This window comes from Erythranthe guttata, chromosome 9 (assembly GCF_056151865.1).
Source record: "Erythranthe guttata isolate IM_541 chromosome 9, IM_541, whole genome shotgun sequence".
In the NCBI taxonomy this organism is placed as follows: Eukaryota; Viridiplantae; Streptophyta; class Magnoliopsida; order Lamiales; family Phrymaceae; genus Erythranthe; species Erythranthe guttata.
The window spans coordinates 4,224,231-4,296,319 of NC_142541.1; the positions used below are offsets into that span (position 1 = coordinate 4,224,231).

Here is a 72,089-nt window from a genome sequence, read left to right on the forward strand (position 1 = left end):
TTGCTTAAATAAAAAAAATGATCATTTACAATATCATCCTTTAAATAAGCTATTGGCCAACGGGTAATTTTGTACACACAAAAAAAGGAAGAAACCATCACTAATTATTCACACTTTTATAGTTGGTATAGACTAGTAAGTACCACGTGCTACACACGTGATTTGTGATTTGACTTAAGAGATGAAATACTCAGATATTCATTTCTATATAGAATTTGTTCTTATGTAAAATGTTATTATTACACATTTTAGTTTTAAAGTATTATAAGAATTGTGTTAGAAAGTAAATAGAAACAATACTTGTACTTAGAATGTAAAAAAATATGTGACTAAATAAATGTAATGGTTTAAAGGTTATGTATTATTGATTTTACTAATGATAACTATTCAAATACTTAAGTTAGCTTTAGTAATTTATTTTGTTAATCGTTGAGATATTAGTATTTGCAGATATTTTCAAAATACAAACAAATGTGGAAGGAGAAAAAAGAATATTATAAGAGGTGGTTAGACTTCCTATTAGTTCGGCACAAGTGAGAGTTCTTTTGATGTAACACCAGAGTTTGTCGAGGATCGTGGGCTGGAATCTGTGTTTAAATATGTAGCATCTCCTCTCAAGTATGGGAAGATATATAGATCAAATCAGTCACCTTAAATCCTAAAATGCAGTTGTAATCAATTTAGCTCTTTTTTTTTTTTTTTTTTTTTTTTTTTTTTATTATTCAGATCCTAAAATGCCAGGTTAATCAACCCTAACATATATAAGCTTGAAAATAAATGATGGATTCAGTGATCTTGAAAATGAACTATTCGGTAAAGTGAAACCGTCGATTGTTACAAAGACTGATGAAAATTAAAGGACTAGAGCACATGCATGTTGGATTTTATTACTTTTGGGAATTCGATGATCCCAAAACTATAGGAAATAGCTATAGCAAAAGCTTTGTTATGCAATAAAAAGAACACATGGGTATTTGTTATGCAATTCTTTTAAGTATTTCATCATCATCCCCCGAATGATATTAGCTCGATACTCTGGGCGATATGATTCTTTCTGTTTTCCTTTTTTCCTTTTCAATTCGGAATTTCCTTCTTGATTTTTTCTTCACTTTCAATTATCTCATTTTTCATTATTCTTGTTGTGTTTACCTTTTCTTTCGTTCTCCTGGTAAACTATCCTTTTTATTGTTATCAGCGGTACCACTTTTAGCTGTTCATTGATTATGAATATATTGTTTCTTGATGGGATGATAAAATATGATTCCTTGGTTTAAGGCCGTCTCTAACTAAATTTGGAGAAGAATAAATTGGGGCCATTTGTCATTTTTGTTGTATCCTAAATATACAATATACAATATCAAGCCGAACTACATATATTTTTGTAAAAGAATGTTTACTCGCATTTAAAGATGCAAATGTGTTAATTCAATTATCGTATTCAATCCTTATAACAAATCATTTTCTACTGAGATCAATTTATTATTGAGTTCATGAATAAGAATAAGAATATAAGAATAAGCATCACAAAATTAGAAAATTTCCATCTGCGGCAAAATCAAAATGCTGCAACATTTGCATTGATATCCTAATCTCCATCATGTATGCTCATTTTAATGTTGTTGAGTGTCATTTTACAGGAAGCTATTAATTTAAAGCGTCGGGTGACAGTCAGAGTAAGGCGAAATTCGATTAAACAATCTAGGAAAAAAGGAAGCATATATACACCGATCTACCTTACCTGGTAATCTCCAAGAGTACAAGTCCAAATTGTCCGAAAGCCAGTGGCATAATAACCATAATAATATACTCAGAAAAACATATTCTCATTGAATCCCTAGTTTTGACCTTTTAGCATGCAAACTCCACATAGACGAACTTTTGCGGAGTTTAGACCTTTCTGCATTGATGGATTGAACCAGGAATGAGATTAGCAAAGGTTGGGTATCCATTCTAATAATCAAAAAGTAACAGAGAATAAAATCGAGAGTGGTCAAGAAAGTAAAGTTTTTTAGCAATTATTTGGATATATTCGACACAAAGAAATTAACTTGCGTTGCAGAAATTTGAAAGACGTAAATCTATGCACTTTCTAGTATATGTGTTTGTGTTTTCTACTCTAAGTACATATATTTTAGAGTCTTGGTATTCTGAATAACGTTTAGGCTTTATGAGATGTTCTTGCAGTTTGTTAACTGAATCATTAAATAGTAATTAAATGTATCAATGAATGTATTTCTTTCTTTTGGTTTTGCGGAACTTAAATAGATAAGACTAATTAGTAATTAATAATACATGATTAATATTACTTTTTTTTTTTCGGGTAAATAGCACTTGACCCCTATGTGGTTTCACTATTTCGCACTTAACCCCTATGTGGTATCAATACAGGCGGATAACCCCCTTGTGGTTTATGATGAGTAGCTTTTGGTAATTTCAGTAACCAAAAGAGGTAAATACCTATTTTACCCTTTTATTTATTTCATACTTGTATTGTTTAGGAGGGTGTTTGGCTAAACTTATAAGATGTTAAAAGGAGCTTATAAGATGTTTTAGAGCTTATAAGTTCTTCCAAAGTGTTTGGTAAATTTTTAGAAAAAGATCTTTTTTTTTTTTTTAAATAAGCTGTTGGAGAGCAAATAAGATCTTTTTAAATAAGTACCTCTACCCCACATTTTTATTTAAGATCTTTTAATGAGTAAAAAAAGTAAATAAGCCCATTATCCAAACACTCTAAAAATTAATCCTAAAAATAAGATGTAACAGCTTATCAGCTCTTAAAACATCTTATCAGACGTTAGAGCTTATCAGCTGTTTAAAATAAGCTTAGCCAAACACCCTCTAGGTTTACTTCACTTGATAATCAATTAGGGCTCACATTATTTTATTATATGAAAATAACATAATGAACAAAATTTCATGTGTGATTGCGAAGGATATAACCAAGCAAAACCTGGATCTTTTTAATTTTAATATACGTTTGTTGAATTTTTTTGTTATACATATTTTTACTTTTTTATTTATTTATTATCATTGTTCATCTGAATGTCCCAAAGATTTATTGTATAAAGGCGAAATTTTCATTTTTACTTTTATCATTATATTCTGGCTGTAAAATAAAAAAACTTTGTTTCTGTTGTAAATATTATATAATGTGGTTATTCCTATCTTAAGCCACTCGGAGTTTATAACTCCCCACTACGCCACTAGAGATTCTCAACTTACCCATTATCCCATAACTCCCTCCATGATCTATGTAGGGTATAACTTTCGTGTAACTCCCATGTAACTTCCGGTGGTATGCACATATATAAATGAGAATCTCCCCTCCCCTAACGACCCACAATTATCTCTCTACGGATCTCGTTTACTTGTGTTCTCTCATTCTCTCTCTATTATTATTATTATTATTATGTTCTTATGTATTTCCACAATCACAAACCAAAGAGCTAGATTAAATAGACGATTTTACAACACGTTATCAGCACGAAATGCTCGTCGTGATCGTGGAAAGACAATCGTTCGTGGGACTAGGATACTTGAAGAATTTGTGATTCATGTGCTCATGAAAAATGAACCATTTTTGGCACGTGGATGCTTGAAAAACTTGTGATTCGAGTTCTTTCGTGAAATGGTAATCTTGTTCAAAGAATACAATATATTCTTCAACATTTGGGTTTAAGCGTTTCAAGTAAGCCGTAATCCCTTGCAATGTTGATTTCGTAAGAGATGCATGATAGATCTATTTAATGACATGAAATATGTGAATAAACTTTATGTTCAAGTCATTACTTAATTTATACCGCGGATAATTTGAATATATGATATGATTGGTAATCTTTATTCTATAATGTGATTAAAATGTCTTGTTATTTCATATAATAATTGTTCTGAGCATGTGAAATGCTATTTTATTATTCGGCAAAAGTATTTCATGTTCAAGTATGAAATATTGTCATGAATTTTGCAGTCTCAATCATGCTATATGATTCTATGTATTTTGCTATATGTGATGATTCAATGTTTGAGATTCAAAGTGATGAAATCTGGTATATATTCTTTTGTTTCATGCTCTTAACGTATTATCACTTATGCCTAATGTGATTGTATGAATTCCGCATTATGGATATGATTAGGTAATTGGTAATTAACTATATCTTAGTCATTTTAAATTGGTTCATAATGCATGATAATTTTGATTTATATCATGACAAGTTATACGGTTTTGGTTATCTTTTATACCAATATTAGAGCATGCTATATGTCTTTAATGTTTGGCAACTTTTCATTGTCTTAATTGCATGAAAACATTGGTGTATCTCTAATGGAGAATTCTATTCAATTGATCCATTATTTATCTGCCATGTGTAATTTTGTGATACAAAAAATGGTAAGTAATATTTCGTTTGTCGTTATGGTTTATCGTATGTAATCCATGAATGTGTATAAACATGTGGTGTATGAATTATTAGACCAGAAGTTATAATATGTGCAAAATATTCATGAAATTGTTTATGGAGGTTACATATATTCCCATAAAACAATAATACTCCTTATTGTATTTGATTTGAGATAAAACACATGAGCAAACTCAAGTTTACCCAACTTAATTTATTTGATGAAAGTTATATTAGTTGGAGAATGGATGTTAAGATCCATACGCTTAGTGAGCAATTGAGAATGGTTGTTTTCGAGGATAATTTATTAGGTAAAGCCCAGAAGGCTGAGACTATGTTTCTGATTACGAGATAATTAGATGAAGTCCTACGTCTGGACTATTCATCAAACGAGGGTCCCCATAAAGAATGGGATACCCTGGCTAATCGTTTTGATTACCAAAAGACAATACACTTGCCGGAAGCAAGGAACAAGTGAATTCAACAACGATTTGTATATGAATTTTAAAATCCCAATAGAGCTCAAAAATCAGAACATACACATATGCTTTATATATGGTGGATCTAAGCATTGGTCGCGCACCTGAAGTGCGAAGAACATTGGGGCAGGAGATACAAATAATAATACACCAGCATAGACTGAGTTGGTAGAGGTAAATGTTTTCAATGTATAGCGCGTCACTCAGCTTCCATACTTGGGCACATCTGACCAAATAACCCATATTGGGATATGATTGAACTGTTGATTTCATGCATTATGTTTATTTTACTGCTCGGGTTTATTAGTTTATTGAATTTCAATCATCTTACTTCATATGCTCATGTTATGAACTATATTTGTATTTTGATTATGTTTAGTTTATGCTTTGGATCATATATTTATGTCACTGTATGTTCTAAGTTAATTATTATGTTATTCAGTGGTGTTTGCTTGATGAATTTATTTAGTACCTGAAGTACTGAATATATGTGATTAAATTTATATAACTCTCTAGACATGACATGTGGGGATAAATGTATGGCAGATAGTGCGACAACACATACTATCCTGAGAGATAAGTCGCACTTTATTAGTTTCATGTCCATTTGTAGCAAGACCTCTTTGATAACTAAATGAGGGACATGTAGTTTTGATAGATGGTTATGGTAATGTCCACATTATGTATCTCATGGCACAGTTATGCCCATTGAAGTAGCTCATTTTTTTTCTACACGTTCCAGTAGAACGTTGTTAAACTTTAAAGATATTATGTTGAAACCATTGAAGACAAGAAATCGAGTATATGTGCATCATCTCTAACGTGTACGGCCAAAAGAGTACATTGGGAAAATTAGATGAATTTTCGACACGGTTTGTAGAACCTAAATTTGTATGCCAGAAGCATAAGTTGTCGATTGCTCAAAATTAAGTAATTTGATTATATGTCAGCATACGCACATACATGTAATGATTCAATTCCTTTATTGGAAGTAATCCAAGAAGATATAGGTGAAATATGTATCACCATCTATAACTTAAATTTAGAACCTTAGATAGGCGATCTTTTACCCACTCAAATTGCGGACTGTCACTTTGATGAGATTGTCTTCCCGCCGTTAGGGGGAGGAAAGAACGTCCATACTAACGTTCCTGAAGAACGGCGTGAAGTCGTGTGAGACGACCCCACCGTGTCTCATCAAGATGTTAGAGTAGGTGACCAACAAGCCAACTTGTGGCTGTGGTCTTTCGTATTTATTATTGTAATAAACGAACCTTCATTCGTATTAATGATAAAACATCTTGGCATTCTATATCTTTGTCCCTTTGTCACAAGCATAGATATAGTCCTTACAGTTATTACAAGTACTAGTAATTGATCGTTAGGATCGTGAGATATTTACTTAAGTATTATAACTGTTAAACGTGTTCCTAGTCGAAGGGTTACGCCACTAATGAGGATATCGGCCTTTCCCATTAAGACTAGCACTTAGTGTATGTGTACTGCATCTCATCAGTAAACGGTATTGTGATATCGGCATGCATAAGTGGGTGCTCGTAAGTTGACGAGTTCACTGAACTCCCTCACCCTAGAAATCTCTAAGTGGTTCCCAATAATCGAGTAGAGATATCTATGGTATAGTTGTACACCATTAGTCCTTATGACCTAGACATCACCGTGACTTCACTAGAGGACCAGCTGTATCGTGACCTGTCCCTGAGTTCCACCGAGGACCATCCCAAGGGCCAGTGTTCGTGCAGTCCGAAATCTAGTGGGAGGTCTGTGCATTGTAGTCGGGGATTCGATCGCTAGAATAGTCTTGGATGTCCTGTGTGTTCTGAAAGTTTGTAATCATTCTAAGTCTCTGGCCAGAGCTTACTAAGTGATGATTAGAGAATTCGATTCTCTAAGTCATGCACGTGACGATTACAACACTTGGAACGATCGCACCGTCATCGAACATATAAAGAGGTCTCGATGAACCAATCCCTCTAGTTCGATCGGGACATATGTATCGAAGGGACCGTACTGTACGTTAACTATATCTGAAGGTTCTTGCAGGCACTTCATTTGTATCTAGGGAATCATGACGCGTAGTTGCTAGACGCCAATCTTGATTCGTTGGGTGATTAAGGTGAAACGAGCTTCATCTTAATCGTAACTCGAAGGGGACGAGTTTTGACCACAATGGGTTGTGGGCCCACGGCTAGCTTACACCTGAACCATCGAGGGTCACACTGCTCGTGCACATGAGATCTTTGAATAAACGGTCAGAGATAAAATAGTTTATCTTTGCATGATTGGAAGTCAATATGATTGAATCCAACATTCGTAATTTGGAATTACGAATGAGAATAAGAAAAGGAAAAGAATAGGCGAACATGTTAGTGAACTTTCTAAATCGAGAAGTTTCCAAATTTAGAAAGTCCACTGAACTAGGGTTTCCACTTTTGGAAAGTTGGAAAACAAGAGATGGCACTCGTAATGACGAGGAAGTTATAATGATTCCGAAAATGTAATCGTTGCAATTTTTCGGTCATTGAATTGAGAGATACGAGCAAGTAGAGGAACTAACGAGCTTAAGCTGTTGGGCCCAGTCCAACTTAAGCCCGCTAGGGTTATATGCAAGGGACTATAAATACATGACTTATAGCCCTTACACAAAAAAACAAAAAGAAACTCTAACCCTAAAGCGGCCGACCCTCTCTCTCTCGCCCTCTCTCCCGCGCGGCCACCACCGCACCACCGTCGCCGCTCTGTCGCCGGAACCGGCCGTTCGTCGGCCGTTCCTTGTTCGGTATTCTTTCTCCTTTCTTTTCTTCCGTTTTATTCTAACTACTTCGTGTCTAGTGCCACGATTTAGTAGATCGAAGTATACGAGGTGAAATCCGAGAGGAGGAAGACTGTAGATCGAAAAGTCGAGGAGCAACGCACGAGCCGAAGCCGCACGCTGCCCCACGCGCCGTCCCGAAGCCGCGCGTACACTACACGCGCCGCCGTGACCTCACGGGACGCTGCTGCCGTTGCACCGCTGCTGCCCCGATTCTACGGTTTGGTTTCCGTAGTAATCACGAAGTGCTAATCGCTCATACCTCACGCGTCAAGAGGTAAATATACGAAACCCTAGTTTCGTTTAGGGTTTAGTTTAAACTATGATTTCATGCTTGTATTTGTATGATTTTATGTGATTATGTGTAATCGGTTTTTAATCATTGCAAGCATGTTATTTGGTTTAAATTGCGAGCATGTTAATTGATTTAAGTACGGTTAAATTTATTAGCATGTATGTTGTTTTATTTTCGCTGGAAGCGCAAAGGTACGCAATTAATTGAATTTAATTTATCGGGCATGTTCTTATGTGTTTTAAAGTCGTTTAAATCGCATAAATTTTTGTTTTCCGCTGCGTATGCGTGCCCGAAACCCAACACAAGATCCCCTACTTCAGAGAATTGATATATAGATTAATAGATCATCCACACTAACGTTCCTGAAGAACGGCGTGAAGTCGTGTGCGACGACTACTAAATCTGTAAAGAATGTCAACACTAATGTTCCTGAAGAACAGCGTGAAGTCGTGTATGGCGAATAATGTCAGACTCATTATATTGCTTGAAAAAGTGACGAGATCTCAAATAAGCCTGCAAGGATAGATGTCCTAGAAGGACAATTACGGGTAGGCCATCAATCCATGCTAACTAGTCTTGCCTCACTTCCTATGAGAGGGGGAGCGCAATGGGACCAAATGATTCTCACCCCCAGAAGTGGATGAATGCCCAATAATTGAATCCGTTTAGCACTAGTATAAATGGGATCCCACCTGATCCATCTCATAAAATAATTCCGGACTATGGATTCGTCCTGCAGACGAAGCCGGGGGACGCTTCGACATTAATATCCATTCCCGTGAATAGTAAAAACTCGGTTAGTTATTCATGCATGAACGAGATGTGGTATTGGGATGAAATGATCATCGATGATAAACTTTCCTACACAATAGCTACTGAATGTTTTAACGAGTGATGATATAAAACCTCGATCAATTGATAAGTGTAAACAAATGGATGATGGCCGAAATCAATCCTAGCTGAATTTGATTCCTTGATAAAATGAAGAGTGTAGAGACCAGTAGTTCCTACAACTCCTTGAATTTCACCCATGAGATATAAGTGAGTACTCACAAAGAAAAGAAACGAGATTGGTAGCCAAAAAAGGCTCATCTCATAGCTCAAACGAGATTGGGAGCCAGGAGACTCATCTCAATATCTCAAGGAATAAAATGAGATTGGGAACCAGAAGACTCATCTCATAGCTTAAACGAGATTGGGAGCTAGGAGACTCATCTCATAGCTCAATCAATGAAATGAGATTGGGAACCAGAAGATTCATCTCATAGCTCAAATGAGATTCGTAACCAGAAGATTTATCTCATAGCTCAAATGAGATTGGGAACCAGAAGATTCATCTCATAGCTCAAGCGAGATTGGGAGCCAGAAGACTCATCTCATAACTCAATTAATGAAATGAGATTGGGAACCAGAAGATTCATCTCATAAATTAAACAAGATTGGGAGACAGAAGACTTATCTCATAGCTCGGCGAGATTGGGAGCCAGAAGACTCATCTCATAGTACAATGATTTAACAGCAAATGAGATTGGGAGCTCGAAGACTCACCTCATAGTTCAAGGATTTCCTCAACAACCTGAGATTGATTTTAAAGAGGTATACTCTCTCATGATAAATGATATTAAATGCGTGGTCAACAAGTATCTTACGGAGATCTCGATACAAATATTTATATGGAAGTTCCAGAAGGACTTCGATTTCCCGAAGCAATTAGTTCAAAACATGGAACATAAACTCAGTTGGGCTGAGACGTTCACTTTAATTATGACTAGAAATATTCCAGAAGAATATAGGATAATCGCCTAAGTGAACAATTGCTCGGAAGAGAATAGGTGAACAATAATTGGTTTTGGTTCTTCCTATTACTACAATTTATATTAAGGATTTGAACTTGATTTGGACTACTGAAGAAGTCATGTAAGAAAAACTCAATTGTTCAAAATTTGAGTTCAAGATCAAAGATCTAAAGAAGACTCTCGACCGACTTAAAATTTATCATGTCAATTAAATTTTTGTCCATCAATCGAATTACATCTAGAAGATGTTATGGATAAAGAGAAATTATCGAGTAATACCTATGGGAGTTGGAAAGTGGAATAGGTCCAATGATTCATTCCGTCCCATGGAGAAGGACGAGGAAGTGTTAGCACCAGAAGTGCTATATGTAAATGCAATATATGCATTATTATGCTTAACTCCATGTACTCGATATGATTTAGCGTTTTCGGTAATTTATTAGGTAGACTTATCTCACCTTACCGACACGCCCTATACATCAATGAATGATGCAAAACTTGTGGTTTATATTGGCATTGACTAGACGCCATATCCACAAAAAGTTCGTTCCCAATCTATGATATAGTATTGGGAAAACAACTATGTCTTGGGGTTCTATGAAATGTACCTTAGTTGTCACTAGGTCAAATCATGCATGATGTTTGCTTCACGAGATAGTGAGTGAATGCACATGGCCTGAAGCCATGATTAGGCATGTTCGAGATTTCTGTGAATTGGCTACCACAAAAGATCCTAAGAGATTGTAATTAACTGCATTGAGCAAATGAAGACGAGCTTCATTAAATGTGACAACTCCAAGAACATAGTTATGAGGTTTTCTTCAATCAACAATAATAAGAGTTCAAACTATAATGATCCAGTAGATCATGAAACATGATAACTATACTGACTTATTTACTAATTCGTCGCCTAAAGTCACTTTGGAAAAGTATGTTAAGGATGCTGACTTGCGTAGATTATACAAGCTCGCTCCCTTGTAGACAACAGGGGGAGTTAATGTGAGGGGGAGTACCCTGTAGGTACTTAGTATCCAGAAGATACCCTGATGCCCTATTGTACTCTTTTTCCTTCGTGCGATGTTTATTTTCCCCAAAGGGTGATGAAGAAGAAGAGACGAAGTACTGATCGGAGAGAATTCACAACTAATTTGTTGTTCAGACTTGAAGCATGCTCGAAAGAAAAGAAAAAAAGTGCACATTTTAGTCCACAATATTTTATTTTATTTCTGTTGGCACCACGTTTATGTTTTTGTTTTGCAATTTTTGCCCTTTAATTAAAAAGAAGGGTAAATTATAACCAACCCTCGATATATGGTTAAACGCCAAGGTTTTAACGAGGCAACATATGTTGATTGAAAAGATTGTGTGTTGTACTCTTTTTCCTAACCGATGTTGTTTTTTTTTCCCATTGGGTTTTATTACTCGGAAGGTTTTAATGAGGCAACATGAAAGCACAATAGTGGTTAGATAGGAATCCCCAAGGGGGAGTGTTGTAAATAATATATAATGTGGTTATTCCTATCTTAAGCCACTCGGAGTTTATAACTCCCCACTACGCCACTAGAGATTCTCAACTTACCCATTATCCCATAACTCCCTCCATGATCTATGTAGGGTATAACTTTCGTGTAACTCCCATGTAACTTCCGGTGGTTTGCACCTATATAAATGAGAATCTCCCCTCCCCTAACGACCCACAATTATCTCTCTACGGATCTCGTTTACTTGTGTTCTCTCATTCTCTCTCTATTATTATTATTATTATTATTATTATGTTCTTATGTATTTCCACAATCACAAACCAAAGAGCTAGATTAAATAGACGATTTTACAACAGTTTCGAACTAATTTTAAAAATGAAAGAAAACAATAATTTCTAATTACTGAAAGCAAGCCCAATACTTGTGTGTGCGTTAACATATCTTAGTAATTTATGTATTTTTCTTATTTTACTAGATCACATATTTTTTAAATTGGCTTACTAAAGTTTGTTTAACTAGTAGTTTAAAAAATTAGAAATGAGCATGGGTTTGATACAAGAAGGGCAACATGGGTATTTTTAGAAATTTATAGCTAAGAAAAACTCTACCACTTGCGAATTGGGCGAGTGAAATACACTCACTATTGAATGTCTTAGGAAAGCTACTCATCATAAACCACAAGGGGGTTATCTGCCTATATTAATACCACATGGAAGTTAAGTGCAAAATAGAGAAACAACATGGGGGTCAAGTGCTATTTACCCTTTTTTTTCCCTTTAAATCTTGTCTTTCAAAGGGGTATTCACTAACTATTCCTCCTTTTATATATATATATATATATATATATATATATATATTAAAATATTTGATGTATAAATAAATTAAAAAAATTACTTTTAAATAGGAAAAAAAACAAAAGGAAATAAATAAAAGGACTTAGAACTTAATTTTATTGGAAAAAATGAAGTGTGAGGATATTTATAGGAAAAAAATGAGGGAAAAAAAATTTAAAAAAGATCAAATAACGGCCGGGGCCAGTTCAGCTTTTTTCAGCTTTTTTTTTTTTTTTTTTTTTAAATTCGGGTGAACCACCGGGCCGCATAATTCTATAACCGGGCCAGTTCCGGGCCGAAAACCGGCCCATGGCAGTGTCTAATGTTCCCTAATCAAATATCATTACATGAAAATAAGTAAAGTCCTAAATAATATAAACACTAAAATAAGGACTAATTAATTTCCCAATAAAATACATGGAATAAATCGATGACAATCTAAACACGTAGACAACCGTATTCGTCAATTCTTCAACACTTAACACCGATGCCAACATGTCAGATACTCATACTATTCTTAAAAGTTGCAAGTCAAATTATGAAAAGAAAATGAAGATATCATCTCAATCCTCAATGATGTTTATTACACAAGTATAGAATTACCATCACACAGTTTCTCGCCTTGATCGGTTTAACAAGAAAGCACTCATTTTACATCAAGCATATTACACAACGCAATAGTATAACATCAACAATACCATACCAAAGCTTACAATGATGCTGCTATGTTTACAATGCTTGAATGGACGCAATTTGACAATAAAATACCACTCTTATGTTGATCGTATGGACTCATCAAAAAACCTGTACTACGTAACTTGGGCACAAAGACTTTCTATTACTCGTTCAAAACAACCGTAAAATGTCTTCAGAATAAACACAAGGTATGCACACATATATACAAAGATAATTTAGTATATGAGTACAGATTAAGCACATAAAAAAATCATGTACATGTGGAAATAACCGGTATTTACAGACATACAACAATTTTGCAATGGTAATGAAATAATTAAGGAACATCGAGCCGCATCATGAAAAAGGCGCAAAAGTCGAGGAAGAGGAACACGGAACCACTAAGCCTCTGTAAATCAAGCAAATACTCCACTTCGCTGGTTTTGTAAAGCTGCCATTAGTTTAAACACATTTTCATTAGCAGCTATACAGCTTTGTTATTATGACATGAATCATGAAAATATCACTTCTGAATGCATCAATATAAAATAATCCAAAAATAATCTGAAAACGAGGAAAATTATTATGACATAGAATGCTTGCTTATAGTACATGTAATATTCATTGTGTGTCTCTCTCTTTCACACGATGAAATGCACCACATTTTGTCTCTATGGAAATTTGTTCCGTGGTGACCGAGACATATCATATATGTAATTAACAATCTAATTTGTTATACCGAGTTCAAAGAATATTTATTCTATAGCTTAAATAAAGGCTCCTACTGTACAAACATAAAATTGCGAAGATAGTACAAGGGTAATTTATGTCTTAGATTTGTCATCTAATAGAAACTAATGCATAACTAGAACAAAGAGGATAAACAAAGAAAAATTAAATGGAAAGAAAAAAAAAGTTGGTCGCGATAACTTTCCTGAAAGCATATCTTAGTACAATCGCACTTATGTTCCCTTAAACTGAAGTGTAACAAGTTCATCTTTCGTATGATTGAAGAACCGACACAAATCATGAGGAATACTAAAATCTAAGAGCTTATCAGTAGATTTATCACCCATCAGGTAATAAATTTGTCAAGACTCTATGATTTCAAGTTGTAGATCAATATATTATCACTTTCTATTTCGATAATTTTTCTATTTTTTTTCTTTTTTGTAGTAACCCATAAGCATCTATCATGCAACCTTTAGAGCGTACGAGCTCTTATCCAAAAATTTATGCAAACACCTAATTACATTTCATGAAATGTTTTGACAAAATAATAAGCCAAGCCCCTCAAAATTATCACGCATAATTATCAAAGTATTCGCATAATAGAACATCAAAAAAAATCAGAAAACTTTAATTTAATACCTGCATTTCGAACTTCACAACACCCTGCAGCTGTGACACATTTGCATTGGTGGGAGTTATACCATTAACATAATGGTTCTCGTTTATGTGATTACTGAGGGCCATACTATCTGGGTTCTGAATAGGATGAATGAAAAGACATTTCATGTTGTAGTGCCCAATCTTTTTCCACCTGACATTTAGTCCTTGAAAAGCTCCGAGAACCTGAGCCATTATCTCGCGTGGACGTGCTCGAGACTGTTTAAGCAGTAAACACGATAAAGTATGAGACTCGAACCAAATAGATTACTAGAGAACCGGATACATGAAGTTATTCGTAAATTCTGGTGAATAAATTCTAAAACATTTCATGAGATATAACCTGTTTTAATAAAGCTGAAACAAAATAATTAAATGTTCACAACTTGAACCTGAAGTCCAACTATCCAGTGCTTCTTTTTTGATATCTCCGGTAACAAATTTCCATCAAGCGGAAATCCAGGTTTATTAACATCTAGATAAGGTCCCATCGAACAGGTCTCCTAACAAAAGACGAGAAAAAATTTCCGTGTCAGAAAGTACAAATACAAAAATGACAACAAAACCAGATCCGTAATAGGCCATCCATCTTTCAATGCAGTAGCTCAAAATAAAAGAGAAATGTGAATCAAATAGTTAAGTTGTGCACTTTAAAAATAAAATAAAAAATATTAAACCACTCGGTGCTGCTTTTTCTACTTTTGGATGTTGATGATTGATGCTTTCATTTCAAAATGATTTTTTTTTCTTTAGCAACAGTAACTCGTTTGAAGCACATAATTTCTTACTTCATAAACAAAAAACTAAGAAAAAATATAGAACTGAACATTAGAATGTTAATACTAGGAATACAATGTACAACTACATGTTCAAGTTATGTAATTGATTCTTAAATTCATAATCTAGACTTGGTTTTTTTACAGATTTGATAATATATCGATTAGATTTATAGATTTTATCTTTTATTTATATAAATAATCTGGATATATTTTAAACTGTTTGAGAAAATGAAGGACCCACGAGAGGTTGAGTTACTAATGGACAATTATAATATGAGTTTCAACTGTGGCAAGGTAGATGACCAACCGTATCTAGCATTTTTCATCAACAAACTGTTGCCAAAAATTACCAATGTCCTAATTTAATTATTAGCTATAGCACATTGGATTTACTAACAAAGAAAAGAGCGAGAATAAGAAAAAGTAAGTGATAATATACTACTGGGTAATTACATAGAGATTTTTTGTTAAATTCTTCAGGCAACTCATGGAGGCACTACCACATTAATATTTGGAGCGACAAGGGACTGAAATACTACTCCTCCTCTCCAAATTTCATCATTCCTATTTCTTTTCTTAGATATTCTAAATAAGGCTTTATTTCATTAACTGTACTTTTAGTGTAGAGTTTTTGTCACAAGACTTTTACTGTTTCAATTATACTAAACACTTTCCAGCTTGAGTGGAAACTGGAAACACATTCCAAATGGACTTTTAGATACAAACAGAAAGAACTCTTTACGTACCACGGACTCCTGAAATTCAGCACCTAGATAGCCAGTGGAAATGGGGGACCGCTTATCAAATAATAGATAGTATGCAACAGTAGCCTGCAGCATAAGTTTGTAAAATTATTATATCATAAAATCGATAGCTGAAAAACTGCAGACAAAAAGTTTATGCATATTATTATATACATCATTTTGTAGTCTGTTCTGCAGTGATTGAATCAGCTGGCTCCTTGCAAATCCCATCCGGAGAACTTCTTGAATAATATCCTCATCAGGCTGCAAAAGTACGTGAACCAGATCAAGAATATGAAAGTACAACAAATTTAGTGGCTGGTGAAGGAGTTTCTGCAGTTAAGTAGCAGCAAAATGTATTCCTCCTTTAAGTGATACGACGGCATGTGCCTAGCCAATTTATAATTGTACCCTACATATAAGAAGTGTTCATGAAAAATATCTGCACATGGTTCTTCTGCGCCTCACACATCAATTGATAGCTTAAGCAAATTAAACTTCACACTGAATATGAAACAGAGAATAATGCATCTAAATATTCCCCAAAAAGTATTATATTGATAAACAAAGTTCAGAAGGTGGACAAAGTAATCCCGTTTTATGTTTATATCATGAAAATGTATCCTCTTTTCTGTAACGAAACCATATCAAGTTGCACTCAAAACCTTAAGTAAATATTTACCTTCTTTAGATCTTCCACTGCATTAGGTGGAGTGACAGCTAAATAGCGAGGAAGATTAACTTTGAACCAGGGGTGCTGACGTATCTCACGAGTAGTTATTCTCTTCATAGGGTCTACAATCAGCATTCTTGGAATTAAATCACGAGCTCCGGGTGACAAATGACTTGGAAGAGTGTACAGTCCACTCTAAAGAATAAAAAAAAATGTATACTGCATGATGATCTCTATCTCAAACCACAGTGCATGAACGTAAATTAAGCTCTAGAAAGAGTATACTGCCAATACCTTTATTTTCTTGAAGAGGTTGGGAATGTTTTCATCGTCAAAAGGAAGAGAACCACAAAGAAGAGCATACAAAATAACACCACAACTCCAAATATCTACTTCGGCTCCAGCATAAAGTTTTCCAGACACAACCTGCAATCAACTCCATTACAAGGAACCCAGCTTTAACAACTACCCAATGGAGCAAATTCTAGTCACTACTATTTATCATAATTATATAATATTTATATTTTAAAGTCTACTGATTTTACAACCTCAGGAGCAGCATAGTTTGGGCTTCCACAACTTGTTCTAAGAAAATGTCCGTCCCGCATAATGTTGCTTAAGCCGAAATCAGCTACCTTCACATTGCCTTTTAAATCTAGAAGCAGGTTCTCAGGTTTGAGGTCACGATGGACAACCATGTTTCTATGGCAATACTCCACTCCAGCAATAATCTGAGATCAAAAGACAAACCAAATTCATGAAATCATGTGGAGTGAAATAATGTTCAACATTCCTCATCTTGGAGGACAATAAAAAAAAGAGACAGAAAAATGACTAAGAATCTAGAATCTACCTGCTGAAAAAAGCGCCTAGCTTCATCCTCTTGTAACCTGCCTTTTTCAACAATATAATCAAAGAGCTCTCCACGCATCACGTACTCCATGACAACATATATATCTGCCGGTGTCTCTATAACCTCATATAGACGTATCACATGTGGATGCACGAATAACCGACAGATTTTAATTTCTCTTCTCACTGCATAACACTGTTAACTCTTAGAAGCTATAAAACACATTTGCTTACATCAACGGAAATGGAACAACTGTAGTTCCAAAATCTGAACAAAATAGCACGTAGTTGCGGAAAACCAGAACAGCTGTTTTGGTTGCCATGCAAAAGCATAGTCTTTGAGAAGGCATTGCTAAAATAAGTAAGAAAACATTCTTTGGCTGGTCTAATTGAAGCAAAATTTCACCTTTTTCCTCCATGTCAGGACTCTTCATCCTCCGACGGTTAAGGATTTTAATGGCCACTTTATGCCCTGTCCGAATATGTTCAGCAATTTTGACCTTACCAAAGGAACCATGCCCAAGAGTTTTTCCGAGTCTATAGTTCCTTATAAGTGATTCGGCAGTCCCCTCTCCACTCTCCATATTACTGTAGAAGAATAAAGGTTTTTTAAATCATTACATGGCCATAAGCAATTCTAAGATTAAGTTGACCATTGTTGTGTAAGAAACACATATAGTTACTTACTTTACTGAAACGAGTATGTTACTTTCGGAAACCTTCAGCAACAATCCAACGGTTTTCTACTGTCAATTTTTGGGGTTTTCTGTACTATTCAGAATCCTTACTTGTCACCTTCACCGGCAAATATAACGATTAGATTTTCTTTTTTTTTTTCTGCTTGGCTCATGAAAGGTAAAAAAGTATCCTTTAGATGGACACCATCCAAGTGATTGATCAAAGCCACGAAGAAAAATATACATAGTTTGTGCATAGTAGCATTCACTATTAAAGCCAGTTTCTTTGACTTCATAATTGGAAATGATTTCTTGATAATACATTTGTTTAAAGAATTTCTTCATATGCATTTGTTAGTACTCCTCTTCATAATGCATTTGTTTATAACTGAGAAAAGAAAATTAAGAAGAATCTTTTCTCTAAAGCAACTTCGAATTGTTTAAAACACGAATTTAAATTATCTTTAACATAAAATAGTAAACCAATAGAAAAAAACATGACCAACTTAACTGAAGGACCAATACTCTCTGGAAACACATTGGAGTAACTGAGAGTCACACAGATCTACTTGTAATCTTTAAGAAACAGATGTCGGCATTCTAACAAAATTGGTCTGGCCCAAGAAACCTCCAATGTATGACAAGCATTTGATTCATTAAAAGCCATTTTATCATCATTAACCAAAGTAGTACATCACTTATCACCTGAAATTCGACCACACGCCTATCTAAAGACTCAGCGTCAAATTATAGTAAATTAGTAACTGACCCAATCGAATACACTTCAACCATTTTATTGTATTTTAAGCGCCACAGTGAGTATGATCCAACAAAACAAAAACTTGCAAAAGAAAAAAATGTCCACAAAATGTCTTTTCAATCTTATATCAACAGTTAGCACAGCTCTCAGCATATAGCCAACACTTCATTATGCCTAATTCACACGACGAAGATCAACAGAACTAACAGAATCTGAACGTACGGCAGACCCGCAAATTACTCACCATATTGTTAAAATTAGCTACTTCAAATCCAAAAAAATAAAAATAAAAATAAAAATCATAACCCTGGATAAAAATTCTAAGAATTTATAGCAGATAAAATATGCTTTCTACAAATTCTACAAATTCCGCGATTAACAATCAAACACAGACCACAATTAGTGACACAAACGCAATCTATAAATAGATTTCAGGGTTTGACCAAGTATACATCCATTTTCAGCAAAATCTATGCTACCGAGAGTCAAGAAAAGAACAGAATTCCATTTTCAGCAAATCAATCAGCGATAATTAATCGAAGAGGAAATTCGACTGAATTGGATAATTGAAGGGGGAAATTACCTGATGGAGTATGATCACATGCAAATCCTGTATCAGCCAAATAATCCAATTCTGCAATTGAATCAAAGTGAAGAGAGAGAGAGAGAGAGAGAGAGAGAGAGAGAGAGAGAGGGGTTTTAGAGAGAGAAAATGGGGGGTTTTGGTTTGGGTTTTGGAGGTCGGAGAGAACAATAAGGAAAAGAAAGGGATTGGAGATTTGGGTGGGGACTTCAGGATGCTGACTCAGTGTTTGCTATGGATATGTACAAGAATAATAATATATTGTTTTTTTATTATGGGGGTTAGGTTATATATGCAGGTAGGATTTTTATTTTTGCAGATGTTCTTTTTCTTTTGGACATAAAATACAAAACAAAGTTTTTTCTTTGGCTTGTAAATCTTCAAGTTTTTTCACAATAATATCGTAAACGAAGCAAAATTCTCTACATGGATAGTTAAAATCCATATTCGGAAGGTCAAATTTACGTAATTTTTCATTTTCGGATTTGTTTTACGCAATTTCGAATAGCAATACCCTAAAGCGGAAGTACAAAAAAAAGGGTTTTTGAGAGGTCCGGGCCCAAACCCGAAGAATGAGTTTCGAGTACCAGCTCTAAACTAGTTTCAGAAGCTAGAACACAAAACTCGTGCTTTGATATAATAAAATGATAGTCTTGATTTTGTATAATAAAATGGATGTATATTTATTTAGAAATTAGATTCATAACATGAATTATAAATATTTGAGATTTGTTTTTCTCCAAGTATGAAAAGATAATATCTTAAAATATAGTTTTATAATATGTTCTTTTATAAAAGTTCAATATATTTGTTTCAAAAGTGAGGAAAATATAACTCCCTCACTGCAAGAAAGTTCGCATTTGGCTACAACAAATTTCGTTGTGGAAAGTATATAATTTCGTTGTTAATTCCATTGGCAACGAAAATAAGTCGTTGCTAGCTTCGTTAGTTTTTATTTGTTACGGAAAGTTCGGGGCAACGAAATAAAAGTTGTTGCCAATATATTTAGTTTGCACAACAAATTCATGTTGTTGGCAAATATTTTTCGTTGCCTATACATTTAGAATGCACAATGAATAAATTTTGTTGGCAATTATATGTTGCCTATACATTTAGAATGCACAATGAATAAATTTTGTTGGCAATTATATATCGTTGCCAATGTATTTTGTATACACGACGAATTTATTTTCGTCGACAATAGTATACACAACGAATTTATTTTTGTTGCCAACAATTTATTTCATTGCAAAACATATGGTCCGGATTTTTAACGAAAACCGACCCACGTCCACCACAACCACCGACCCGACCTTTGGGCCGCCGAGCCACTTCGGAATACGAATAGTTGGGTCGAACTCACGACCAGACCAACGGGCTAATAAATATTAAATATATGGAAATATGACAACGGTAGCTCATTCAAACCGCTGGGGCAACACTATATTTCTGTAAATTGGCTGAAAATAAATTTATAAAAACTAGATAGACAAGGAAAAATGCTTAATATAGTTATATAAATAAATAATATGTCAAAAAAATAATTTACAATAAAATTAAATTATAAATATAACATCTTGTCATTAATTCTCCACTATTAATAAATGTATATATACTTAATTTTAAAACCCATATAAACAATTGATTGAACAAAAAATTGCATGAGTTACTGTTAGTTAATATAAACAAATAAGATTTTTCTTATCATATTTTATTATATATATATATATATATATATATATATATATATATATATATATATATATATATATATATATATATATATATATATATATATATATAATAATAATAATAATAATAATAATAATAATAATAATAATAATAATATTTACATTAAATTAAAATCAAGAAAAAATAGTTGGTTTGTAAATTGGCAACGATTATATTTTGTTGCCAAATCGCTTGGAGCATTTACAACAAAAAATTTCGTTGTCTTTCGTCACTTACTGGCAACAAAATTAATTTGTTGTCGTTGTATATGTATTTACTACAATTTTATATCGTAGCAAAAAGAAACAATCTTTTGCAAAAAATGAAGTTGTTGTCTTACATTAAATTCGTTGCGAAATATCAGTGTTCTAAAAATCGGCCGAGGCGGCCGATTAATCGGTCTCCGAGGCAGAGGCGGTCCAAAACCTTTACGATTTCAGTGTAAAGGTTTGAAAAATCGGTTTTTTGCCTGTGAGGCGGTTTTAAGCGGTCTGAGTCGGTCCGAGCCGGTCTGAGGCGGTCAAACCTTTAAGGCGGGTCAAACTCGGTGGCAAAAATCGGTCAAAAATCGGTTGAAAATCGGTTTTTTTTTTTTTTTTTTTTTTTATAATTCAAAATAAAAGTTGGATTTTAATAAAAGAAAATATGAGTTTATGCCTTATTTTGTTTATGTTAATTCTTATTATGTATGCCACGAATGTTCAAAAATAAATGTAAATTCAAAAAAGAAAAATTTTATTTATATTTTATAAGGATATTTATGTATTATGATCTTATGATTATTAAACTTTTATTATGTTATTAGGATATATACATGATGGAGATATAACTATGTTTAAATATCTTTTTATATATGTTTGGAGTATTTATAAATAATATTTAGAAATATATTATACTAAATTTTAAAAACCGATTTATTTCCGATTTATCACCGATTAATCACCGCCGCACCGATTAATCGTGAGTCGGTGCCTGACCGACTCGGACCCGATTACCGATTTTTACAACCTTGCGAAATATATATAAATGATACTATTCACAACAGTAGTTTTCGTTGCCTATGAGATTCAAAGGAAACAAAAATATCTTGTTACAAAAAGTTTATTCTTTAGCCACAAATACTATATTTCGTTGCTAAAATATAATTATTGTCAACGAAATTAATTTCGTCCATAAATACATTGTTGCCTATTTTACATTTTCTTGTAGTGCCTATAGATTTTTATTATGTAATATATGCCCTCGATTTTCCAAAATAAGTGCAATAAATTATAATTTGGATGAATTAAATTTTCCTTTTTGCATGTTGGAAATATGATAAGATTATAATAAGATTATACTAATTTAATTAAAATTTTAGCAATTTAAACCTATTTTTACAATAGTTCTGAACCTATATCATTTTTCAGGGTGCTGTCTCAAACCCTGAGAATTTAGTAAGCCCCCTATTATGTGATCCTTGGTTCGCCTCTGCGCACATGCACACACATATATAGTGTGTGGATGCATGTAAAATAAGTATAGATCTATACATGTGTACAATAGAATATAATCCGATGAAGTTACCAGGTATAGCATGTAAACAAATTGAATAAAAAACAATACAAATAAAACATGTTAGACGTATACCAATCCCACAAACGAAACGAATTATCAAATCGGTCGTTATTGCTACGTAATTTAATCTAGATTTATGGAAATGGTCTGAAGCTTGATTCCAGTTGAATATGACTTAGTTTAAAGGGTAAATAACGCTTTACAATGTAGAGGGTTTAATGTCGTTTGATCGATTTGAGGGAATATTTTTTTAAATGAAATTTAGAATCACATCTTTAGTACAGACGAACTTAATTTAGATTGTGACTCATTATCATGTCTAATGTGGTGTTTGCAAAAAAAATATTTAAAAGCAGAAATTATAGATTGTGAATTAAGTTGGTTTTTAAGTGCTTATTTGTAAAAGTTAGGGGTGATTGCAAATTTAATGGAATATAAACTTAATAGAAAAAAGTAGGGTCATGGGTCTTAACAAATTATAGTTTAAATGTACTTATTTTAAGAGAAGGAAAAACAAATGGCTATTTTGCAATTTCATAATAAGATTTCATAGAACAATTTTGTTTATACGTATAGCACAGTAGATTAATCAAAGAAAGAGATGGCCCCCTCACCTAATTAAGGTGAGCAACCAAACAAAACTTGTGATGTGGTAAGGTCAAAAATATGTTTTAACTATCAAAAAAAAAAAAAAAAAACGTCAAATATTGCCCACCAAACAACCATTTGTAACTTATAATGTCATCAAGTAATTAATTAATGTGCTCTTAAGACTATAAAATGTGATCGAACTTCCAAGTCTACCCTCACGTGTTCATATTTCTAGAGCTCTAGATTATCTCATGACTTCACCACCTAATTTATATAAAATATTATAAATATCCTAATGCACCATTCTCCCGTATATTTGTTTAGTCATTATTTGTTCTAAGTTTTTTTCTTTTCAATAAAATATTCAGTACAAGATATTTAAACTTTTATAACAGACGACTTACATATTATGTAACTTATGTTAATGCAACAGAGCATTTTAACTAATAAGTGAAAAGGGGCTAGACCCATGCGGCCATGCTTATTTAAAAAGGGGATTTCACTACTATTATATATATATATATATATATATATATATATATATATATATATATATATATATATATATATATATATATATATATATATATAAAGGAAAACATCAAATTGGATTGAAAAAAATAGAAACTGGGTGAAAATTAAACTGGTTTCATGTTCATTTTACTATAATCTTTTATTTCAGATATACCAACATACGCTAACTTTTATTTTGAGCAAAAAATACTGTTAAATTGGTGGTCATGTAAATGTTTATAATATGTCATATGAATCTACTTATGTCGTATTTTAATATAATTTTTAAATTGACTTAAAGGCAAAAGAGATATATCCCCTAAACTTAGAATAATAAAGATAGTTTGTCATGCATAAAAATCCTTATAAAGTTCATCCACCCTAGTTAAAATTCAAATCGCGTTCATCATTTCTTATCATGCATTTAACATCTTCACTTTTTGCATCTAACATTCTAAATATTTTATTTCTACACAATTTCTCATCTTTTTCTTTTCTTTTTTTCGTTTTACATTTTTGACACTATTATAAAATTTATTTTTCCTTTATTTGTATATAATCCTACAACATACAAAAATAAAATATTTTTTTCATTTTTAATTTAAAATACATTTTTTAATTATTTTTTATATTTTATCTTTTGTCGATTAATGTAGACATCTACAGTAACATAGTCACTATCCTCAATTGTAGGCATTTAAAACTTGAATTTCACTTCACTGTAGGCCCTATATTTGTACATGTATAGTACGTATATATGTAATATAATATGGTGTACTTAGGGTCTGCCCGGGGTGGGGCGAGCAGGGCCCACGCCCAAGACCCAAATTTTTAAGGAGCCCATATTTTTCATTTTTTTGATATATATACTTATATTTTTTTTTATGTGTAGAAAAAGTTATTTTTCTATTTTTTTAAAATTATTCTTCTAATGTCTTAAAAAATACCTTTCTATTAATTTTTTTTAAGCTTAGCTTAAAATATACAATTTAAAATCTTTATTTTATCCAAATAAAAATTATTGTATACTTCTCTGACATTTGATTTATAAAAGTATGTTTAAATATATATTAATATTTTCAATCTTTTTTATTGATAATGAAGTTTATATTAATAAATATTCATTTATATTATGTTAGTAAACATACTATTCAGAAGAAGAAAAATCGGGGTGTTGCCCCGAAACTCTATATTATTAAGGGAACACTTTATAGTCTTGCCCCGGGCTCCCAAATACGCCGGATTGGTCTTGATGTACTATGATGTATTATGACTTACTATGGTATTAGTATTAGTATTAATATTAGTATTAGTATTAGTATTAGTATTAGTATTAGTATTAATATTAGTATTAGTATTAGTGTTATTATTAGTATTAATATCAGTATTAATATTAATGTTAGTGTTAGTGTTAGTATTAACATTAGTATTAGTATTGATATTAGTCTTCGTATTAATATTAAATGTAGCATATATAAGAATATATGACAATGTCGAGAGCTAAGAATAGATGTGGCATAAATATACTCATCATGTCACATCAGGAGAGAAATGTTACAAGCAATTTTGTCTAAAGGAATTTCCTCAACGAACATGAAAGTACATCGCAATAATTGTTTATTGTGATTCACTAACACATTTGTGTTTTTAAAATTATTTATATGTATTATTAATTTACAGTGTTAGGTTTGTTTGCACTTAATGTTAATTTTATTGTCAACTCAATGAAGTTCTTTTTAATAAAGGTAATTTAATATAAATTATATTTATTTTTTACACTTTAAGGTGATTTATGTTTCAGTAATCTGTATCACTCGTTGCATATATGAATTATGAAAAATATGCAGGTTACTCACAAGGTATCAGTATTTGAGTTATAGGAAATGTCAATGCATGTGCTATAAAACATTATTTTGATAATTGTGTTTCATATTAGCAATCCCAGTACATTGGACGAGATAGTTACACCATTTGATTCAGATGATGTATGTTAGTTTTTATATCACAATTTTTCGTATTTATATTTTAACATGTATTTTGTTCAATTTTGTACTTAAATCAAATGGAATGATATTTTTCTTTTAACTTTTTTGTTTATATCGTATTATATGTCAATTATTATAAGTTTTTGTTCGATTATTTTATTTAAAATATATATATATATATATATATTTTTAAATTTTCCTTGTGCATCGTACGAGAGAAATACTAGTGTATATAAGAACTAGATCAATGTATACAAAGTTTTATAATTTTATTTCAGCTTCAGCCAAAAAGTATATTCGAAATCATTAATAGAAAAACTCATCTTTTCAACTGCACGCAACGCACCAAAAATGCTATTTACTTCCTAAGTTCTCACCTACTATTGATGTTACATTACATGTCTTGAGAAAAAAAAAAAACAATCAATTCAATCTCAATATTATCAAAATCATGCGAAGTGAATTATGTTTGAAGTTTGACCATATATAGCAAACCACAAAAGAATATGTAAATTGTATAAGGAAAAATACAATTATAATCTCTCAAATTTGCATTAATTTCATATTTCGTCCTCCATGTTTACAAAAAACACATTCGGTTCCTTATGTTTCAAAAATTCAACATCTTTAGTCATTTTCGTCAATTTTTTATTAGATTTAACGAAATCAAGTGTGTGTCCATGAGTGCCTTAAATGGCAAACTAACGGTAAATTTTTGTTAATGTATTGAAACATGAGGGACCAAATGTACTTTTTGTGAATATGGGGACCAAATGTGAAATAAGAGAAAACTTGAGGGATGAAAATGTTAATTTTCCGAAAATTGTATGTATAAACCACATGCATTAAGTAAATTAAAAATTACATCATTGAGGAGCTATAAAATAAAAATGAATGCTAATAGCTTGGCCCGCAATGGATGTTCTTGTTGGTGGAGCAGAAAAATGTGATGTCAATTGACCAGAATTCGAATTTTCTAGTCAACACTTTCTTAAAAAGCAAAACAAATTGTAATAGTATTTTCATATTACTAGAACCCGATGAATCCGATCATAATTAAAGTAAGAACCAACTCGAATCCTATTCTAAAAAATAGGAATGATGAAAAAACGGGAATGAAAATAATAATTGTTCCAAAATCAAATTTTTTTGGATTGGAAGTGTGGAGATATAAAAATTCCTTTTTTATCCAATTATAATGGAAAATTTATAATAATATTTACATCATACACTATTATGGAGAAAAAAAAATAGAATCTTTGAAGTCATTTGGTAAATTAAAATTGAGTTGAAAGTATAAATCTCCTATGTGATTCCGATTTTTCTATAAAAATATTTTATCAATATATACATATAATTCCGAATTTGATAAAAAAAAAGTTTGAAAAAAAATTTAGAAACCAAATTTTGTTAGTGAAAAAGAGTTGGAAATTCACGGAGTTCTGAATCCCTAATGAGGCAATTTTAGTACAATACAACCTCGATAAATTAACAACATCACTTAAATAACAATTTCTTTCAATCCCGACTCAGTAAAAATATACTAAGTTATTAGTTCGATAATCTAATATGTCGCTAAATTAATAGAATTTTACTAATCGCAACTATATTAATTTATAAAAATTTAAGTGTAATAGAATAATATAATATAAAATTTACAAAATGAGAGTGGTAGTGGTGGGGTGGGGGTATATCCATAGTGAATTAAGGGGAAGAAAAAAAATCCACGTCTCCAGTTCCAACAACACGTTGGTGATTGTTAGTTCCATTTAGTTGGCCTTTCCATTCCTTCCAAATTTCGCCAACCATCGTCGCCGCACCTCCAAACTCTCTCTCTCTCTAAAACTCCGCCCTTATTAATTCGAATACTAAAACCTTCTCTCTCCTCTCTCTCTCGCTCCTCTTTCTCTCTCTAAAACACTGAATACTAAAACCTTCTCTCTCTCTCTCTCTCCTCTTTCTCTCTCCTCTTTCTCTCTCTAAAACTGAAAATAATACTACTCATCATCATCATCAAATTTCAGAATGGTGGGAAAGAGCAGCTTTAGAGCAATAATGAGAAGATCAATCTTCACATTCCTCCAAAACTTCCACCACTTCACCGCCGCACCATCCCTCCTCCTCCTCCCCTTCGCCGCCGCAACCCTCCTCTCCCACCCCATCCTCTCCTCATCCTCCTACATCTTCCCCATCATCCACGGCCGCTTCACCTCAATTTTCCTCGCCGCCGGCTTCCCGCCGTCGTCGCAGCTATTCTCCATTCTCAATCTCAAGCTCTCCCAAACCCTCCTCTCCTCCATCTTCGTCTCCCCCTTCACCCTCTCCTTCCTCCTCCTCTCCAAATCCTCTGTAATCGCCTCCCTCCAGAAAATCAATTCAAATAATTATAGTAATAAAATAATCACAATCTTCAATCGGCTGTTCGTCACGCAAATCTGCAACTCGCTGGTGATTCTCTCCGCCAACGCCACCTGCTTCTCTCTCCTCGTCATCGCATTCAACGTTTCCGATCTCATTCTAGGGCTTTCTTCTCACCCCAGATTCGTCCTGCTGACGTCAGCAATTGGCGCCGTCGTCTACTCCGTGGTGCTCGCGAATGCGTGCGTTGTGTGCAATTTGTCCTTGATTTTATCTGGATTAGAGAGGAAGAAGAATAGTAAGAAGAAGAATTGCTGTGGGTTTAGCTCGATTGTGGATGCGTGTGTTGTTCTGATGAGGGGGGGCGGCGGGGGTGGGGTGGCGCTGTCGTTGGCGGTGGCGATGAATATGGGGATGGCGGCCATTGAAGCTCTGTTTCAGTACCGTGTTGTTAGAGCTTATTATTATTATTATCGAGGAGATGGTGGTGACGTGGCGGCGTTCGATTGGACGGTGGTTTTGGAGGCGGTGGTGATTGCATACATGTACGGCGTGGTGGTTGTTCTTGATACGATTGTTGGTTTTGTGTTCTTGGAGAGCTGCGAATTGGATCGTTGCAGAGAAATGGAAGTTTAGGAGAGCGTTTTGGGAAAGTAGACCGGTTCGAATTTGTTCTGTAAATTTTCTGCACACACACATACACACACTAAAGTTGGTAGAAATGTGATGTTTATAATAGTGTTTTTTTTCGGAAATATTACAGTTTTCACCGATTTTATATTTGGTCTCGTATGTTCATAAAAAAATACATTTAGTCCCTCGTGTTTCAGTAATTTAAATTTTTTGGTCATTTTCGTCAGTTTACCGTTATCCTGTCAGTGAAGTCATTGATGGACATAGGGTTGATTCCGTTAGTTTTAACGAAAAATTGACGGAAATGACTAAAACTGTTGAATTTTTGAAAACATGAAGGATTAAATGTGTTTTTTGTGAACACGGGGGGCTAAGTGTAAAATTGGTACTAATGCGAGGGACTAAAGCTGTAATTTTCCCCTTTTGTTTCTTTGTGATCTTATTAATAGAATGAATGAGACAAAGTAGGATGATCATCACATCTTTGGCTTCACTTGTGTTTTTCCAAGTTGGGATTTGTAGTGAAGAAAAAAACTTGTAGATTTTGTATGTAGAAGATTGAATGATGATGATGGCATATTATTTCTACTCTTTTAAAAGTGTTTTATGATGTTGTAATAACTAGTATTGTTTTCCCACGCGATGCACGATATATCATTTCAAAAGTGAAAATTAGAGAAAAAAAAATAGGGCGAATGGCAAAAAGGCCCATCACATGGGACTTAAATGCATTTTGTTCCACAAAAAAAACAGTCTCTCAATTAAACCATCTTCATGTCTTTAGTCTAAAATACCCTCCATAATATAATTCTTATCAATTCCATCCATTATGCTCTAACTTCCTTAATATTGTACATTGACCCCGGATTTAAACAAATATATCACATTAACCCCCAAAATATTTTTTTTCTGAATTTTTTTTTTCCGGCCAGATCTCCGGCGTTGACTTTTTTTTTTTTTTTTCCTGAAATTTTTTTCCGGCCGGTCAACCACCGGTCTCCAGCGTTGATTTTTTTCTTTTTTTTTTGAATTTTTTGTTTCTTAGAAAAAAAATATTTTAATTAATACTACTGTCTTGGCTATTAAATTACTGTCTCAGACAGTAATATTACTGTTTGGGACAGTAATATTATGAATATTATTTTCCCGAACAGTAATATTATTAATATTATTGTCTAAGACAGTTAAATTACTGTTGGAGACAGTAATTTAGCAGCCAATGCAGTAATATTAATTAAAATAATTCTATTTAAGAAAAAAAAATTCAAAAAAAAAAAGTCAATTAACAGTTAAATTACTGTCTTCGACAGTTAAATAACTGCTGGAGACAGTAATTTAGCAACGAATACAATAATATTAATTAAAAGTATTTTTTTTAAGAATAAAAAAGTCAATTAACAGTTAAATTACTGTCTCCGACAGTTAAATAACTGCTGGAGACAGTAATTTAACAACGAATACAGTAATATTAATTAAAATATTTTTAAAAAAGTCAATTAACAGTTAAATTACTGTCTCCGACAGTTAAATAACTGCTGGAGACAGTAATTTAGTAGCAAAGACAGTAATATTAATTAAAATATTTTTGAAGAAAAAAAAAATCAATTTACAGTTAAATAACTGCCGAAGCCAGTAATTTAGCAGCCAAGACAGTAATATTAATTAAAATATGTTTTTTAAGAAAAAACAAAATTATAAAAATAAAAAAAAAAATAAAAAAAAGTCAACGCCGGAGACCCGGCAGTCAACGGCAGTTGACTGGCCGGAAAAAGGTTTTTCAAAACAAAAAAAAAAGGTCAACGGCGGTCTCCGGTGGTGGCGGGTCAAAATTGAAATTAGGGTTAAAATTGGTTAATTGATGAAATTGGGCTAAATTGGGGTGTAAATCATGAAATTGGAATTGAATTGGGTTTCAATGAATTGGGGGTAATTTTAGTATATATAAAAGAATTTTCCTTATTTGCAAATAAACTTGAATTAGCTGGATTTATTTGAAAGACAAAAAAGTTAGATGTCCCTCTTTTAATTAAGTGCCCTTGTCATGTATTTGCCATTTGCCCAAAAAAATAATTGCAAATATGTAAAATATCTCTTACATGTCAAAATTTATATCTGTAACGACGACCTCATCTCGTTTTGTCAATAATTATCTATTTTGTGTTAAATCTTGTCTTATAAAGTTTCGAACTTAGTTACTCTTTTTAACGAATTTATGGTTAGAACGTATTAATTTTGATTTACTCTTGAGTCTTGACACTTTTCATTGATGTTATTCACGTTTGTTTCAATTTAAGATTTTACGCATGGTCGTTTATTTTAATTTCTAAATAATTTCGCGTAAAACTTATAAATTATTACAAAAAATAATACATTTAAATTATGATGGGTTTCGACTTATAAATTATTACAAAAAATAATACATTTAAATTATGATGGGTTTCGACCCGTGAAGGTTGAGTCCTACTATAAACGCGACATGGCTTTGTCTATCCTAAACCTGTCGAAAATCCACAAGTTTGATTTCTTAAAATCAAGAATCGTTGGTTGACGGAATGAGGGTGAGTTTTGCTAGAACCCGCCGGTTTATGACATGTGCACATCCCTAATACATATCTTTTTTTTCTGGATCAAATAAGCAATTTTTATCTCACACTCACCTTTTAAGTAAAAAAAGATTACGACCAACTTGTGTAGCACGGAAACATCAACTTCTCAACGTTTCCACGTTTCGGAAACATTTCGTGTCGGAAACTCGAACACACCTGCCGCGGGCTACCGGACACCTTATGGGCCATTTTGCAATTTTTAAAAAGTTAGAAACATGTTTGCATAGCAAATTTTCAAATATTTTTGTTGTTTCTCAAATTATTTACAAGATTTAATAATCAGTTGCAAATTAATAGTTCATAGTAAAATTTATTTTCAATATGTTTGTATAAAAATATATAAAAAGAATTTATATATAAATAAAAACTTATATATGTTTATATAGAATATTTATAAATACACCCCTATACTTTTAATATTTACACTTTTCCCCTAAGTTCCCGTATCCCCATTTTTGGGAAATGCCGTTTCTCCGTTTTCCCGTTTCCGTATCCGTGCCACATAGCGACCAACACTCCTCGTACTTTCGCATTTAATTTGTAACATGATTTGAATTTTGAATAAACCAAGAGAGGTAATCGGTCGTCTTCACATTTGCAAATGAAAACTTCACTTTGTTTCTTCTCGGATGAATCTTGAATCTTTACATGAACATATTTGAAGGTTAGGAAAAGTTGGTAACCATCTTCAATATCTATAATACATGTTTTAGGGCCAAAACTTGTCAAGAAAAACAAATTTGTGATCATCTTACAAGTAAAGAATTCAACTATTTCATCTATGGTACTGATATCTATGCTACAATCAGTGAGTTGCCTACATAGTTTATTATTGTTCGTCTTGGTTATTTCTATGCTACACTCGGTGCAGGTTACACCGAATCAATATTTACCGTTGATCTACACATACCAATGTGTGTGTGTGTGTGTGTGTGTGTTTGTGTATTTATAAATAGTAAATAACTACGCGATGAATTTCATCCAGTGTAGCATAGTATAAACCTTCATCTACAAAGTGAAAGAATTGAGTACACTACTCTTTAGAGCCATTCTATCATTTTAGCCTTTTGCCCGCTTTAAACACAACAAAATTAGTTGCATACAAAATCGAGTTTTTGTAAATATTACATCTTTGTTGTTTTTGTTGATAAAAGCTAAGAACCGTATCTGAATGAACAGTACACTAGAGATTCGAGTATTCCCCCGAAAATCAAAAATTCTAAAACTAAAAATATATACCTCGACTACAACACTATCCACTAACACATCCTATTTCACTCTATCTACCCTCTATAATTCCTATTCTATACAATAAACAGCAGGAACGGTTACAAACTCAAACCCGACTATTACAAAGGAACCAAACCAATTTATATGCTAAAACAAAGAATTAGTGGTAATCTAAATACATGTTAGACTCTGTACAGATTGCCGTGGTACATTCTGGCGAAAAGATTTACAGTTTCAAGTGGTATTTCTTCACAATAATGAGCCAAACTCACCGGATTATTTTATCCTGCTTGCAATACTCTCTCCAGATATATATGACAGCACAATACACATATATCTCTGATAACTCATCTCCTCCGAAAAGCACTTCTCCAAATTGGCTTCTCTGCAGAGAACTTCTGGTTTTGTAAAGCTCGACAGAACCCCGTTTTCTGATAACGTATTGCCAAAATATTCAGCAAAAGGTGAAGGGCCTGTTTGGCTGGTCAATCCTGCAGTGTCTGTGAGGACCGGAGATATCTGCCTTTTGAGAATTATTCAATTCTCAGCTTCTTGAGCCTTTCTTTGGCGTACTCATTCCCTTTGCATTCTCCATTTCGGCCTCCTTTTGAGCTTTCTTCTTTTCTACTTCAGCTTGCTTGCAATTTTCTTCATGAGCTTTCTTGAACAACCTCACAAAGTTCAAGAGGGTCGCAGTAACTGCGTAAATGATAAGACACGGTATCAGTAATCTAAAAACGTCAAACATCCGTCCCTAGGAAGATAAACATATATTGTTAACCTTGCTCGAATGGGAATTTCGCAGGATCTTCACCAAAATATAGAGCCAGTGCATCTGCATTTCGTCCCTGTCAAAAAAGAAAACATTAATGAATAAATATATATATATGAACACCATAATTTATTAAAGAGAATAATCTGATATTCCGACATAATCTATGATATTGTTCAGGCAGATAGTTACCGCATCGGAATATAGACTTGTTACAGCGGACACTTCATTCTCAGCAATACCGATAAATTCCTTCAATGTCTGTCATATACGGCAAGTTTATCGTGTTAAGAAAAGTGTAGAAATGCTTTCCAATCATTTGTGTAGGTAATTATAAGAGATTAAAAGATTCTCTCTACAAGGAAACTTCAAAAAATATGAATCATCAAAGAGGACACAGTTTAAGGATACAATGGCACGTTTAGACAAACAAACAATACATACAAGCAAGAAATTGCGGAGTAAAAAACATTTTATGCCAGAATACCTTGCGAAACGTTTCAGATACAGGCCCGTCCTTGTCCGATGCGTCAAATTCCTGTTTCACCTTCTCGAAACCTTTGATTATGGCTTGCATTTCTTCTGCCAAAGATTTCAGTTGTATCTACAAAATCACACGATTTTCATGAAGTTATTTACACTACTTGAAAATTATTCACCTAGAAGAAAACAAATACGAACCTTCGAGGCAGCTTCCAAGCTAACAAGATGTTGATGAAAGTTTAAAAGAGCTGGTTTATGTGAGGCAAGCACCTGAGAAACAAAGAGGACAAACTCACACACAGTGCCAGATTTACAGAATAATCCCTTTATATATGTTACGATAGCAGCACCTTCATGTAAGTAGCCACATACTGAATAGAAAAGCCAAAAGATACAGTATATTATAAACAGATTATATTATTGAATGTGCGTACTTTGTGTATCATATAGAGATGGGAAACGAGTCCTAACATGGAAACAATTCAAAAAAAGGTAGACAAATTTTATAACCTAAGATAGACATGAACTACTAAACAGACACATATAAGTAACCTCAAATAGACTCCTAAATATGTTCGAACAAGTCTGATTGAATTACCATAGATTTTGCACTTAGAGACTGCCTTTGAACTACAGGTATTCTATACACACACACACACACACACACACACACACACACACACACACACATATATATATATATATATATATATATATATATATATATATATATATATATATATATATATATATATAGAGAGAGAGAGAGAGAGAGAGAGAGAGAGAGAGAGAGAGAGAGAGAGAGAGAGAGAGAGAGAGAGAGAGAGAGAGAGAAAGAGAGAGCACATAAAAATAAGACCCAAAAACATTAAAAAAAAAAGGGTAAATACCTGACAAAGATAATGCAAAAGTGTCATCTTGCTATTGGATGCACGTGTATCAGAGAGTTTCAAAAGACTATCTAATTTGAATCCAAGAGCAGCACCTGGATTTATAGAAAGTAAAATATTCAATTTCAGTGCTTTCGACCCGAGCACAATTAAGCTGTAAAATTTTTAATTTACGCATGGAAGACTATATCCTAGTGCTTTCCAACTGATTCCTGCAAAATCTATTATGTTTTAAAGGAAGGTAGATGCTAAATATAACAAATGGTAGTGAAGAGATGCAAGCCACAATGAACCTCAACAGAACATAAATGAACATGTATTTAGTCGCATTGAAAGGTTTATGCCAAAAGAATTCTACTATATATGCATTCACTGCTACAAGCATGCAAAATGAACATCCATACATTTAGGCCTCGTTTTGTTGGGGAGACTAGTCATGATTAACTAAATAATTGGACTTTGTTTGATGTTTGGTGTACCCAAATAACTTCCCGGGTGAACCCGGAAATATTAGGGAGTTTTTTAATTGAACTTTCCATGGTCCCACTAATACAATTTGGGCTCATTGAATTATTTAATCTTATCTTGGCTAATCTTATCTCGCCGATCAAACGAGGCCTTACTAGATTCATTTATCACAACACCATAAAGTTAATTATGCTGTTCTAGACCCGAAAATTATAACTTCATCAATTCTGATAAAAAAAAGGTTCATACCTCTGGCAGTTCCTTGATTCAATGTATTTCCAAGATATAAAATATTCTTCATGATTTCTTTCAGTTCGAAAGATTTTCGGACCTGATAAATAAGTACATGTAAAGTTACTAAACAATAACAATAACAATATATCAATATTTAGTAGAATTGTTTTTTATTCTGTAGATTTTTCGTGATACCTCGTCACAAGCAGAAATTACAGTGTTCAAGCTCGTTTTGAAATCTGAAACCTGATATAAAAAGCCATTTTAAGATAACTGAAAGATCATAGTAATTTTCAGAAGTTCATTAATATCAAGCAAACCTGAGAAATGAATTGGATCTTAAATAAGAAAACCCTTAATTTAGATTCGACTCGTGGCACCTTCATCAGCTCCATGAAAAACTGAAAGATGGGAGTAAAACGTCCAACAATGTACCCGTTTAGCATCATACAACATCAGTGATAGTATGGTTATTTAAAGGGGAAACTGAAATTAATTGGAAAGAACGAATACTAAAGAACCCAGAAGGCAAAACCATGAAATATATAGCTTCTTTTTTTATGTAAAAAATAAAAACAATTGTCAGACTACTATCACCATAACAACATATATGGAGCTTCTTTTTTCTTTTTCCCAAAATCAGCAAGGCAAACCATGATTAAATAAGTTAACTCGTGCCTATTTCAGAACTGCCAATTAAAAAGTAAAAAATAATTTCGTACAACCGATGACAAACTTGAAAATTCTGTTTAATAGCATTGATCCTCTATAAGAAACTTTAAAGTATGTTTCCTGAAAATATTAGGTGGACAGATGTATGTACAGTTGTACACATCACGTAATATTTGAGTTGACTGAAAATTTCTTTGCAAGATATTCTACAAATATCCAATCTTAGTGAAGGCATTGGCTCCATATCTGAAACAATCAACTAAACTAAATTGATCGCGGACAAGGATCTGGAAAATCAATTCATAACTGTTAAAACTCCTTTTTACCTCAACATGCTTTTATGCTGTAGCCTTTCCAAATTTAGAATGGGGCATTGTTTTTTCTTCTTTTTCTTTTTTTTTTTTTTTATGAAGAATGGGGCAATTTCATATACAAGAAGTAACCTTTTCTATTTATCATCATATGGTGGTGAAGCTACACACAGTTGTACGACGTAATTCTCATTCCCTTCTGAGAATTTGGACAAACGATAAGGCAAATTCCTTTCTCACAGAAAAAGAAATGCACCTACCACAGTACAGAAGCATTTCACCTAAGGAGATCTAAATCTCATAACAGTCGGAACAATTGCAGTTTACTTTCAAATGTTTAACTACATTTCACTAGACCACAGAAAGAAACAAGTGTTCATAACAAATGGTGGCAACTATATGTCTATATCTCTTTCTATATAAATCAAATCTAGCTTTACTTCTACACAACCATCTCTTAGATTGGTTTGTACTTAGGCAACATTACAAGATTCTGTTAGCAAATGAGGTGGAGTTCATTCACATATCACACATACAAACATCATAGTATGATAGAGTCAATTAGATCCAGTTCACTGACCTGTTCACACTTCCCCAAATTCTCCTTGTCACCCGTGTAGGCCTAAAAGTTACATCGCTATATTCCATTAAAAGAAAGTAATTGGCTACATGAATTAGTGGAAAATACAGTAAAAGTTATAAGTCTTTACCTTAAGAAGCTCCATCTCTTCCTTAGTTGGACAAAATTTAATGAGATTTTCTACTTGATCAGCATCCAGTATTGATTCATCCATTGCAAGTGCTGCAGCCTGTCAAGTGAACCATCTACGTAGTTAAAAATATATATATAATTCATCATGCAAATGCACGGTTAGGATATTAAGTGAATACAAGGAATTTATTTCATTTGCTTTCACACTACTCAAATATGAATAAAAATCTGAGAAAAGATTAGTACTTTAATAATAGATCTGCAGAGATTTGCAGATTATGACTTTCCAGGCCGGACTTAGAGCCATTTGGTTTCCAACTATTGATTAACATAAAACTAAATTCTGTCATAGTTTTATTATATTTACGCATCTATGACTTGTTATGAAAAAAAGAATGTCAAGCAAAAACAATTTCATAAAATATGTTGCATATTTACCATTTACATCAAAACAATCTTTTACTGGCTGCTACAAAAGCTCGATAATCAATAACATAAGTCTGACATTTGAGAGACATTTTATTTTCAGCTCTATCTAGTGCCTTCCTGAACTTAATGTTCTATCACCATTTATTTGCTCTCATAATTCTTCATTGTTGCTTTTAAATGCTAATTGTTTGGTTTGTCTGGGAATTTTCAGATAAGTGATGAATGCATATTCTTCATTTATGTCCACATGCATAGATGTCAATCTTAAACAGCAGATGCAATTAAGAATTAAAATACACAATTTCAGAAAGAAAATAATAAAACTAAAGCAAAACAAAGGCATTAGACTATTTTTTAGAAATAACTGCATCATTAATTATCTTGGAAGCTGCATCAAACATATTAAAAGATTTTAGAAACAAAAATTTACATGTAAAGATAAAGAGTAAATGCTCAAAAGGGAACATGCACCGTCTTTAGCTTACCATCATGTCAGGAAGTGGCATTTTCACCTTTGTGAGCATAATTTCAGTGTTATTAGCTCTCCTTAGGTCAACCTACAAGAGAAAAAAAAACAAAAAACAAAAAAAAAACGAGTGCGATTGAGGAACTGGATGTTAAAATGCAAAGCTAATTCTCTCAAATCCTGCAGTTGGACCACCCCAGCAGTTCCCAAAAGACACGACCCAAAACAAGAAAAATGGGAAACTAAAAGGTAAATTCTAGAAAGATTCTCTAGAAAATAAAGATTTGAGAATCTTGTCCGAGTTGACTATCATGTAGAAATCATCATCTAGTCTATGGCACTTGTTTAATAGGAGATAAATAGTCTTCTAATGCTGAACTTAGTCTACAATTACATTCTAGTACCACATATGGGCATTAAGAGTAGGGTTTCCGTGATATATCAACGTCCAAACACTTCTAATGACCTTGCATATCTCACAACCAAAGAATAGAGACTCAACGCAGAGATGCCAAATTAAAAAGATGAAAAAGGGTGGACTTTAGCTGTTGAAAATGTTACTCATAAAAAATGTACAAGAAGCACCAAAGATGTGATGGGTATAACATAAGTTTGCTATCCTGAGAAAAAAACTGATTTCACATGTTCTCCTTCTAGAGTGTCTACAATAGATAACCTTTATAACCCAGATAACAGTATTGTGCTTCATTTTCTTCAGCATCTTACTAGTCGCTGGTTTCCCCAAAAATCATTATGTAGCAGATATTATAGATGGTATTTTTAAGATCTCATGCTATACGAGACTCATATCAACTACCTTAATCAGATAAATCATTATAATTCCAAAAGCATATGCAAATATTTAGATTTCTCATTCCCAGTTGTCTCAAACAAATTACTGGATTCGTAAAACATTACCAGATGGATTTTTTCAGGCTTAGATCCAGTAGAGTTTCGGCGTCCTCCAGATTTTCCACCTGAAGTATCTGACTTTGGTACTATAGCAGAGAAAAGAGTCTCAAGCTCCGATACATCAAATTCTGGTGACCTAGAGTCAGAGGGCAACATATTAGTTACCTGAAAATATAAAGAAACAATAAAAAGAGAAGAAATGGAAAACCAGAAATTCGTGGACGGCCTTTCTTGCAATATCGTTAATTGATTTTAACATTTATGAAATGAAAGAGAATGTCATTAGCTTCTTATTTCCATTTTCAAGGAAGAACATAGAAAATCCAAGTAAATTACTGAAGTAGAAACACAAACAGGCGGCGAATTTAAGCGAGAGAATTAAATAATTCGAGAAAGAGAAATACACTTGCGCTTCCCCATATCTCTGCAATTCTTCCCACAAGCTTCCTTGTATTACTCTGGTCACCTTGCTCCAATGAAGGGGCTTCATGGTAGATCTTCGAGGTGCTGCAGCAGTTGACATCCCAGGACGTGAAAGCCCACGTCCTCTACCAGAGAGCAAGCCTCTGCCATCTGCTCCAGGTCCTTTCGCACCCAATGGAGGAGGTGGAGGTGGTCCACCTCCCGGAGGTCTAGGAGGTCCCGGAGGTGGAGGTGGGCCAGGTGCACGGCCTCCAGGAGGAGGTGGTGGAGGTGGTGCACCTCCAGGAGGTCTAGGAGGTTCTGGAGGTGCAGGTGGGCCAGGTATACGACTTCCAGGAGGAGGTGGTGGAGGTGGTGCTCCTCTTATAGGTGGAGGTGGTGGAGGGCCACCAACTGAAGGTGGGGGAGGAGGTGCTGGGGGGCCACGCATGGGAGGCGGTGGAGGTGGTGGAGCTCCACGAAAGGGAGGAGGTGGAGGGGCTGGAGGAAGTGCACCAAAAGGAGGAGGAGGGGGTGGTGGAGGTGGACCACGAGGCAGGGCTGGAGGAAGTGCACCAAAAGAAGGAGGTGGCGGTGGTGGTGGAGGTGGACCACGAGGTGGGGCTTGAGGAAGTGCACCAAAAGAAGGAGGTGGCGGTGGTGGTGGAGGTGGACCACGAGCAGGGGGGGCTTGAGGAATTGCACCAAAAGAAGGAGGTGGCGGTGGTGGTGGAGGTGGACCACGAGCAGGGGGGGCTTGAGGAATTGCACCAAAAGAAGGAGGTGGCGGTGGTGGAGGTGGACCACGAGGAGGAGGAGGTGGGGGAGGGGGAGGAGCTGATGGAGTTCTAGAGTTTTGCGGAGGAAAAGAAGAAACTCCATAAATGGGAGGTGGAGGAGGAGCAGGTGGTCCACCATGCGAGGGAGGTGGTGGGGGAGGAGGAGGTTGTGAAGGGCTATGCGAATGAAAAAAAGAATCCCCATGTGCAGAAGGTGGAGGTGGTGGAGGTGGAGGGGATTTTCCCATGCTGGGAGAGGGTAAAGAAGATGCATGAGTAAGGGGTGGAAGTGGAATAGGAAAAGAACTTGCAGGTGCAAGCATAGAACTCACTGCTGACCAGGGTGGGGGTGGAGGTGGAGGAATGGTTTTCTGCACAGTTGGTCTCAAGCTTGTACCAGTAGATGGGGTAAAAGGAGGCGGAGGTGGAGGTGGAGGCGGAGGCGCAGGCAATAACTTGGAAAAACTAGCACTCTGAGAAGATGGTGGTGGTGGGGATAGGGGTGGAGGTGGAGGTTGTGGAAATGATCTTGAAGGCAAGAAAGTAGCACTACTTGCGGATGAGAATAAGGGTGGTGGAGGAGGAGGCGGAGGTGGAACTGGAGGAGTTGCGGATGAAAGGCAGTTTACTTCTTCATCCAGAAGAATAGTTGTAGGTAGCGAAGGTTTGTATATCAAAGCAGGAGGAGGAGGAGGAGGTGGTGGTGGTGGCGGCGGCGGCGGCGGCGCAGCTGAAGGTGGTGGAGGTGCTGAACTAAGTTCCTGGGATTCACATTCCACCTGGGTTACCAAAGGCAAAGTCGGGGAAGAAGCTTCTTGAGCTGGTGACAGATCTAATGATGATGGATAAGATACATACTTTTGACGGCCCGATGCAGAAGTTTCTGAAGAGGAAGCAACAGATTGAGACTTAGATTTTCCTCTAGGTGGGGAATCTTTGCCAACGGCTAATGCTGCTGGAGCACTGTTATATCTCGATGGAGTAGCCGTTGGAGGATAGTAAACATGCATCGAATTAGAGTAAGAACCTTTGTTAGTAGGTATCCACTTAGATGAAGCATTTGGCTTTGCTAGTCTTGCTACAGGAGGCTGTAACTCTTGTGGCTTAGATTTTGAACTGGAATTTAGCTGCTTTTTAGAGACAGTTGAGAGCCCTTTATCTAACTTCTGCTTATTATTATTATTATCAGCGGTTGACTTCAGTTGTTGGCCCTGCTTCTCAGTACTCTTCATTACAGGAGGAACTTCTTCATTTTGCTTATTGTCTCCTTCTTCAAGCTTATCCAACATACCAGCATCAACAGATTTAATTTCAGCATTATTATTATTTAGGGGCACTCTGCGGTCATGTTTGGGGATTTCCTCGTCTGGTGCACAGTCTTCAAATGCGTGATGATCCGAATCATCCTTCAAGGCTGCTACTACTTCATGGTGATTTCCATTGTCCTGAGCAATAGATCGAACTGTATTGTCATCAGAATCCACCTTGCTATCGTGCCCATCAACTGCACTGAAGATCTCTTCTGCCTCAAAAAATTCCTCAGCTGAGGCACTTTCTGTTTCATTTCCATCTTCACTTACTTCTTCTTCTGCTGTGATAACAGATGAAACAGAATTTGCATCTGAAAAGAGCGCCTGATACACCCAAAAAAAAAAAATTACTTTTTAAAGAGCTGAAAGTTTCACAAAAACTAAGAAACATAGCACAGGGAACACAAAATCTTACCTCTGCTTTGAAATCCCTCGAAAATTGGTCTTTGGCATCCCAAAGAATATCAACTTCATCGCGGTTCAGCACCAAGACATTTGAACGGACAAAGGCCGTATGAAACATAACTCTAAAAATCATCTCTTCCCTCAGAAAATCATCCTCCAAATGGATGCACTCAAGAACAATATCTCCTTGAACACGGCAATGTATATCAATTTTCACTAGTTCACACTCTTCCTGCATACACCACAGATCAATAACACCACCATAAAATTGTTTTCATATGAAATTTCAAACGATTTGTTGTAGCATTACCTGTTGATAGAAACGGATACGCTTTTTCACTTTCGAAGTCGAAAACAAAAGCTTAGAACTTCTGCTGGATGTTTTCGAAGAAGGATCCTGACCATACACCCGAATTACTGGTCGACATCCTCTTCCACCGTCATATAAAGGAAGGGTCCTAAGTATAATACAGTCCAAAGCCAGAGGTGTATCTGAGGGTGGCCAATCCGAACCAATGTTTCTTCTAGCTATGTACTGAAGATATCTGAGCTGAGATGGTTGAGGATTCAAAGGAGATAGAATATGAAGAAGCTCCCTCGATGCCTGCTTGTATACCATTTCAAGAGTCTTCTGTTCACCATTGTACTGTTTCCTGTACAGAAGAAGTCCAGCGAGCATAAAGGCAAGCACGGGCCAACCTCCCCTTTCGCAGTGCATTAAAAGCACGTTTTGTTGTCCTTCGAGCGATAACCAGCTCTCACTCGATCGTAAAAAGTGGTGGATCATTTCTAAAGGTAACAGTGGACACCCTTCGTACTGACGAGGGTAATCCATTACCGTCATGTCGTACTGAGATAACGCATCGGATAATTGGCTCCTCCTTTCTCCTTCTTTGAAATTGAAAACCATAAAAGCAGCTTCCGGGTAGTGTTCTTGTAGCTGTGCGACAATCCCGTTCATATATGTTCGATACTCGTTCTCGTCGAGTACATCGGTGGAGAAGCAGCAATCAAACACTAGATATAGAAGCAGAAATCAAATTAAATCAAATGACATCATAGTGCAACAAGCAATCTGAAAATTACATCTTTTGAACAATATGAGATTTTTTTTGAAAACTAAACTAGCAATGCGTAAATAAATACCTCGTTAATCTTATTAAATTTTATTTGCAGCGCAAACAAAGAAAATATTGGGAGGAATCAGAAAATGAGCATTTATACGGCAAACCCAAGAAACCTGGATGCCATTCTGGTATCGCAACTATATTCCACCGTACTCGAGGGAGAAAAAAACAGTAAGTCGATGAAATGTCATCAAGGGATGTAATCCAACAATTTCAGGCAGCTAAATAATCCAACACTACATTTTGAACCTCATGACACCGTAATTTCACGTTAATATATAAATTCAGCTTCAATGATAACAAAATTTAAGAACGGCAAAACAATTGCTAAACTCTACAGCATCCAGCAGCTCTTTTCACTGGTGGAAACTAAAATTATAAACGGATTTTCAGTCTTTCTATAACTTGTTCACAAAATGCCTCCAAATATCAGCGAATCAGTTAAAGACCTAGCCCGAATTCAAGCAAAGTTGAGCTCGAAGTTCACACAATTTGGGGATAATTAACCCCGAAAACTGCCGGCGGTTCGATTAAAACTCCAATGCAAGTCGAATTTAGAGACTAAAGACTCTACAATTCAGATACTACCAATACTGAAGAATTAAAGCTGTAAAAAAAAAGGCGTACCGTAGACCCTCTCAGAGATCTCGAGCAGCCGATCCGGCGGCTTCCGGTAGAAGAATCTTCTAAACAGCGCCATCTAATGGCGCTGTTTTCCCCCCTGATCGAACACCCAAAACCCCCCTTTCGACAATTCAATTTTGCCAAAACTTCACCTGAATTTGACCCAATCAGCTAACAGATCTTCACAGCTCGCTCGGTAATCTCCGCCACAATGCAACCGTATCAAGTCAACCAACACAGATCAAAACACCGCGAGCAATCGGAAACCCCAGCTGGAGAGGGTTTGACCTCACAGCAATCCAACAGTATATTAAAAAAAAAAAAAAAAAAAAAAAAAAGTAGAAACGAGTTGAGAAAAATCACTGGACAAAATCAAAGAGGCACTGACAGTAAACAATCAGTCAATTGCGAGTTTCTAGGGTTTACAAAATGGCGGAATGAGAAGAGAAATGATAGTCGGTTGTTGATAATATGCGTTCAATTTTGGGTTTTTGGAGCGTTTGCCATTGCAAAAAGGTAAAATTGATCACATGAGAGAGAGGGAGGAGAGAGAGAAGAGAGAGAAAGGAAACGTAGTGGACTAAAGGAAGATGAGCAGACAAAGTCCGACCCGGATATACAGTAAAATATGACCCGGGCTTTGATTTTGTCTTTTTTTTTCTTTTTTTTTTTTTTATCGGTTTTGTTTGTTGTTTTGTGTTTTCAAACTCATGTGTGTTGGATTGATGGGTGGTTGGATGTGGATGTCACGTGGCCATATCTTGACAACGATTAACTGACATTATTCTTGTGTCTAGTAGTAGTTAGTATATTGGCCGTGTTACTACTATCTTTGACAATACAAAACTTTAATGGGAGATGATAAATCCGGGTTTCATTTTTACGAATATCGTTTTAATGTTTAGAAACCTTCCATTTCTAAGTTTACAAAACCAAATTCGTGTATTGTACTGAAATCGACTACAATGACTGCAGTCCACTATAGTTATTTATAGTCATCTTCTTTCTTTTTAGTGTTTACCTCAAGTTATGATCAAACGGTTGTATACACATATGTATACACACATGAATATAGTCGATTATGTACAAAAAAAAAAAGAAAAAAAACTTTATCCACTCCAACAACAAAATTCATAATTTAAATCTTTATATTATAAATCAACTTGTAACCAAGAAATATAGGTCGAAAAACACGATCATCATCATTGATATAAATTAGAAAACTCACATAACTTATATATGACTTATACATAATTATATGTTACTATATATTATGACTATACGAGTATATTCATCTGTACTGTGTAATCTACAGTCGACTATTGCTTGCAATAAAGACGTTAAATTCGTCTACCATTTCAACCAGATCTTTGGCACCTTCAAGGAGAAGATCCATTGCTTTCATTAAGCTGGCTTGAAATACATAAGTCAAATTCTTCTACATCTTCAACCAGATATTGGGCGCCTGCAAGGAGAAGATCAATAGTTTCCATAAAACTGCAATTGTAAAATCAGACAAAACTATGTTTTTAGTTTTGTTATTTGGGAAGACAAGACTAGTAACATTAGATATAATGTTTTATTCCAATTAAATATTAGTGTAACCTATCAAAGATTGACAAAGCTTCGAAATACTCAAAATGAATGAAATTTGAGAGAAAGAATAGCTTTCCATCAAACCACGAAGGACTCCTCAGCCTAATTGTCTCCTTCCAAAATCCTATCCGCACCAATCGCCCAAGGTTCAGTGTGCTCAAGGCGAAAACGTCACAAAAACAATTAGATATAAAAATTGAATGAAATTACCATCAAAAGATATATATCAAGAATCCAACTGTTGGTCCGACCGTCAAAAAATAAGCTATATACCCCTCTGAGAAGACCCATCATCGTCGAAATACGTGTGCACGGTAAATCAATTTTAGAAACATATGCAAATCTCGATGAGAGGAATCCGACGGTGGTTAAATCATCAAATTTCGACCGCGAAAAAGAAAATTATGACTCCAAGAAGCACCATCGTCGGTCGAAAACTTATGGGGCAAAAATTCAGATCTGAGAGTGGAAGAGAAAGAGAGAGCTGGTTGTGGGTTGACTATGGTTTAAAACTGATTTTGTAAAGATAGTTTAGGTACTTTAAGTTGTATGTCAAATTTCAAAACTAAAAGATATTTAGGGGGCAAGAAAACGACTGTGATTCTGCTCTATCTCTACAATATTGTTGTGTTGATTTTGTGTTTTTTCATACCCCGCATGTACAAGGGTCCGTGAAGGACACTAAGCTTGGAGCGATGAATAAGAAATAACTTCCGCGCAAGAGGTTTAGTGAGAGAGTCCGCATGTTGGAATGTTGTGTGAACATGGGAGATCCGAAGTTTTTTTTGAGAAACTTGATCCCTTAGAAAATGAAAAATCAATAGCGATGTTCTTCATGTGTGAGCGGAAGACCGGATTGGAGCATAGTAAATAGCTCCAATGTTGTCACAATAAATTGTTGTAGAAGCTTTCAAGGAGAGAGATAGTTTCCGAAGTAAATTGGTGAGCCAATTTAATTCAGTGGTGGCAACAACAATGGCGCGGTATTCAGCTTCGGTCAAGGGTCGGGCAATGGTCGATTATTTTTTGGAGCTCCAACTAACGGGATTGGAGCCAAGGAAAACAACATAGGCTGATGTAGAGTGGCTTGTATCGGCATTACCAACCCAATCCGCATCGGCAAAGGCATGAAGTGCAAGAGAAGAGTGGACATAAATGAAAACACCATAATGTGACGTACCCATTAGGTATTGAAGAACCCATTTTAAAAGCAAGCCAATGGTTGGCAGTTGGTCGATGGATGAATTGAGCTAACTTATTGACTGCATAACTGACATCTGTCCTAATAAGAGAGAGATATTGAAGCGAGCCAAGCACTTGACGATACTCTTTTGGATCATGGCTGGAAGAATCGTCATCAAACTTGAGGGTCTCATAAGGAGACAATGGAGTATTGAGTTCTTTTGACTCATGCATATTAATGCGTTGAAGAAGATCACAAATATATTTTTGCTATGATAAGAAAATTCCCGCGGTTGTTCTTGATCTTTCGACTCCTAAGGAATAACCGAGTCTGCCGAGATTCTTAAGAGAAAACCGATTGAAGAGTTGTGTAGTAAATGTAGAAATGGTAGGTGCCAGTGAGAACTATATCATCCACACATGTAAGCAAGTACATGATGCGAGTTCCCATAATATATATAAAAATAGAAGTGTCACTTTTGGAGTTTGTGATACCATAATCAAGAAGGAATGAGCGAAGCTCATTATACATGCTCGGGGAGCTTGACGGATACCATGTATGCCTTTATGTAATTGCATACATGTGATGGATATTTAGAGTCCACAAAGACTTGAGGTTGTTTCATAAAAACATATTCAGAAAGAGTGCCCTGCAAGAAGGCACTGTTAACAACCATTTGATTAATCCATCCGCGAGTTACTGCATTAGTAAGTACAAGGCGAATAGTAGTTGGATTGACAACTTGATTAAAGTTTTCAATAAAGTCGATATGAGGTCGTTAATGAAATCCCTTAGCTATAAGACATGATTTATAGCGAGCAATAGAACTGTCCGGATTCCTTTTAATCCTATATACCCATTTACATCCAACAAGGTTTTGTGTGGGGAAGAATGGTACAGGGTCCATGTACTTTTTATAGTTTGCACTCCTTACTATCAAAATCTACAAATACCCCCTGTCGTTAGCACTGACTGTTGACTCCATTTGTCAGACGCGTTGACCGACTGTTTCATAGAGCCGTTGGCTTTTTTCTGACGAAAATACCCCCATTTTTTTTCTGGCTCCATTTATCAGACGCGTTGATCGACTGTTTCATAAATGCTGCATACTCTTTCCCATTGTTTCTCACCAAAATTTTCACATTTTCAACTTGTTTTTTCTCCTTTTTTTCCTTTTTTTCTCGTTTATTCTCCTGTTTTCTTTTCTCCTCGTTTTTTCTCTTTTTTTTTTATCTGTTTTCTTGTTTTTATCCTGTTTTATTTTCTCCTCGTTTTTCTCCTTTTTCCTTTTTTTTCTCGTTTTTTCTCCTATTTTCTTTTTTCCTTCAATTTTGCATTTTATTCAACTTCAATTCCTATTTTTTTCCAGCTTCGTTTCCTTTATCTTTTTTTCATACTAAAATATCTTCTAATGGTTCAAATTCTCAACAATCGTGTCTTAGATCCAAACATTATATTGTTAGAGTAGGTGACCAACAAGCCAACTTGTGGTTGTGGTCTTTCATTTATTCTTGTAATAAATAATCATTTTTCGTATTAATGATAAAACATCTTTTGACATTCTATATCTTTTTCTCTTGCATAAGCATAGATATAGTCCTTACAGATATTATAATTATTTATATTTGATCTATTAGGATCATGAGATATTTACTTAAGTATTATAACTGTTAAACCACGTTCCTAGTCGAAGGGTTACGCCACCAATGAGGATATCGGCCTTTCCCATTAAGAGACTAGCACTTAGTGTATGTGTATTACATCTCATCAGTAAACATAATTGTGATATCGGCATACATAAGTGGGTGCTCGTAAGTTGACGAGTTCAATGAACTCCCTTATCCTAGAAATATCTAAGTGGTTCTCAATAATCCAGTAGAGATCTCTATGATATAGTTGTACACCATTAGTCCTTAAAACCTAAACATCACTGATAAGTGTTCATTTTGCATGATTTTCACTTATCAATTCTTCAAGTTTTGGTCTTCGTTCGTACGAGTTTTCGGCTTTATTTGTATATATTATACGTTCCTTGTTTTATTTCTATTTTTAGGTTTTGTTATCTATTTTTGCCGATATGAAACGATTTGAATGCGAAGCCGAGAACCAAACCAAACATGTGTAAAATTGCATTCAAGTGAACGACGGTAGCGTTCAGTATTTCATGCATAACTTCTTCATACGACCTTCGTTTGAGCTGATTCAAGTGGATTTAGAAAGCCAACTTCAAGGTCTACTGAAATGCAAAATTGTCAAATTCAGGCTTAAAAAGGGTCAAAACAGAGTTTGAAGTTATTGCAGTGACCATATCGCGATATTACCTTCCGTATCGCGATATGGAAGAAAACGAAACAGAGAGATTGGGTTTTTGCCATATCGCGCGATATGACTCCTTGTATCGCGATATGGGGAGAAACGAAACAGAGAGCTTGCAATTTCACCATATCGACCGATAATGTCCCCCATATCGCGATATGGCCTCGGGATGTGTAAAAAATATCTAAAAAGGCAAAGCTTACTATAAATAGAACAAGCCTCACTCTTCAAAAAAGGTTGGACTTCTTCTTCGACTTCTTCTTCGACTTCTTCTTCGAATTATTCTTCAGTTCTCGCCAATTCTTCGCGGGAAGCTTCGACGAGGGTTTCGACTCGGGTTTTTCATAAGCTTTTTCTTTACGTTTAGTTTATGATTTCTCGTGTTCTTCATTTGGATGCTATGTTTGTAATGAACTAAGCATTTTCTTTTAGGGGAAATGAAACCTTATATATATTGATTTTTATTTCTAGATATGTGATCTATTTGTCGTTCTTTGATTCTGTTTATGTTTTCCTGTATTAAATACTTTCGATTGTTTGGCCAACAGTTGAATTGATTATAAATGGAAATGAACTCGAGAGAGGATTTCTCGTTTGATTTTAGGAAAACATAGCTCGAGTTGTGGAAACGGAGACGTGATGGACCTCGGGTAGCCCTTAAGGACTTGACCTAAATGCTCTCTTAATATGAGGTTCTGAACGGAGACGCCAGACCTGTGGGTAGACTCTAACTACACTAAACACGGGGGTTAGGGTATTTTAGTGTTTGGGTTAAGGAATATAGAATTGATATTAGATTCTGATTTGTAGATCTTTATCGATAGTATATTGGTGGATTTTACCCTAGAAGCCATCACATGTCGGAATTCATTGCTTGTCCTGGCGGACCGTTGTTTTTAATTTTTTTGTTTTTTTTAGCTTCATTTCATCCTCCATTCTTGATCGTCTAGATAAAGTTTAGGATAGTATAATCACGGTACTTGGTAAATTTAGGAACATAATTCTCTGTGGATCGATATCTGGAATTCACTATTCTACAAAACGCGATACTGTATACTTGTAGTTATTTATACGTAGCTTTTATGCGTATCAATCACCGAGACTTCACTAGAGGTCCAGCTGTATCGTGACCTGTCCCTGAGTTCCACCGAGGACTGCCCCAAGGGCCAGTGTTCGTGCAGTCCAAAATTTAGTGGGAGGTATGTGCATTGTAGTCGGGTATTCGATCGCTAGAATAGTCTTGGATGTCCTGTGTGTTCTCATAATCTTGAATCTTTAAGTTTCTGGCTAGAGCTGACTAAGTGATGATTAGGGAATGTGATGCTCTAATCATATATGTACTTGTTACAATACTTAAAACGATCGCACAGTTATTGAACTATAAATGAGGTATCGGTGAACCAATGCCTCTAGTTCAATCGGGACATATGTATCGAAGGGATTGTATTGTAATTTAACTATATCACACAGTTCTTGCAGACACTTCATTTGTATCTAGTGAATCATGGTGCGTAGTTGTTAGACGCCAATCTTGATTCGTTGGGCGATTAAGTTGAAATGAGCTTTATCGTAATTATAACTCTAGGGACGCGTTTAAACCACATAGAGTTGTGGGCCCACGGCTAGCTTACACCTGAACCATCGAGGGTCACACTGCTTGTGTATTCGAATTCTTTGAATAAACGGTCAAAGAAAAAAATGTTTAATCTTTGCATAATTGGAAGTTGATACGATTGAGAATTATGAATGAGAATAAGAAAATGAAAGAACTAGGCGATTATCTTAGTGAACTTTCTAAATTGTTATGTTTCATAATTGTTATGTTTCCAAATTTATGAGAATAAGAAAAGGAAATAACTAGGCGATTATCTTTGATGATTCCGAAAATATAATTGTTATAATTTTACGATCATTGGTTTGTGAGAAACGAGCAAAGAAAAACTAACGGACTTAAGCTGTTTGGCCCGGTCCAACTTAAGTCCGTTAGGGCTTATATACAAGACACTATTATTACAATATTTATAGGTCTTGCCGGAAATCGGCACCCACGCAACGTTTGTTCTTTGGTAGCTTTTTCCTTTTAATTATTCTTCCATTTTTTTTTCTGACTTTTGCGGATCTAGTGCCACGTATCAGTTGAATTCGGTATACAAGGTGAAATTCGAAAGGAGGAAGACATAGGAGTTGAACTTCCGAAACGCCGTCGCCGAACCTCCGCCCGCGCCCTCACGCGTCGCCCAAAGACAGCACGTGAATCGCATGCGCTGCCGCTGCCCCGCGCGTCCATCGCCGCCGCTTCTCCCGACTGCACGGATTGGTTTCCGTGGAAGTTTGCGTCAATTCCGAAAGATCGTCTCACGCTTCAAGAGGTATTTTTCGGATCCGAATTTATGAACTAGTATTAATTTAATACGATTAAATTATTTATTTATATATGGATTTTTTTTTTTGCTTGAATGATTTCGTTAAATTTGTATGCATGATTTGTGATTTACTGCGAGCATGCTATGTGATTTTCTTAGCGAATTAATTATATGCATGTTTGTTTATAATTTTCACTGGAAGCATTAAGGTAAGCAATTAATTGCTATTATCGAGTACGTGTTTATATGATTAAATTTGTTTTTCATATAAAAAAAAAATTTCCGCTGCGTACACGTGCTTGATTCCCAACATATATGTCTTATTTTTCTGGAACCACATGCCGATGTAAAATAAGTGCTTCAATTCGAACATCTTGGACTTCGAAAAATCCAGGAAGAAAATTTGCAGGATGCACAAACTTGGATGTAAGATTCTTGTACCTCATTTATTGCATTTTCATTTTATAAGATTGTTGTTTCTAACTATATATTTTTTTTCATATATGATAACAGAAACAAAATGGATGCAATTTTCTTGAATGGATTGAGCCTGAAATTTGTGAGAAGGGGCTCAAGATTGGGCAAGGATTCTCCAGAATTTTGAAAAAAAAAAAAGAGAAGATAAACACTTTTGAAGTTGTGAATGAGACATTGAAGTTGAACAATGAAAAGCTTCATGAAGTTGCTCTACATTTGACAGCAACAAACAATGATATGACGATTAAGATTCAAGATATTGAAGGAAATCTAAAAAAATTAGCAAATGAGGTGTCAAAATATAGGAAAACAATGAGGTTTCTCAAATGTTTTGTAATATTAACATGTGTTCTGATCCTAATTTGCATATTACAAGGGTTAAAGGATGGGGAAAAAATGTGTAGGTACCTAAACTAGAAGTGTAAACCAACTATATGCATTAAAAATGAAATATCAAAATGTATATATACCTAAACTAGAATTATAAACCAACTATCATGCATTAAAAATGAAATTTCACATTTGTAAACCAACTAATATGTTTCATATTGTTTCCACTCAAAACCATTGGCCAAACACACAATTTGCCAATCAGACAAAACAATCAAAAAATGGCCAATCCAACAATACCATCAACAAAGTTAACCACTTCAACCCAAAATCATATTGTTTCTAATTAAAATAAATCTTAAATCTTAAATCCAACAAAAAAGAACAGAGTTTTGAAAAGTTTAAAGCACCATAATGTTTAATTGTGCCCTTCATCTGTAGTAACACTGAATTTGCTACTTCTTAAATGGCTTGAGAACATAACAGGTCCAAATCTTGTGCCATGTACTTGTATCTACATGATTACACACTATATGAGAAAACAAGTATCAATACTACTAGAACTATATGAGAAAATTAAAATTCCATTCTTTACCTCCACATCTCTAATTGCACCTCGCTCCTACATTAGTTGGTGATCTTGTGCCACCAACAACTTGTTTAGTTGGATTAGGAGCTTGTCTTGATGGATTCTGAAAATTCAAAAACTAAACTCAACCAATAATACACAGATTGAATCTTAAACAATGATACAAAAACTTGAATAGATATACCTGTTGTGGAGGAATAATGTTATTTTGCATCAACCAAACTCCATTCCAATTGCCTATTCCTGCAAATTCCTGCAAGTCTTGTACTCCTACATTTCTTCCTCTTTATAGTTATTGCACAAGTAGAGGTAGATGTTTGTGCTGACTTTGATACAATAGTACATGTTGACTATTGCATTGTAGGCCTTTCGTGACCTTCTCTAGTTGGTTTTTTTGTTTTTTTGCTCTTTTTGGGTCATTACCTTCTCCAGTTGGTCTTAGTGGCCTTTTAGCACTTATTTCCTCAGTTGGCCTACTTGGAGTTGCCTATAATTCAAACACCAGACACCAGTGAGTAACTGAATAATAGAATTCATGGAATTAAAATAAGAAAAACTTATAAAAGTAACCTTTTTTTGTCCTTGGAGGTGGAGGAGGATACATAGGTGATCGTTTGCACCTTCTTACGTTATGTGTGTTATCTTCACAGTTAGAACAAGTCTGAATAATGAATTTTGTTGTGACCCTTCCACCAACAATTATCTCACCCACCCCTTTCTTTCTCACTTTCTTTGGCCTGCCAGGTTGCTTCTTAAATGGTGGAGGTATGATTACTTGAGAGTTCACTGATTGCCATTGAGAGTGATCGGTAATAAGATTAATTGCAATATTATACGCCATTTTGTACATACTAACCGAGTAGTAATGGCTTGAAAAATCCTCTGGCTCTTTGTGTTCCTACAATATTGCACGTGTGGCATGTACACATGTAATTCCAGTCAAATTTCATTCCCTACAGCTGCAACTATGATTTCTCAAATCCACAACCCAACTTTTTGATCCCATAGTCACTTCCCATAGCCCATTTTCAGCAAGATAGCATTCAAATTTGAGTTCCTTATCCTTAATGTTATTCAGTTTGTCTTGAATTCTAGGACATACTTTACCATGGTATTTCTCAATCCACTGCCTTTTGGTATGGATTCTACACATGATTTGTGTTTTCAAGCCTCCAACAGTGTCAGAATGGGTATATCTCTAGCCTCTTTGATGTAATTGTTGAATGATTCACACAAATTATTACTTAACATATCACACTTGGGCATCACTGTCATCATAAACTTGCACCATTGTTGTGGAGGTATATTCTTCAACCAATCAAATGCTTCATTGGATATTTATTTGATTTCATTCATTTTTTGGTTATGTGTTTCCTCCAAGTAGCACGTAGATGCACCCCATATCAAATATTTAAATTCTTTATCTTTGAACCTCAGCTTTAAATTGGCATACAAATGCCTCACACAAAACATATGTTCAGTGGATGGCATAAGCGTATTGAAACTCTCAACTAGTTATTTTTGCCTATCAGAAATAAAAGTGCACTTAGTTACATCACTCTCCCCAAATGTTGTAACCAACAACTCTAGAAACCAACTCCAACTGTCCCTACACTCAGACTCCACAACTGCAATAGCCAAAGAAAACATCTGGTTGTTTCCATCTCTCCCAATTGCAGCCATTAACTGCCCCCAAATGGTTAAGAAAACAGGCATCCAAACCGATGATAGGTCTGCATTTCTCTATGAAGCTCTTCTTTTGTGCATCAAATAGCACAATCAACCTTTGGAATCTAGGAATTTTGTACAATGGAAATCCTTCAACCTTCAGAATGGCTGTTGAACCAGGGTTGGTTCTTAAAATCTCATGACATTATTGTCTAATTTTGGAATACTGCTCATGGACATTACCTTGGATTATTTTAATAGTTTTTTTCTTTGCCTTGTATAACTTTTGCTTGTGTGCATAAACCCTGGCCTCCTTGCTTACCAATTTCTTGAAGGACTTGTTGGCCATAGTGGGAGTTTCCATAAAATATTTCATGTATTGTTCTGCCAAGTATGTACAATTAGCATTTTTATTGGTGAAGACTCTTGGATATCTGTGTGGCTCACCTTTTAGACTCCTGATCTAATATGTTGTAGTTTTCCCCATTTAGCTTGCATGAATTCTCCAGCCACACTTATTTTTTCATATTGCAGTCACTCTTCTAGTTTCATTCTTTTCAAAACTCAGCTCAAAACCCCTCTTAACTGAATGATGTCTCAAAGCCTTTCCTAAAAACAGCTGCATTGGCAAACACCAGGCCTACCTTCAGAATTGAGTTTTTTTAACTCATGTTCTTCATCAAAATCTGGAAACTTGATGCTCATGGACTCTCCATCACATTCAGGCGCTGAGAGGACCTCTAGATCACTTTGAATTTCATTTTCTTGAGCATCAAATGGTTGATCAAAATCTGTCACTTAAGTTCTTTGATTGACTTCATCATAGTCATTCTCTAAAGGCTGAAAACTATCACTCAAAATATCACCTTCAGCAAAATATTCAGAATCAGACATCACATAAGATTCTGACTCACTCTCCACAAAACTCAGATCATCACTATCACTGTTATCATCTTCATGTGCATTGTTGTCTCCATCATTGTCAACCTCCACAATATTGTTTGTATTGTCTACATTGTCTACTTCATGAGGTGACACCAATGCAACTTCAATAACCATATCATTCTCATCAACAAATAAATTGTTTTGAAATATATTTGTAGACACATATACCTTAAACATATCCACCACACCTATATCACTATCAAGTATGCTCAATTCAAAAGCTTTAGGCAACTTATAGAACACAATAGCATTAGCTGAGTACCCAGCTGCTTTCACTGAATCCATAACTTCAAAATAAGACATTACATCAGGGTAAATGTCTCGCATAACTGAAGTCATCCATCCAATGTAGTCAAAACCATCTGTGAATCTCTATCCCCATTGAATATTAAGAGTAAACAACTGATCATTCATTTTTTCTACATTATAAAAAAGAATTCAATCAATAAAATTCCATAAAAAAAACTGAAAAATCCCTCATTTTGAACTACATAAGTCATAATTTCAACGAATAGTAAAAATTGACAAAAGCCGTAATTTTAACGAACATTAAAAATCGACAACTATAAAAAAAATCTAAATTTTACTCAAAAACATACCCTAAACCTTCAAAGCTCGTCCAATTCAAGAACCCCCAAAACAATTGCACTGTACCTACATAAGTTCATGGCTTAGTTGAGAAAAACCCTAAAATTGAAAATCTTACCTTCTTCTATAGTAAGCGTCCTTCGAATGCACTCATACAGTAGTTCTTCAAACCAATTTTGCGAAAACTCAGAGAGAAAGAGAGATTTTTGCGAGACTTTTTGCCTTTATGAAAATTCGAAACGAGAGGCAGAGAGTGAGTGTGTGTTGTTGTGAGAGAATGAAAGGACTTGGAAAAATTTCGACACTCATCACACGTAAAACCGAGGATAGAAGAGTAATATGCACAATAAAAGTTAACATTGTCAAATGTCTGACCATTGAATGTTAAAAGTAGGGGGTATTTGTAGATTTTGATAGTACATGGCGGTGAATGCAACATTTTCAATAGTACAGGGGTGCAACCCTTATTTTTTTGAAGGGCAGAAAATTCTTCACTCATGGCTTCACGCCTATGAGAGTGGGTGTTGGCTTGTGTAAAGGATTGTGTTCTATTTCGGTTAGAGACGGGATAGTGGTTGTATGAAGAAATAAGAGTCTTTTTTGGTTTGAAAATCTTGTTTGTGGCACAGGTGACTATACGAGATGATTGTATTTGTGGAGGGGGAGGGGAAGGGCTTGGTTCAATGGGCGGATCATATATGCATATCTTTTGTCATGGAGGGGTGGAACTTGTGGTGCCGACACAAGGGCTAGGAGATGCAACAGTGGTGGGATTAAGAAAGCTTGGGGACGAAGATGTATAACTAGTTATCTGTGATGGATAGACTAGATGAGCAGCCCTTGGCAAGGGAGGAGTAGAGAAAAATTGTTGATTAGAGCATTCTGGAGATGGTTTAGGAAGGATGCATGGTTCATTAGCAGGTGAGACGACCGAATCCGGAGAGTCATGCGTATTGTATGGTTGGAGCCACGGATAACAAAGGCAGCCAAAGACTCGGAAAAAGATGTATTTTGGTTTATGGTCAAATAATTTGTGATGAGGTGTATCATGGTTGAGGACACGTGTATAGGCTGCGATTAATAAGATAAATGGCACTTTGGAAAGCATGAAACCAAAACCTTAGAGGTATAGCAACATTATATAGTAGCGTGAGGCCGGTTGCCACAACATGGCGATGTTTACATATAGCAGAACCAATGTGTTCGGGTGTATAAGGTGGAGAGGTGAGACATTGGATACCATTTTTAGCCAAAATGTAAGAAAGTGCTTTGTACTCGCCACCACCATCTGTGTATAAGGTTTTGATTTTTGTGTGAAAGAAATTTTCAATAAGCTTGCTGCATTTTTCAAAACACTAAACACACCAGATTTGGACTTTAGAGGGTATAACCACATGTATTTAGTGAAATAATCGATAAAAATAACATAGTATCGATAATTACCAAAATAAATCATAGGAGCTTGATCACAAACAATTGAATAAATATATTGAAATGGTTGATGGCAAATAACATAAGAATTTTGGAATGATAGTTTATGACTTTTGTTGCAAAGACAAGAGTTGCATACTTTATTTGAAGGAATCATAGAAAAAATGAATTTTATTATTTGCGTGGATCCTCTTTTGGATAGGGGAAGATGGATGACGGATACGTTTGTGCCATAAATGACAGAAAAGGGCAACAAATGTGGAATGAGCAAGGGTGGACGGACTCAAAGTTGAAGATGGGCACTCATACAGGTTGTGTCTACTCCGGTCTTTCGTCAAGTATGCCCTCGTATTCAAATCCTTCACAAGAAAATAGTTTGGAAAAAATTCGATGGAGGTATTGTTTTGTTTGCAAAATTGGGTAACATATATCAGGTTTTTATTTATCAACAGAGCACACAAAACATTATCTAATGTAAAAGAGGTATTATGAGAATTAATTGAACAGAAACCAACATGAGAGATAGGAATTTCATCACCATTACCGACTACCACATCCTCGTTTCCTATATAATCTGAGTACATTGAGAGGTTCTGGAGATCAAATGTGATATGATGCGTGGCACCCGAGTCAAGCACCGATGCTTATTATTGTAGGTTGACTCTCTTTCAGATAAATTTTCCCGATGCCGAGACAATTGAGAAGATGGTTGTCCACGAGAATAACATGTTTCACCACTGTGTCCCGGTTTATCGCAAAGTTGACAAACAGACCTGGATTTAACGGACAAGAGCTTGAACTCCATGAAGGATGCATGTGACTGGAAATTTGAGGAATGCATACTTCGGCCAAAAAGTGGTTGTTGCTATCGATTAAAATGCATGTTGTTGGGTAGAGAGTTGTGCATTGCCAAATTACTATTTGTGGCGTGTGACAGATTATTGTTACCGCCACGATATCTCCACGAGTGCCCCGATTTTTATAATCAGCTTGCTTTTGAGTAAATTGTGTTTTTATTTGTACTTCTTCTTTTGGTTCTCCATTACTGCCAATAAGTTCCTCATCGAGTCGTTTATCGTAGAGGTCCTCAAAGGATATGGTATGTCGTGCACACGAACAAATGCAACTAATTCTTTAAATTCATCACCGGAATCATTTAATGTGTAGGACATCACTTGAGAGTCATTTAGAGGATGTCCAATGAGAGCGAGATCATCGGCGAGCTTTTTACCCTGCTCATATAGGCAGCCATAGTCTTCCATTCCGTTTTGTTTGACATGCATTCTTGTGTTGGAACGATTAGCAAAACTCTTTTCCAATTTGTTCCAAGCGTCCGTAGAAGAGGTGCAATTGTTTATTGTCGGGTTGATTGCACTATGAACAGTTGCTTGAATGCCAAAGAGTACATGACAATCTTGACGAGTCCAATACAGATACTCAGGATCGGTGTGCAATCGACATGGATGTGTTCCATTAACAAAATCAGGAAGTCCGTAACCGAAGAGGAGATTGGTTATTTGTGACTTCCATGAGGCATAATTTGCGTCATTCTTAGCAAGCATAAATGGGATCTGGGAAGATGCATTAAGAGATATCAAACTTCCACTGGTAGAAAAAAAATCACCTTGAGTCGTCATTTTCGGAGTTGCCGAGACAGTTGCAGGATCTCAGGAAATGGTTTGGGGGGGGGGGGGGGGGGGGGGGGGGGAGGTCGGGGTCGTTGATATCGAAATTGGTGTTGAGACTCCTCTATTTTAGTTGTCATTGAGAATAACTAGGTGGGCAAAGGATCGGGCTATTTTCAAAGGATAAAGAGGGCTCTGGTACCATGGAAGATATTTAGAAATGGTTTCATTGTATTTTTTGAGATTGTCTTGGTACATAATATATGCAACTGAATAATTAAAGAATCCCACTAATATAGTTTTATACAATGGAAAGTAAATCAATCTAATAAATGGAGCTGAGTTATTGGAATGGGGAGATAAATCATCCACTATGATTATACTCTATCTCTGCAATATTATTTGGTGATTTTGTGCTTTATCAAAAACAAAGTCAGAGAGTACAACAAATGGTGTAATCTCCTAGGTAGTTAGTTGAAATATATTTCTCTAATGAGTGAGGCCCATCAAATTATCCCAAAATATTATAATTTGGAGAACATCTAAAATACATTTATCAAACACCTTTTAAAATTAAAGTTTGCAAGAGCATCTTCCAAGTATTTTTTCACCAAATCTCATTTTATGTGGTTGAAAAAATGGGTTCGCGTACCACTCATAGCATATCATTTCACAAGTTTACCATTATTAGTGAAAAAAATAGTGTGTTTTTTCATCCATGTATTTCATCAAATTTTAGACCAAATAATAAAGGGTTCATTTGACATACTCCCTTGACACCTCACTAAACTAGAGAAAAACTCAACCCTTATTGTTGCGTTCCTATGTAATTTTTGCCTAACTGCATGCAACATTTTCGCCAACTGGATTTAGCCTTTTTAGACCTTCATTATTCATTTTCGTTGATTTTAATGTTTTTTAATAAACAAATGTTTGTATGTTTTGTTTTTTATTTATATTTTTTAATGTTTTATTTTTATATAAAAAAGATAATTTATTTAAAGAATTTTTTGATATATTTAATGTACTGAAATCGACTATTGTAATCATTTGTAGTCATGCACTTTCTCTTTACCCAAAAGTTATGGTCTATCCCATTATATACACATTACACGAATACCGCGGTTATATAAAAAATAACTTCAACCGCACCAATAACAAAATTCATAATTTAAATCTTTATATTATAAATCAACTTGTAACCAACATATATTAGAAAAACACAATCATCAGCATCACTCTATTAGTAAACTCACATAATTTATATATGACTATACATAACTATATGTTACTATAGATGACTATATATTACTATAATAATATAGTCATATGTAGTAACGTGTAGTATGTAGTCGACTAAAACTTGAAATACATATGTCAAATTTGTCTACAGTTGCAACCAGATTTTCGGCACCTTCAAGGAGAAGATCAATGGCCTCCATTAAACTGCAATTGTAAAAACGAATTAAAAAAATCGTCTAATTATGGTATTGTTCAATTAAATATTAGTGCGAGTTAGGAAAAATTGACTAAGCTTCAAAATACTCCAAAATTAACAAAATTTAAGAGAGAGATAGCGATAGAGAGGACATAACTTTCCACCAAACTGCCATGGACTCCTCACCGCAAGCGCCTCCTACTAAAACCCTAGCCATCAACCACCTAATGCTCAACGCGCTCAAGGGAATAACATCACATAAAATATGACAATTAAAACTTAACGAAATTACTATGAAAATATTTATCTCGACGAGAAGAATCCAATGGTGGGTAGCTCGTTGAATTCTGATTGTCGGAAATGAAATTACCCATCCGAGAAGATCAAACCCCCTTGTGTAGTAGAAAACATGCACCAAATTCCCATATGTACAAAAACTTACATAATCTCCCTTCTATAGTTAACATTCTTAACTATAAAAAACATATCAGAGTTTTAAGCAATGAAAACAAAATAGGGAGGTTTGTTGCAGATTTTTCTTCAACATATAGGGGTTTTATGGTGTTTACCCATCATATTATATACAACAAGCTGCACACATCCAATGAGGATATATCCAAGAAATTACTTTAGCCAAACTCACAATACCTACAAGAAATAAAAATATAAAGATCATTTTTTATAAAGATTGTTGTTTTATCTCTCTACAACAATCGATAAAATGGGAGTTGGAAATGTTGTGGTTCGCTTTCTCCTTCTTAGATAAATCCCCAAATTTCCATTTTTTTCGCTATAATTCCATCCCCACACCCTTATCCCTCAAATATATTAGCATGGGCTCAGTGGTGAGACCGAAAATTGTTTTCATGGTGGGCTTAAAATTTTGGGGGATCCATGGGCAGCGCCTTCGAATTTGTATGAAATATTATTTGCATATCGTAAGAGTTGATGGATCAAGATAGATTGGGCTGAATCATTTTTTCCAATAGCACGTAAGTGAATTATTTCATTGATTGGACCAATGGACCAAGATAGATTGTGTTGAAGGAAATTGAAGAAGTCATGTTATCGTAAGGGCCGATGAAAGCCAAGTTGGCAAACTAGGGTACTGAGGGTTAAATTTCCAGTCGGGTTGGAGAAAGTACAACGTGTGTCTAGATCATGACAACTAAATCATGGTCGGATGTTCTTTTTATCCGAGGTCTTGTTCATGCGGCGATGAAATTTGAAGACTAATGAAGAATCCCAACCCACCTGATTCATTTTAGAGCTTTTTATGCCCTTCACCTCCAAAAGCAAGTGAAGTCATTGCCAATGTTAAAGCTTCTTCTAGTTCTAGCAAAACGAGATAAAACCCTTAAGATCAATTCGATTTATATTGTTATTTTTTAGTTAGACTGAAGAATATAGGAGGGCATGTAGAATAATCTGATTTTGTGGATATTGATCAAGTGGGTATAATTGATATGTGGGATTTTGCAAAGGCTTTAGGGTACAATAAGAAGGTCAGTTTAAAATTTTGGCTAAAAGATAAGAATTGTTTAGGTCAATTTAAACTGATATTGATATTATCAGTACAAGAAACTGTATTCCTATAAAAATGAAATTAAGATGTTCATTGAGCATCTTAGTAACTCATAGAGGATAGTGAAGGCAGGTTAGTTAGTGAATATGTCATCATTGATGAAATTGGAGTAGATGAAATAGAAGCAGATTAAATTGTGATATATTTAAGTGATGAGGGTGTTGAGACTGATGAGAGTGAAGCTGCTGACATCTTCTATGAGTCGGAATATGATATGGTGGATGGTAGTGTTCGTTTTGCACGACTTTTACTTATCGAATCTTCGTGCTTTGGTCTTCATTCGTCCGAGTTTTTGACTTTATTTGTATATATTATGTTTTTTTTTCCATTCTAGGTAAATATAAACTATTTTTTCTCGATTCGAAACAATTTTGGAAGCGAAGCCGACAATCAAACAAAACAAGTGAAAAGTTGCATTCTAGCGGACTATGACAGTGTTCGGTATTTGATGCATAACTCTCTCATATGACCTCCGATTGAGCTGATTCGAGGTGACCTTATAAAGCCAACTACGAGGGCTGCAACTTTTGTGAAATGCATATTTGTCGAATTCGGGATACAAATGTGTCAAAAAAGTGTCTGAAGTTGATGCAGAGGCCAGATCGCGATCCACTCCATCCGTATCGCGATCTGGGGTCACTTATAGAAGGTTTTTTTATCAAGACCCAGACCGCGATCCCACATTCCCGTATCGCGATCTGGGGGGTCTCACATAAAGTTTTTTTTATCAAGACCCAGATCCTGATCTATCATTCCCGTATCGCGATCTGGCATGGCGGTGCACAATTTTCGAGGCAAGATATTTTTATTTTGCAAAACAACTATTAATAGAAGGAGGCTTTCTTCTTCATTGTTTCTTCTTCACTTCTTGCCTTCTTGTTCAGTTTTTCTTCGACTTTTCTTTGGTTTTCGCCCCAGTTCTTCGCGGGAAGTTTCGACGAGGGTTTTTTATAAGCTTTTTCTTTACGTTTAGTTTATGATTTATCATGTTCTTAATTTTGATGCTATGCTTGTAATGAACTGAGCATTTTCTTTTAGGGAAATAAAACGTTGTATATATTGATTTTGATTTCCAGATTTGTGATCTATTTGTCGTTCTTTGTTTCTGTTTATGTTTTCCTGTATTAAATGCTTTCGATTGTTTATCTAACAGTTGAATTGATTGTAAATGAGAATGAACTCGAGAGGGTATTCCTCGTTTGATTTCAGGAAAACTTAGCTCGGGTTGTGGAAAAGGAGACGTGATGCACCTCAGGTTAGCCCTTAAGGACTTGACCTAAATGCTCTCTAAATATCATGTTCTGAACGGAGACGTCGGGCCTGTGGGTAGACTCTAACTACACTGGAGATGAGGGTTAGGTTATTTTAGTATTTGGGTTAAGGAATATAGAATTGACATTATATTCGGATTTGTAAACCTTTATGTATAGTACATTTGTGGTTTTTACCCTAAATGCCATCACACGTCGGAATTCATCGTTTGTCCTGGCGAATCGTTGTTTTTATTTTTGTTTCCTTTTAGCTTCATTTCATCCCCATCCTTTCGATTGTCTAGATAAAGTTTAGGATGGTCTAATTGCGATACTTTGTAAATTTAGGAACTTAATTCTTTGTGGATCGATATCTGGAATTCACTATCCTACAAAATGTGATATTGTACACTTGCGGTTCTTCATACGTAGGTTTTACATGTATCAAGTTTTTGGTTTGAAGCTTAAGTACTCCTGAAGTTGCGTTTGGTCGTTCAGATAAGGACAAGGGTAAGATAGTTGAGGGTAGTGAATTTATAAGTGATGGAGATCTTGTAGCTAGTGATAATAATTTTGTCAGTGATGAAGAAAGTGGTGGAGTGAAGTACCGTAAGTTCAGCCCTAGGATTGAGAAAAAGAACCAAAAACTTAAATTAAGTTTGATTTTCAATATCAGGAATGAGTCTAAGTTTGTTACTGAGAGTCGTTGCTTTAGGAGAGGTATGATGATAAGATTTCAGAAAGTTGACAAAATTAGGTTGAGTGCAGTTTAAAAAAACGATGGATGTGTGGTTTTGTTATGTGGGCAAAATGTAGGGTTATAGTGCTTGGCAAATTAAAATTTATATCCAACTCATAATAAACTGTCTTAAAATTATAGCAACACAAGCATTCAATCATGTTGTATTGGGAAGACTTTTATGAAAAAAATTGAAAGAAAATTCAAAATTGGGTACAACTGAATTTAGAAATGAAGCATGTACCATCTTAAAAGCTCATGTGTCTAGACTACATGTCTATAGGGCAAAACAAAAGGCATTAAAACTGATTCATGGGACTATAGAGAAACAATTTAGCAAGATAATGGATTATTGTCAAGAATTAGATATAAGTAACTCATGTTCTATTGTAAGAATGTAATTGAATGATAAAATTAGGTGTTTAAAAGATTTTATATGTGTTTTAATGCATGTAAATTGAGTTTAAGAATGGGTACATGCCAATGGTTGGGGTCGATGGTTGTTTTTTTAAGGGCAATTATGGAGTCAGCTACTTAGTGCAGTTGGATTAGATTCAAATAACAATATCTATCCAATTTTATATGCGATTATTGAGAGTCAGACAAATGAGAGTTGACTTTGATTTTTGAATAGGTTGAACATTTATTTAAACTTTAGTGAAATGAGCATAGGAGTTAAAAGGGCAAACACATACAGAACATCAGGAGGCACAAAATAAAATAAAAATTACAGGTTCTCTTTTAATTTAGGCATTATTTTAAAATTCCAGTAATTTAATATGAATATTAAATTTTATCTTTAAAAAATATTTGCTTACAATTGCAGGTTAGAAGAACTCACGAGAAAATGAAAATAACAGTCTGAAGAAACACAATTGAATCCTTTAATGTATTCAAATAAGTTTTTTCAAGTTTACGTCATGCTTGTTTTTTAAAATTGAATAAGTAATTAAATGTTTTTCTTTTTTGTTTTTATTAATTACAGCCCGATCAATCTTTTCCAATAATCCAGGCTCCAATGATTGTGAAAGGGGGTGTAAATTTCATTACACTATCCAATTTGACATCAAATGTGACCAATCAACTGAAGGAAAACTCATGCTCTGAATTTGGTGCAAGTTTTGCTTCTAAGACCTCTTCCAAGTCATCATCTTCTTCCAAATCAGCGTATGCCTCCAAGATAAACAAATGATCAAGATTTGATGTTTTAAGTTTGCAAGTCAACATTTGTTTTGTTGAATGTTGAGACATTGTACTTCTTTTTAATTTGGATATTTTGTTCTATTTAGATGTGATGACATTTGTAATTTAGTTTGGATCTCATGAATGTTTGATGTTTGGATTTGACGTCAGTAGGTTTTTATTTGAATTTGATGCATATTTGATTTTTAATTTAGGAGAATTTGAGCTAGGCCCATGAAATGAAGTTTTATTACAAATCAACTCACCCTTTAACTTTCATTTCCAAATAAATCCACAAAAACATGAATTTTCAAAATAGCCCTATATATTTCTATTTGACATAGGCCCAACCCAACCCATTCCTTCCCACCCGCCCAGCATGCCGGTCCAGCCCGACCCGGTCCAGTCTGACCCGGTCAATTTTTTTTTTTATATTTTATTTTTTTTCTAAAAACAAATAATTTTTTTTTTCTGGCGGCGGGTCGTCGGAGCTCCGGTTAGCTGACTCAGCATTAGTTAACTTCAACATTAGTTGATATTTGAGATTCCATTCTTTTTTCATTTTCTTTTTTTATTCATTTTTTTCTGGTGGTGGGTCATTGGAGCTCTGGTTAGCTGACTCAATATTAGTTAACTTTAAATTAGTAGACATTCTTTTTTCCCGGCGGCGGGTCGTCGGATCTCCGGTTAATTAGCTCACTCAACATAAGTTAACTTCAACATTAGTTAACTTCAACATTAATGACATTCAACATTTTTTTTCTTCCTACGATAGTTGATCGTCGAAGCTACGATTAGCTGACTTCAACACTAAAAATATCGGGTGTCAACTAATGCTTAGTCATCAAATCGGAGCCCTAAATACCCGTCGCCGAAAAAAAAAAGTTACAATAAAAAAAATGGTCGGATGTAGCTAATGCAAAGTCAACTAATGCATAGTTAGCTAATCAGAGTTTCGACGTCCGGTTGCCGGAAAAAAAAAGTTAAAATAAAAAAAGCTGGACGTCAGCTAATGTTGCAGTCAACTAGTGCAAGTCAACTAATCAGAGTTCCGATAATCCGTCGTCGAAAATTTAAAAAAAAAAAGATAATAGAAAAAAAATGATATGTCAATTAATGTTGAAGTTAACTAATGTGGAGTCAGCTAACCGAAGCTCTGACAAACAGCCGCGGGAAAAAAATAAAAAAATAAAAGATGTCAACCGATGTTAAAGTTAACTAATGTTGAAGTTAACTAACGTTGAGTCAGCTAACCGGAGCTCCGACAACCCACCACCGTAAACAAATTAAAGGAAGAAAAAAAGATAAAAGGAAAAAAAAAATGAAATGTCAGATGTCAACTAATGTTGAAGTTGACTAATGTTGAGTCAGCTAAGCAAAGCTCCGAAGATCCGCCGCCGTAAAAAAAATAATTGAAAAAAAAGAAAAAAAGAAAAAAAAAACCAACATATACATTGCACTTACCATATAACCAACATTACATAATTGAACAACATTAACATTGCACTTAATGGAAACCAACAGATAACCAAATTGACCATACCCAAATTCACCATCACACAAGACCTAATACAAACTGGAAATTCTACCTTAATTTATCAATTACATATAGAACCAAATTGACCATTACAAGCAAATTTCTTACTTTACCAAATAGCTAGATTATTTAGGCCTTTAAGTTGCATATATATTTTCAACTCTTTATTTACCAATTTGTATTTTGATAACAAATATGGCAATAAGGAGTACAATGGTTGCAAACACTACAACTTGCAAGTTCATTCTTCTATTGTTCATTGCAGTGAGCTTCTCTAGCTTCTTTATTTGTTTTTTAATTGACTTTCTTTCCTTATTCATCTCTGCTTCTTTCTCTTTGTAACTATCCACTTCTTCTCTTAGTTTGTTCATGTTTTGGAGCAATTCAGGGATAGTCATCTTGGATCGGTCAAATATTTCAGGATCCAACCACATGTACACACCACAATAGCCGGCTTTCTGTGAAACATGACAAATCATAAAGTTTTTGGACAAGTAAAATAAAGAAATCCAGAATACAATTAGCAACCAGAAAAAGTACTGAATTATACCCCATAGTTTGGGCAAGCGCGATATCTTCTCCCTGTATTGTCTGGTGTCCGTGATGTAATCACTGGCAACTGGAATCCACATCTACAAGTGACTGGTGGTGTTGAATGAGCTTCATAGGAACCTGGAGCAAGTGCACCAAAAAGAGGAGGTGGCGGTGGTGGTGGAGGTGGACAACGAGGAGGAATGGCTTGAGGAAGTGCACCAAAAGAAGGAGGCGGTGGTGGTGGAGATGGACCACAAGGAGAAGGGGCTTGAGGAATTGCACAACAAGAAGAAGGTGGCGGTGGTGGAGGTGGTGGAGCTCCACGAAAGGGAGGAGGTGGAGGGGCTGGAGGAAGTGCATCAAAAGAATGAGGAGGTGGTGGTGGAGGTGGACCACGAGCGGATGGAGGAAATGCAACAAAAGAAGGAGGTGGCGGTGGTGGTGGTGGAGGTGGACCACGAGGAGGAGGGGCTGGAGGAAGTCCACCAACAGAAGGAGGTGGCGGTGGTGGAGGTGGACCACAAGGAGGTCCCGGAGGTGGAGGTGGGCCAGGTGCACGGCCTCCAGGAGGAGGTGGTGGAGGTGGTGCACCTCCTGGAGGTCTAGGAGGTCCTGGAGGTGCAGGTGGGCCAGGTATACGACTTCCAGGAGGAGGTGGTGGAGGTGGTGGAGCTCCACGAAAGGGAGGAGGTGGAGGGGCTGGAGGAAGTGTACCAAAAGAAGGAGGAGGTGGTGGTGGAGGTGGAACACAAGGGGATGAAGGAAACGAAACAAAAGAAGGAGGTGGAGGTGGCGGTGGCGGTGGCGGAGGTGGAAGTAGTCCACGAGGAGGAGGGGCTGGAGGAAGTGCACCAAAAGAAGGAGGTGGCGGTGGTGGAGGAGGGGGAAGAGCTGATGGGGTCCTAGAGTGTTGCGAAGGAAAAGAAGAAACTCCATAAATGGAAGGTGGAGGAGGAGCAGGTGGTCCACCACGCGAGGGAGGTGGAGGTGGAGGTGGGGGAGGAGGAGGCTGTGAAGGGCTAGGCGAATGAAAAAAATAATCCCAAGGCATTGAAGGTGGAGGTGGTGGCGGTGGTGGAGGTGGAGAGGGTTTTCCCATGATGGGAGAAGGTAAAGAAGATGCATGAGTAAGGGGTGGAGGTGGAGGTGGTGGTGGCGGCGGCGGTGTAGCCGAAGGTGGTGAATCTTTGCCATCGGCTAATGCTGCTGGAGCACTGTTATATCTCGTCGGAGGATAGTAAACATGCATCGAATTAGAGTAAGAACCTTTGTTAGTAGGTATCCACTTAGATGAAGCATTTGGCTTTGCTAGTCTTGCTACAGGAGGCTGTAACTCTTGCTGCTTCGATTTTGAACTGGAATTTAGCTGCTTTTTCGAGACAGTTTTACTTACTTCTTCTTCTTCTGCTGTGATAACAGATGAAACAGAATTTGCATCTGAAAAGAGCGCCTGATACACCCAAAAAAAAAAAATTACTTTTTAAAGAGCTGAAAGTTTCACAAAAACTAAGAAACATAGCACAGGGAACACAAAATCTTACCTCTGCTTTGAAATCCCTCGAAAATTGGTCTTCGGCATCCCAAAGAATATCAACTTCATCGCGGTTCAGCACCAACACATTTGAACGGACAAAAGCCGTATGAAACATAACTCTAAAAACCGTCTCTTCCCTCAGAAAATCGTCCTCCAAATGGATGCACTCAAGAACAATATCTCCTTGAACACGGCAATGTATATCAATTTTCACTAGTTCGCACTCTTCCTGCATACACCACAGATCAATAACAACACCATAAAATTGTTTTCATATGAAATTTCAAAAGATTTGTTGTAGCATTACCTGTTGATAGAAACGGATACGCTTTTTCACTTTCGAAGTCGAAAACAATAGCTTACAACTTCTACTATTTGTTTTCGAAGAAGGATCCTGACCATACACACGAACAACTGGCCGACATCCTCTTCCACCGTCATATAAAGGAAGATTCCTAACTATAATAGAGTCCAAAGCCAAAGGTGTATCCGACGGTGGCCAATCCGAACCAAAGTCGTTTCTTCTAGCAATGTACTGAAGATATCTGAGCTGAGATGGCTGAGGATTCAAAGGAGATAGAATATGAAGAAGCTCCCTTGATGCCTGCTTGTATACCATTTCAAGAGTCTTTTGTTCACCGTTGTACTGTTTCAGGTACAGAAGAAGTCCAGCGAGCATAAACGCAAGCACGGGCCAACCGCCCCTTTCGCAGTGCATTAAGAGCACGTTTTGTTGTCCTTCGAGCGATAACCAGCTCTCACTCGATCGTAAAAAGTGGTGGATCATTTCTATAGGTAACAGTGGGCACCCTTCGTACTGACGAGGGTAATCCATTACCGTCATGTCGTACTGAGATAAGGCGTCGGATAATTGGCTCCTCCTTTCTCCTTCTTTGAAATTGAAAACCATAAAAGCAGCTTCCGGGTAGTGTTCTTGTAGCTGTGCGACAATCCCGTTCATATATGTTCGATACTCGTTCTCGTCGAGTACATCGGTGGAGAAGCAGCAATCAAACACTACATATAGAAGCAGAAATCAAATTAAATCAAATGACATCAACAAATCTGAAAATTACATATTTTGAACAATATGAAATTTAAAAAAAAAAAAAAAAACTAAACTATCAATGCAGAAATAAAACCTTGTTAATCTTATTAAATTTTACTTGGAGCGTAAACAAAGAAAAATATTGGGAGCATTCAGAAAATGGGTATTTACTATATGGCAAACCCAAGGAATTTGGATGGCATTCTAATATTTATCGCAACTAGCGATGTTAGAAAAATGACTTTTTACTACGACCAGTAGCCAAAAGATACCAAATTTGTAATAAAAAGGTTTTTGCTACGAATTTGGCTCGCCACAGATACGGGCGTGACAAAAACCCCGCTACGGTAAACGGCCGTAGCAAATACTTTTTTTCCTACGGCAAATCCTAAAAAAAAATTGTAATAAATTGATAATCCAACACATACACTACTTTTTGCAACTCATGGCTCCATAATTTCACGTTCATTTATAAATCGGCGAAACAATTGCTAATTGAACAAGAACAGTGTAGCTGAAAAAAGGCATACAGTAGACTCTCTCAGAGATCTCGAGCAGCCGATCCGGCGGCAGCCGATAGATGAATCTTCTAAACAGCGCCATCTAATGGCGATGTTTTCTCTCGTGATCGGACCCCCTCTCGACAATTCAACGTAACCTTCCAAAACTTCACCTGAATTTTGAAATAGTCAACAATGCAACCGTAAAAGTCAACAAGGCCAGATCAAAACACCGGGAGTAATCCGACAGTATATTATCGCAGCCCGACTTACGAGTTTTTAGGGTTTACAAAATGAGCAATGACTATGAGAAGAGAAATGATAATCGGTTCTAGAGAGAGAGAGAGAGAGAGAGAGAGAGAGGATTAATGGTGAGTATAAAAGCTGACTTTGGAGCTAAATTGTAAAAAAAAAAAATGTTTCTGCAGCAATCAGTTGAACTTGTCCATAGATTTTCTTATTACATATATTTAATATTTCTAGATAAATGGATTCTTCGGAATTAACTTCAGTATATACATGTTAGAGAAAATATTGGCCTCCGCAATTTTCTGCAAAACATAGAGAAACAATATTAATATGTTTCAGCACGCAATAACTAATCAAACTGAATTAAACATGATCAAAGTATTATTAATTAAATAAAATTGTTTTTTTATTTATTAATCTATTATCATGTCTAACAACAAGTGCAGTTAGAGAAAATGGCCTCCACGATTCACTGACGCTACTTTTCTTGGGGGATTCGACAAAACTCTCAATTACACAAGTGCCATTGAAATGAGCTCAATTTTATTTTATATTTTTTAAATAAATCCAAAATAATATTTATTAATTAAAAATACTTAATTATCACCATTATATCCCTAACTAATAAATAATGTATATTTAATTTTGATACTACTTTGGCTCGATATTGATCACCTTACCCCTTTCTATTCTTAATTGAATCGATTTGCCTCCTTGTACTTTGGCTCGATATCACTTTAGCTCATTCTACTCTCATTTGCATCGATTTGCCCATGTACTTGAAAAATTGTCTCAATGTGGCCCTCGCCTTTAATTTTCAAACCTTTGACCATAACACCCTTTGATCCAAGTCTGAAAATTACTAAAAAGTCACCCCTCCCAATTTAAATAATTATTAAAAATATTAAAACTAAAAAATAAAAAAATAAAAAAACAAAAAATAAAATAATAAAAAATTCAAGACAACGAGAAAACATAGTCCATGACGCCAGCCACAATTTTTTTTTATTTTTTATAATTATTTAAACTGGGAGGTGGCTTTTTTGTAATTTTCAAACTTAGATCAAACGTAACGGAGTTAAGGTCAAATGGGTTAAAACTAACGGCGAGGGCCACATTAAGACAATTTTTCAAGTACAAGAGGGTAAAGTGATATCGAGCCAAAGAACTAGGGGGTAAATTGATGCAATTGAGAATAGAAGGGGTTAAAGTAATATCGAGCCAAAGTATAAGGGGGCAAATCGATGCAATTGAGAGTAGAAGGGGGTAAAGTGATATCGAGCCAAAGTACGGGGAAAAAGTGGAATTTACCCTAAAACAAAGATATATAATATATTTTCCATATATATCTTAAATAAGACGTTTTTTACTAATCCCACGATTCCCGTTTATTGATTGCAGAATTCTAATCCTCATAATTTTAATACGCATATCTCTCCCATGATTTTCCGTAAGATTCTGCCAACAACAACAATGGCTGCTACTACTAGGCTGTTAAGAATGTCTAAACCATTACGCATTGGCCTTTCCAATGAAGTTGTTTCATAAATGGTTTCTAGACCTAGGACATTAGTGTGTCTGAACAAAGTAGGGCTGAGTTTCGAGAATCCACCGGCCGGTGGCGGCCGTGGAGAGAGGAAACAGGTGGCGGCAAAGGTGGTCGGACGTTCTTCATCAGCTTGTCTTCATCACTTTGAAGAGTTATCAACCCCAAAAAGTATCAGTCTTCAATGGATTATCCAAGCCCAACACCGCAATTAGGAATTATTCGAGAGAATTGTAGATGTATGAACATGTTTGTTTTGCTTCAACGTTAAGTTGTTTATCCGAGCAAGAAAGCGAATTTGTAATTAATAAGAGGAGTTTTCATGTTTACATAACTGTTATACAGATTGGTTTCATGCTTACATAGCTGTTATACAGAGTGGTTTTCATATAGTTGT

General features: G+C 35.3%; 4 protein-coding genes across 7 annotated transcripts; 1 reads left to right on the forward strand and 3 right to left on the reverse strand.

The window, feature by feature from the left end:
• Nucleotides 1-12,926: 12,926 nt before the first annotated feature.
• LOC105959742 (SNF1-related protein kinase catalytic subunit alpha KIN10) lies at nucleotides 12,927-19,481 on the reverse strand. 2 transcript variants are annotated; one of them, XM_012983881.2, is made up of 12 exons: nucleotides 19,240-19,481; nucleotides 17,907-18,014; nucleotides 17,626-17,807; nucleotides 17,221-17,405; nucleotides 16,916-17,098; nucleotides 16,662-16,793; nucleotides 16,377-16,562; nucleotides 15,869-15,958; nucleotides 15,698-15,781; nucleotides 14,565-14,675; nucleotides 14,155-14,391; nucleotides 12,927-13,234 (listed from the first exon to the last, which is right to left on the reverse strand). In XM_012983881.2, the coding sequence occupies exons 3-12, from the start codon at nucleotides 17,801-17,803 to the stop codon at nucleotides 13,121-13,123; spliced, it is 1,500 nt and encodes a 499-aa protein (XP_012839335.1). In that variant the 5' UTR covers nucleotides 17,804-17,807; nucleotides 17,907-18,014; nucleotides 19,240-19,481; the 3' UTR covers nucleotides 12,927-13,120. The 2 variants fall into 2 exon arrangements, with proteins under 2 accessions (XP_012839335.1, XP_012839336.1); XM_012983882.2 differs by lacking the exon at nucleotides 17,907-18,014 and having other exon boundaries at nucleotides 19,240-19,470.
• Nucleotides 19,482-27,641: 8,160 nt separating this feature from the next.
• Nucleotides 27,642-28,610, forward strand: LOC105959741 (uncharacterized). Its single transcript, XM_012983880.2, has one exon. It carries the CDS (start codon nucleotides 27,642-27,644, stop codon nucleotides 28,608-28,610), a length of 969 nt encoding a protein of 322 aa, XP_012839334.2.
• Nucleotides 28,611-32,288: 3,678 nt separating this feature from the next.
• LOC105959740 (formin-like protein 20) lies at nucleotides 32,289-43,918 on the reverse strand. 3 transcript variants are annotated; one of them, XM_088823582.1, is made up of 18 exons: nucleotides 43,443-43,777; nucleotides 41,999-42,705; nucleotides 41,699-41,920; nucleotides 41,001-41,607; nucleotides 39,197-40,856; nucleotides 38,799-38,928; nucleotides 37,900-37,971; nucleotides 36,984-37,082; nucleotides 36,854-36,895; nucleotides 35,611-35,691; nucleotides 35,486-35,536; nucleotides 35,306-35,387; nucleotides 34,589-34,683; nucleotides 33,897-33,968; nucleotides 33,703-33,819; nucleotides 33,408-33,476; nucleotides 33,225-33,291; nucleotides 32,289-33,142 (listed from the first exon to the last, which is right to left on the reverse strand). In XM_088823582.1, the coding sequence occupies exons 1-18, from the start codon at nucleotides 43,513-43,515 to the stop codon at nucleotides 32,988-32,990; spliced, it is 4,401 nt and encodes a 1,466-aa protein (XP_088679708.1). In that variant the 5' UTR covers nucleotides 43,516-43,777; the 3' UTR covers nucleotides 32,289-32,987. The 3 variants fall into 3 exon arrangements, 2 of the variants coding, with proteins under 2 accessions (XP_088679708.1, XP_088679707.1); XR_016033686.1 differs by having other exon boundaries at nucleotides 36,854-36,910; nucleotides 39,197-41,607; nucleotides 43,443-43,918; XM_088823581.1 differs by having other exon boundaries at nucleotides 39,197-41,607; nucleotides 43,443-43,918.
• A 22,258-nt stretch (nucleotides 43,919-66,176) lies between these two features.
• On the reverse strand, nucleotides 66,177-70,478 carry LOC105959660 (uncharacterized). The gene is made up of 5 exons (XM_088823583.1): nucleotides 69,928-70,478; nucleotides 68,657-69,366; nucleotides 68,357-68,578; nucleotides 66,832-68,265; nucleotides 66,177-66,739 (listed from the first exon to the last, which is right to left on the reverse strand). Exons 1-5 carry the CDS (start codon nucleotides 69,998-70,000, stop codon nucleotides 66,446-66,448), a joined length of 2,733 nt encoding a protein of 910 aa, XP_088679709.1. The 5' UTR covers nucleotides 70,001-70,478; the 3' UTR covers nucleotides 66,177-66,445.
• Nucleotides 70,479-72,089: the final 1,611 nt, after the last annotated feature.

Excerpts from the sequence above, each read along its gene's own strand:
- LOC105959660 (XM_088823583.1), bottom strand. The coding sequence starts at position 70,000 with ATGGCGCTGTTTAGAAGATTCATCTATCGGCTGCCGCCGGATCGGCTG. Across the intron at positions 68,266-68,356 it reads CGAGGGATTTCAAAGCAGAG|GCGCTCTTTTCAGATGCAAA; the intron begins GTAAGATTTTGT and ends TGGGTGTATCAG. Across the intron at positions 66,740-66,831 it reads GCGCTTGCCCAAACTATGGG|AAAGCCGGCTATTGTGGTGT; the intron begins GTATAATTCAGT and ends CATGTTTCACAG.
- LOC105959740 (XM_088823581.1), bottom strand. The coding sequence starts at position 43,515 with ATGGCGCTGTTTAGAAGATTCTTCTACCGGAAGCCGCCGGATCGGCTG. Across the intron at positions 41,921-41,998 it reads GTATCCGTTTCTATCAACAG|GAAGAGTGTGAACTAGTGAA; the intron begins GTAATGCTACAA and ends TGGTGTATGCAG. Across the intron at positions 35,388-35,485 it reads TAATTTCTGCTTGTGACGAG|GTCCGAAAATCTTTCGAACT; the intron begins GTATCACGAAAA and ends CTTATTTATCAG.
- LOC105959741 (XM_012983880.2), top strand. The coding sequence starts at position 27,642 with ATGGTGGGAAAGAGCAGCTTTAGAGCAATAATGAGAAGATCAATCTTC.
- LOC105959742 (XM_012983881.2), bottom strand. The coding sequence starts at position 17,803 with ATGGAGAGTGGAGAGGGGACTGCCGAATCACTTATAAGGAACTATAGA. Across the intron at positions 17,099-17,220 it reads CTAGGCGCTTTTTTCAGCAG|ATTATTGCTGGAGTGGAGTA; the intron begins GTAGATTCTAGA and ends TTTTGATCTCAG. Across the intron at positions 14,676-15,697 it reads CTGAATTTCAGGAGTCCGTG|GAGACCTGTTCGATGGGACC; the intron begins GTACGTAAAGAG and ends GTCTTTTGTTAG.